This window comes from Dermacentor andersoni, chromosome 7 (assembly GCF_023375885.2).
Source record: "Dermacentor andersoni chromosome 7, qqDerAnde1_hic_scaffold, whole genome shotgun sequence".
Taxonomy (NCBI): Eukaryota; Metazoa; Arthropoda; class Arachnida; order Ixodida; family Ixodidae; genus Dermacentor; species Dermacentor andersoni.
In genome coordinates, this window is record NC_092820.1 from 94,283,432 (window position 1) to 94,354,631 (window position 71,200).

At 43.2% G+C, this 71,200-nt stretch overlaps 3 protein-coding genes across 11 annotated transcripts; 1 reads left to right on the forward strand and 2 right to left on the reverse strand.

Annotated features, from left to right (window-relative positions):
- Window positions 1-1,884: 1,884 nt before the first annotated feature.
- LOC126534109 (maleylacetoacetate isomerase-like) lies at window positions 1,885-10,973 on the reverse strand. 2 transcript variants are annotated; one of them, XM_050181324.2, is made up of 7 exons: window positions 10,851-10,973; window positions 10,188-10,239; window positions 10,002-10,069; window positions 8,371-8,451; window positions 7,342-7,419; window positions 5,058-5,184; window positions 1,885-4,064 (listed from the first exon to the last, which is right to left on the reverse strand). In XM_050181324.2, exons 1-7 carry the CDS (start codon window positions 10,863-10,865, stop codon window positions 3,829-3,831), a joined length of 657 nt encoding a protein of 218 aa, XP_050037281.1. In that variant the 5' UTR covers window positions 10,866-10,973; the 3' UTR covers window positions 1,885-3,828. The 2 variants fall into 2 exon arrangements, with proteins under 2 accessions (XP_050037281.1, XP_050037282.1); XM_050181325.3 differs by lacking the exon at window positions 10,851-10,973 and adding an exon at window positions 10,376-10,835.
- Window positions 10,974-11,062: 89 nt separating this feature from the next.
- On the forward strand, window positions 11,063-53,626 carry tw (Protein O-mannosyl-transferase 2). 2 transcript variants are annotated; one of them, XM_050181320.2, is made up of 20 exons: window positions 11,063-11,448; window positions 12,822-12,906; window positions 14,620-14,724; window positions 17,052-17,160; window positions 19,014-19,122; window positions 22,284-22,349; window positions 24,877-24,970; window positions 26,506-26,612; window positions 27,868-27,950; window positions 30,350-30,459; window positions 32,717-32,847; window positions 33,762-33,840; window positions 34,687-34,838; window positions 36,213-36,301; window positions 36,366-36,442; window positions 36,996-37,067; window positions 40,841-40,997; window positions 44,303-44,443; window positions 48,442-48,553; window positions 53,423-53,626. In XM_050181320.2, exons 1-20 carry the CDS (start codon window positions 11,255-11,257, stop codon window positions 53,526-53,528), a joined length of 2,178 nt encoding a protein of 725 aa, XP_050037277.1. In that variant the 5' UTR covers window positions 11,063-11,254; the 3' UTR covers window positions 53,529-53,626. The 2 variants fall into 2 exon arrangements, with proteins under 2 accessions (XP_050037277.1, XP_054928645.1); XM_055072670.1 differs by lacking the exon at window positions 36,996-37,067.
- A 2,765-nt stretch (window positions 53,627-56,391) lies between these two features.
- Window positions 56,392-59,151, reverse strand: LOC126534771 (uncharacterized). Of its 7 annotated transcripts, none has more exons than XR_011895734.1 (6): window positions 58,735-59,147; window positions 58,534-58,598; window positions 58,370-58,461; window positions 58,138-58,296; window positions 57,422-57,581; window positions 56,392-56,605 (listed from the first exon to the last, which is right to left on the reverse strand). XR_011895734.1 is itself a non-coding variant. In XM_055072081.2 (6 exons), the coding sequence occupies exons 1-6, from the start codon at window positions 58,844-58,846 to the stop codon at window positions 56,463-56,465; spliced, it is 615 nt and encodes a 204-aa protein (XP_054928056.1). In that variant the 5' UTR covers window positions 58,847-59,148; the 3' UTR covers window positions 56,392-56,462. The 7 variants fall into 7 exon arrangements, 2 of the variants coding, with proteins under 2 accessions (XP_054928056.1, XP_050037969.2); XM_055072081.2 differs by having other exon boundaries at window positions 57,422-57,564; window positions 58,244-58,296; window positions 58,527-58,598; window positions 58,735-59,148; XR_008612972.2 differs by having other exon boundaries at window positions 58,138-58,243; window positions 58,370-58,598.
- Window positions 59,152-71,200: the final 12,049 nt, after the last annotated feature.

Consider the following 71,200-nt stretch of genomic DNA (forward strand, 5'->3'; position numbering starts at 1 on the left):
ACTGGCACGGTCTAGCACCCGGTTGCCTGCCCCGCCGCATGCTTGTGAGCCTTGTGTTGTTTTCCCACGTTCCTTCACAGAATTCGGCATACATACCAAGCACTGTGTGCTGATGCAAGCAGCATGTCTACGTGTACAGTTCCGACCATAACTTACACAAGTGTGCGTTCAATGTACTGACATCACCTTAAACTTCGACGTGCGTACGTGGCCGTGCCGACCGTTTGTCCGTTTTTCACCCTATAATTGTGTCAGTTAAGTGCCGCCGGTAGCATCGGCAGCACAGTAGATATGGCGTTACGCTGCCGAGGTTACAGGTTCGATCCCGGCAGCGGCGGCCGCATGCCGATGGAAGTGGAATGCGAAAACGCTCGTGTGTCGTGCATTGTGTGCACGTTAAAGAGCAGCAGTTGGCCAACGAGCCCCACTATACGGCGTGCCTCATAATCAGATCGTGGTTTCGACACGTAAAGCCCCAGAATGCGCTAGAGGACAAGTCATTTACTCCCACCTCGGGTCATTTTTGCTTACAGTGTGCGGCTAGCCATTCGACCATCTGTCTGTCGCCTGTACAACGAAAACTCCTCCGGCGCACCCCCATGCACACGCACGAAAAAAGGGAGGAGAGAGAGAGAGAGAGGCGCATGATTAGCCAACACCACCTAGATAGCACAATTGGCCTGTTTACTCCGATCTACGACGTCACGCTACCTGGCCCGAAATTTCCATTGTAAGGCTGGCGTGATGAAAGTGGTGACGTCAAAATCACTGCTGCCTACTCGGGAGTACCCCCGCTAGATTCTAGGGCAGTTGGACCAGGTAACATGACGTCATGGATCGGTGTGAAAAGGCCTTGTGATATCTAGGCGATGTTGGATTAGCTGAGCTAGTAGTGACGTCATTGCTCTCCGTCGCAGCCGAGAGCGCGCGCGCAGCAGTTTCTCTACGGTTCCGAAATGGGTAGGCCACGCGTCATACGTACTCCTTAGGAGCAGGCAGCTAATATCAACAATGCCGCAAGCTGACCCGGGAACGAGCTCGTCTACGCTGTTCCGATGCTGCATCCTGGGCACAAGAACAGGCTCGTGCAGCCGAGCGCAAGCAGCAACTGCGCACCGAATATCCGGCAGCCTTCCAAGCCGTCGTTAAATGAACCGCCGGGATTAACCCAGTGGTGAACACCGGTGCCGCACGTTTCAGTTTCGCTGGTGAACCATCTGTACGGAGTGCTTGAGCGGTAATTTTTTTTTAATGTGCTTTATCAGCTAGTTATAGCATTAGTAACAAGAAAGTAGTGAGTGCAGACTTTTCAAGAAAGGAAACGCATGTAGTAAGGTGCTGCAGTATGAAGTAAAATTTGTCGAAACCACTAAGTTTGGTAAAATGTTAACGAGACACACCTGCATAGCACCTGCAGCAACAGGTAAGTAGTCATCAAAAAAAGAAAAGCAAGACACTATTTGTCTAATATAAGGGGCACCAATTCCAGTCTGGCTGCACTAATCAGCCTGAACCTTGCTGGCTCAGAAGTTGATGACAAAACAAAAGTTGCAAATATTCGATAAAACTGGTGAAAGTAAACTCTGGAACAATGGAATAATAGTTACCATATGTAAAAGAGCTTTGTTGCCCAAAATAAGTTGTTGCTTAAGCTCTGCCATAGATTAAGAGGTTATGGGGAATGAAAGTTGGAGCACAATGCTTTGGGGTTGGTATACCTCTCCAGTAATGTGTACTTGATTTATGCAGATCCAATAGAATGCCAAGGTACTTTGGCGGTACACAAGGCCATTAAATGCTGGCAAACTGTGTTGGTTTAAACTGTGTCGGTGAACTGGGTCAGCTAGTGATCACATGCATAGGCCAGAATGTAGAGTACACACATTGATCAAAAAAATATATTTATTCTATGAGAACCTTACAAAAAGTCGAACATTTCGTTTACATAAAAACAAATGTTGATTTTTGAATTTAAACATACAAGATACAAGAGTATGCATCATATTCAGAAATGTACCTTAACTTCAAGCCCATGTTTCCCTTAATCAAAATGGCACCTGTCGTAAGCGCACCGAAGGAAATGCAATAATAGTCTTCGGCACGTCCAAGCCAGGAGTCATTTAGATCAAGCCTGGGCTTTTCAGTTAAGATGCATTTCTTAATACGGTGTTAAGGCATATTCAAATGTGTCATGGGGCCCCGTACCAGGCATTGTTGCAAGTTTTGGTTATAAACTCAAAGATGTAAAGTGTCACTTGTGCAGCAATCTACCACGACAATCTAGAGGATACAGCAGTAGACAGAAGGAATAGAAACAGATGAAATGGGGAAGGTGGAGAACTGCTGCAAAAGCCACAGTATAAGGGGTTGAGCTGCTCTCCCCCACTGTACAGCCTCTCTCTCCCATTACCTCAGTCACCAACTGCAAGTTATACTCCTCTTCTGCCTTCTTCCATTTCGAAATTGAGTGCAGACTTCCTTTTAAGCATGAAACGCTGCTAGCTCCTCTTGTCGGCGACCTTCAAGTGACGTTGAGCCAAAAGCCAGAGCCGTTATACGGGCACTCAAAAAAGAACAAAACGAGATGCCCCCCCTTGTACAGGAGCACAATGCATACGCTAGTTACTCCCAAACTAGTTACAAAAATAGTGCTTCAGAGTTTTTCCTAATGCTTGTTCATAATATCACTCAAGCTGTAACTTCTAGTACGCTGAAGTTTTATTTGTCATTTCCGACAGTGGCATTCAAAAGGCAGATACAGAACACCATACACTTAAACTCTGGGAAGTCAAATATCCTCCAGATCTACTGCGCTCGCCGAGCTGCTGTGTGGCATGGCGCCGGATGCGTCTGGAAGCGCTGCTTTGGCTTCAATGTGCAACGCTTGCCGAGCTGCGGCTTGGCACCGGAAGCGTTTGATGCGCTGCTTTGCTTTCGTGAACGAAGGAAAACGTTAGGAAGAAGCATTAGGTTATGAAGCCAGCCCTTTGCTCAGTGGCAGCCCAGCACGTGACCTCTTGCGTCAAGTCAACATCACGAAGTAAGAATTGAGATTTGCTGATAAGTTTGGTTGCACCTCCTTCAGGCGCTTTTCTACTAGCTGGGCAGTGCGCTCGGTCTCCCTGGTGTCTTTTGCTGTTTGTCGTGCCTCCTTCAGCCGGCTTTCTTCTTCTAGCTGGGCAGCGTCCTTATGGACCAGTGCACAGCATGGCGTGGTGCGGCGGGGTGTGCCATTGTGAACATGCACTATACCCATTTTAAGATTGTGGCTAGTATCATCTCTAACCAGTCTGCTTTGCCTGTTGCCATGTTTATGCTTACATTTACTCTCAATTATGGGACAGCCAGCAATTATTTTTGTCACTATCACCACACCGACAACCCCCTGCTATTTATTTTTTCGCTACCTTCTTTCTTTTTTCGAGTTATTTGCACTGCTGTTTGATATTGGCACATTGCAGGCACCAAACAAGTGACAGCATCTCGTGGGCAGGCCGGCCAAGTGTTTCCTTTGAGACAAACATTGTGCAGGCTTTTGTTCTAATTTTCAGGCTGAAAATGGCACCAGAGAACATGGGAGACAGACAAGGGTACCGAGACAATTACAAAGTGATTATATTGGTCTCATTGCTTGTCCTTCGTGTTCTCTGGCACCATTTGCAAACATGACAAACCAGCTAGCACAACAACAAGCCTTGAACTTTCAGCTGCTTTTCATGGCTTACGTCAGCGTAACACTTTGTAAACACGATTGTCACTGCGTGATCCACATATGGTACTGCAATGCCCAGTCCTGGTGAGGAGCCCTTTAAAATGTGTTTAGTATATTCATTTCGCTTCCCGCAGTTCCGGAGGTGTGTCTGGTTGACAAGAGGGATGGGCGGCCTTGAAGGCGGGCAAGCTCTCCAGAGCAGTGCTAACTCGGGACAGCGTGGGGAATTGGCTCATGTCGATTTTGAACCTGTTGGCATTGTACACTTGAGGCACCAAGCAGGCATCTGCAATGGTCACTTCATCTCCAACACAGTACTTGCCGGCGGTCTTGGAGACAGTTGCTTCCAGAGCTGCATCAAGGTATGGCAACAAACAATCGCACGAAGCTGCACAAACCTCACCAATGAAAATGCAAACATCAATACTTACTACAGTAAAATCCAAAACTTTTATCAGAGGGTTGCATCATGTTAAGCAATTAACATTCCTATCCTGAGTCTTGTTACCAGCTAAATGCCTCCATAAAAGGGCTACATGTTAAAAATACTCATTGTATAAGTATGCGTTCAAAACTCTATCATTCATTTTCAAGAAAATGGTTGACTTCCAGCAGAGACAATGAAGGCTGAACTCTTTTCTTTTTTATTCTACACTGAAACCTTAGCACCCACACATAAACATGGCATCACGGATTTGAAAGTCTTTTCTTGTATTCAGCTTGTTTTGGAACAGGAAAGGTCTTTTACTTCATCCTGGTTATTATTCAGCATCACAGATTTGAAAGTCTTTTCTTGTATTCAGCTTGTTTTGGACCAGGAAAAATCTTTTACTTCATCCTGGCTATTATTGGTCGTTGGGTTACATGTGCCATCTTCTATAAAAGCCATGCTGTTTTTAAATAAAAATTCAGTTGCAAGTACCACCCTGTGTCGTCATCTCCCTCTGTCCTGTGTCTGTAGCAGTTTTATTCACAATGTCTCACCAACTGGTCTACAACTTTACCGTGCTTAATTATGTACCTTTTATTACTGCACCCTTTATGGCTTGCTAAGCTTCCTCTCCTGTTTGAGACCATATTTGACTAATACAGCTTAATGCATACTTCTCTTTATTGTACCTTTAAAGCAGTACAACATGAACAACAAATAAGAAACTGAAGTCAAAATGAATATGAATGAAAATACTGTTTGTGATCAGTCAGTCCTTCTACAGTGGCAAACCACAGCCGACAATACAACAGTGTGCTGGTCACTTCTGAGTTCACCTTCTAATAGCTCCGTAAGCTGGGCTGCTGATGTTTAATTTCACGCATGTAATAACACATGCTGAACATGGTAACTTACCCTTGAAGCCTTTGGTAATAAAGTGGACAGCCCACTCGCTTCTTTTGGACTCATCCAGTCGCTGCAGAACGTTCAGATTCTGCAGTGGCTGAATCCCGGATGCAATTATTTCTGCAACGGCTCGCACCTAAGGCAATCAAGAAACAAGTGCACTTTAGATATGTTAATACAGCAGAAAAAAGAAATCTCATAGTAAATATTCTTCACAAAAATATTGATAGCAAAAAAATAGAATTTCCATTAGCAGTACCTGCTTTTTGTAAGCTGCTCAACATGTGAAGCAGCAAGAAAAATTGCACCAAATTGCAGACTAGGATGTAACATTGATGGCTGTATGTTTGTAGCAAAGTGGGAGAGCAATATGGGGGGGAAATATGCAACTTCAAGACCCTTCATGCTGGTGTAAACATTTCATTGTTTTCACATTTTCTGACAACATTTAGGTCGGGGAAGCTGCTGCATCCCCCAGTTGCTTTTTCTGAACAACATTTATCAATCAGGAAATGAGCTGGTCATATTTGTTAATTCATTTGTCATGCTTAGGTACGAAGCAATATAATGGAAAACATTTTGATCTGGGATTGAAATAACAATCACGCATTTTCAAGTAGAAAATTATACTCAGCTTACCATGGCTATATTTTATTCACATATAGTATTTATTGTAGCAAGTCTAACATCATATACTAAATTACACAGATATTACTCAATACATCACACTTCAATGGCTTTAGAACGACCGAGAAAGCATGATGTATACAATCAGCAACCGAGAATAAAAGAGGGATGAAATGACAGGCAACTATAATCAAGAGAGAGTACCAGTACTGTTGAAAAACTGTTTGGTTTCACATGTCCTTTCAGTGAATAGCGATCTGACTAAACAGTACTTTTGAAAAAACAGTTGGCTCAGCACTGCAGTCCAAGATGCATGTCTTGTACACACTGTGTACCAAGGGCTGATGAAAAGACTGCCAGGTACACACGACTCTACCAGCTAAACCACTAGCTGGCTCATTTGCACTGAATTCATTACATTAACGAGGTTTATTGGCACAAGGCCATCTCAGGGCAAGAAGTGCCATGACAATGATTCTAATTGGACGTGACAAAAAGGCATCGTACACATATGCTAATTTAGGATAATGGCTATACAAGGGCATAAATGTAAAATATCAGTGTATAAAGCCATGTTAAAGAAATGTGATTACAATGCTTCGTCACCTGTGAAGATAAGACTTGGGTGGTAAATGACATGGTTAAAAAAGCTTTCTACAAAGTATTTCAAAACAGTTTCAATAGAAAACATTGCTTGTGATAGAAATAGGACAGGGTGAGAAGGTACATATACGTAAAGATGCATTCAGAGCAATGTACCATTCCACAATTAAAATAAAGGTATTCAATCAAAATGTGCAGAACAATTGGCTACTCTCAGCATTTTTTGCTAATTGGTGGACCTGCTTAAGTGAAAAGATGCGTGTGCGTATCCCATTTGTGATCTACAGAGTGCTTCTTCTGATAGGCTTGGAAGTTTGTCTCTTCCGCAGCTGCAGTCTTTGCCGAGCGTAATTTATTGTCTGCTTCTTTATCCCACTCCGTCCATGCACTGAACATTTGCACAGCAGCAGAGTTTCACGCTGGGTTCAGCTTATTATGTTTACGTGCATTACTTACCAGTTCCAGCCCCTTACACTTGAAGTGCTCATCACTTGCGACACCAAAAAATTATTTTGAAGCAAATCAACAGTGGCCCCCATCCTTCACCACTATGCTGAAAACACCTTTTGTTACTTCGAAATAATTAAATTCTGGGGTTTTTACGTTATGCTAAAACCACGATCTGATTATGAGGCATGCCGTAGTGGGGGGCTCCGGATTAATTTTGACATGAGGTTTTTTAATATCCACCCAATGCATGGAACATGGCATTTCTGCCTTTCACGCCCCTCTATATGCATAAACTCATCGTGACTTTGAAATAGCTGCGAGTTAAAGGTTTCCTCGAATTTAAACATGAGAAGGCAAGTTTTCCCAGGGCTGTGGCCTCATTTCATCCATGTTTCTCTCTTTGAATTCAGTGTCGCTGTAATGGCTAACACTAAGTTTCACATCAGTAAAGAAAATCTGGCTGTCTGGAAAAAGAAAGTACCACTTAGTTGTTTCACACTTGAGGTAACCAGAGCAGTCGAAACTTTACAGTGTTGTGCAGCTGAATCATTACTCAAACAGAGATGAGGTAAAATATTACTTGCAAAGTGCAGAGATCAAAACACGTGGTTACCTTAGCCCGTTGTGCTGGTTCTTTGGGCAGCAATCTCGGCTCAGGGTATTTCTCCTCTAGGTACTCTATGATGGCCAGCTGCCGTACAGAACAAGAGAACAGAAGAAATGCATATGCCATAAGCTTTGTGTATTAGAAGACAGATTATAAGCCAGCAGTCGCGATTAGTAAGGGAGGTTTAATGTTTGCTTGCAGTTAGAAAACTAATACACACTACTGAAAAACTGTACATCTCTTGAAGAGTAAAAGAAACAATGATCACATGGCATACTATTCTCTACTTTAGCTGAACTATTTTATTCAAGGCAGCCACAATACATAACTGCAATGCGTAGTGCACATACATGCAGCCTGTATAACCTAAAGTGATATCAAGATTATCAGCTTCGTTTTTTCTGAGCAAGAGCAAGTAGATCTCTTCTTTTTCTGCCAGGATGGAGGAGCTAAACAGTTAGCTAAGCTGGTGTATTTTTCTCCACCGACTCACAAGAATATCGGAATTAAGGACCTTGTTCATCAGAACATGTTTATCATTACATAAAGATGAAACAGACACAAAGTGCCAGTATCGTCATGCTTGTTTCTATGTGTGTTTCATCTCTGTAGTGTTAAACATGTCATTCACAAGAACATTGCTGCACTACATACATTTATTCACTTAGGTCCAAGTGTTCGTACTCAAACCACCTCAGACTACACTCAATCACATTTGACTATTTGCTCATTCTCAGATTTTTTTTCTGTTCTCTGGCAACACAGTAACTCCCGACAGTGTGCCTTGTCTTTCTGACTTGGCTAGCTTGCAAATCAATATAACAAAGTTACTTCAGTAGAGAATACGTAAACTACCAATGACCGTGCAACTCAGGCCCCTTGCCTTCTTTAGAAAACCTATTTTCCCACAGATTTGCCTCTGCAGGCTCCCAAGCTTGCATTCTGCATATTAAGTACAGCCGCTGCCTATGGCCTCCACTTTCTGAACATAAAGATATAATGGAAAACGAAGGGAGCACAAACTGCACCACTTACACTCTGTGTGAACGTCTCGCCATTATGTTCCAGGGCCGGTACTTGCTCCATTGGGTTCACTTTGACGTACTCGGCAGCGTGCTGTGTGGTAATAAGGGGACAGAGAATTACATCTATGCATTTGAAAGATCCACAACAAGAAAATTTGCACACTTTCCTAGAAAGCGGTCACCAAATGCAAAGAACATTTTGCTCGCTTCGTACAGCTTGGCAATGGATGGTGGACTTTTCCCATTAATGCTAGGCCAATTTTCTTTTTACAAGGCAGCTTGTCAACATATCATTACACGTGGATTTTGAATCAACAGGCCTGTGTGCAGCTAGCATGTTGAATGTCGACCGTGCGATGGCGTTATGTGCAATTACCAAGTGCTAGAATGGGCATCTGATGCTTCTGTGTTTCAATTGGGCTTTATTTTGATGCAAAGAAAAAAATATATGAAAAGGAGAGAGTGTCTTTTTACTGGTTTTGTGGAAAAGTGAAAAAGTTAGCTTAGGAATTGGGAAGAGGCTCTGTTGGTTGCATGCTAAAATTATGATGATATCACAATGGTAGAAGTTGCACTAGACAAGTACATTAGCGAAAGCAGAGCAGTGCTGTGCCTCTTTACTGCAATCTTTTCAGGCATAGCTTTATTAAGTTTTCCCCTAAGCTGTGTGTGATGCCAGTGAAGCTTGGGGGAGGCACCAAGAACTCCGGGACTTGATATTGATTGGAAGCAGAGTAGATGATCAAGAAACTTCTACTGTGCTATTATATCCTTTGGTTTGTTTCCTTTTCAATGCAGTCCGCATTCTTTGGAAAATTTGAGCACTTTTCTTATGTCAATCCGTATGTAACCTCTACCACGGCAACTTTGGCCACTGGAGCTGAGCCCAATTGTTGGGTCAGCAATGAAGAAACTAAGTAGAAAGACAAAAATAAATTTCTAGTCTGTTGGTTTATTCTTGCGTGTCCAGTGATTATGAATGCTCGGCTATAACGAATGCACCATGTGCAACCATAATAGTCGTTATAAGGGGGATCAACTGTATATTCACTTGTATAAAGTGTATAAAGTTCTCAAGAATCACTATGTTGAGTCCTTGGTTTCCGTTCGAATGCAAATTTTATCCGTCAAACATTAACCCCTGAGCACACGCTCTCCTCAGCACACGTGACATGACACAGACAGCCAGTGCGGCACCTTCGAGGTGGTGTCGCCACCCCCACCCAACATTTCTTTCTTGCACTTTTTCTCACTTGCCCATTCTCTGCACATGGTAAGACATATGTTTTTTGGTGTCTCAAAAGTGTAATTTACAAATCTAACGTAACAGTATTTTTCTGGTCATAATAGCAACTGTAATTCATTTTTAGCCATTATTGCCAGGCTGGGGCACTTCTCTATATATACTGAAAGCCCACTTTTCTTTCTCTCTCGCTTTTATTTTTATTTTTTGCTCCTGTGTTGCAAAAGCTTCTGCACCTGTACATAAGCAACGCATACGCTGCCTGGTGGTGTACTCCCACATTTTCTTAGAAATTAGGACTCGAGAATAACATCATCTAAGGTCTTGTGTGCACATCAATGCTACATATAGCAACACGTTCCGAGGCCCCAGCCCTGATAACATGAAACACTGCTTACCTGCTCGCCGCCATCCTTGATCAGGTTGACAGCTTTGTACTCGTAGTCGACGTTTTTCCATGCCAGGGCTGGGGAATTAGAGGGACGGTATTATTCTACAATTACATTCCGCAAGCAGAAAACGTGACAGCTCTGAACATAGACTGGACGAGAATGCTTGCTGGAGAGCGTGCAAGCGGTACATACCGATGCGAACCCTGTAGGCACAAGAGCTCCTGAAGTAGGAGTAGAGGACAGGCTGAAAAGACATGGACAGTCGCAAATGTATCAACCATAAGTGCTCAGTACTAGATGGCTTCCTTTCTAGCCTACACTTCTAGATGGCTAAGAAACGATGATATATGTTTCACAAAGTGCAAAAATGAGCTCCAGACCTTAGAAGTCATCGATGCAGTAAGCACGGCGCGCACAAGTTCACAACTAGCCTCCGCGTGACGGCACCGACGTGGACCTGCTCGGCGAGGAGAAAGTGCTCGACGCGAGCAGCGCTAATCAGAAGAGAAAAACGATCTGCCCGGCTGCTGAGACAGCCTCGGGCATGCTTTGCTTAACAGCGTGCCAGGAAAAGCAGTCCAACAGCTCCTCCCCGCCCCCCTCTCCGAACTTCTTCCGTAGCGTTCTGAGGTCCCGGGGAGATTACAGGATGTTCTGTGTGTCTTCTCGTGGGCTTTGGCCTTGTATATAAGGGCGATCGTCTTCGAAAGAGCGACAGCTTAACTAATCAAACACTCTAGTTTATCTCATGACGAACTTAGTTGAGACTTAAGACACCGCGAGACACTCAGGTCTAAAACGTTGACATCAAAACTAGCACTAAGACAACGTACGAAAAAAAATAAAGCAGAGCACCTTCAATGCAGCCATTCTGCTTGCTCTTAACGCTAATAAACTTGCAACTGCGTCTCAACAGTCGCACAACTTGCAGTCCAAGTAATCACAGCTGTTATTCCCGCGCCGACGGGACCGGCGGGAATCGCAATTTCAGTTGCCTCGAGAGAGATGGCGACACCAGCGGCACTCGAAGCAAGCGAAGATGGCGGCGCCCACAAATCGAAACAACTTTTCACTCACCACTCTCCGTACCGTTGGCCGTAGCACACGCGAAACCGGTTCACGGGTGCTGCCTCTGCAACTGCATTCATGATTTTTCGTGCTCGCCACCGTTTCTTCTTTCCCAGTGCGCGTGGACGCTGCGTCGTTGCAAAGGGGACTGTCATGACCTGGACGGACGGCATGCCCACGTAGGACACACGATGACGGCCAAAACGGCTAAGAAAAAGGCGGACGCCGCGTCCGCAGAGCCCAGCGGCGTCGGCGACCGTCGCAGGTCTACAGCGGGCTACTTCGACGACCTAGCACGCGACCACCTTAGGACCGTCTTTCTCGTGATCGTGTTCCTCTCCCTGGGCACGCGCCTCTACAAGATCACCGAACCCGATCATGTTTGGTGAGCGCCGCCGATGGTTTCGCACATGACGGGTCGCATGATGGTATATACGCTGCGCGTCAGTGTGTGGTCTGTGGGATCAAGCTGTGCGCTTAGAAACTGAAGAGCGTTCTCACTACAGCGTATTTGGGCGTGCTCGATGGGCCCGGTGGACGTCAGCGCCGACGGCTGTAAGAGAAACTTGACACGTGCGAGGCTGTCACGGGTGTAGATCGATCTGCTGAGCTGCTCCTCGCAGCGCCGACTGACATTCTGAAACCTTGTGCGAAAAAATGCGTGCCGGCGTTTGCGAGCACTGTAACATGTCGGAGATATGAACGGAAACATGTGACAATCGTTTAGTTATGTGCGTTGCCCAGTGCGTCGACTGCTATAGTTGTCCAGTTTTTACCGCGTCAGGCGTGTATTGCGCTGTACATGTCACACTATAACGCAGCATAGATAGCCTAGCTTACTTGTTCTGTTACAATATAGTACCCCCTCCCTCCATTCTTTATTATTATTATTATTATTATTATTATTATTATTATTATTATTATTATTATTAGTATTACTACTAAGCCCACGGCCACTTCAATCGGATTACTCGAAGAGGCGCAGACATTCGTTACATAATAAATCAGAATTGCCTATTAGTTAAGAGAATTGCATTGATTGAAGTTAACAACTTACTTTAGGATCACACATTGCAATTGCAAAACTGAAGCCACGCAGTGCTAGCATATAGTCCATAGTCAGAATGTAGCTAGTACCAGCACTAGTTTTCAGATATGTGGCACTGCCAAAACACATGCTATTCAGCCTTCTTTCTGCACTGTATGTTGAAATTACATGAAATGCCAGTTAATACATGACACGCTTTGGCAATGGCCGGTAATTAACTGGGGCTGGTTTTGAAATACTTGCTATAACATGTCTTAGTATTGACCGGCTTCCATTCCACAATAGCTTCATTTGCCCTGACATGATCCATTGAAAAGTTAGTGCAGCATTATTATTTAGGTACATTGGGGTCTCTTACGCATGTGACATCTGTTTCTTTGAGTAAGTAATCTGCTGTAATAATGGTACAGCGCTTTCTGCAATAGATTCCATTTTAAAATTCTGCATAGTCGGAAAAATATGAAACCAACTATATCGCATGCTCATGATGAGTCGTAACAGTTTAACCATGCAAAATTTAATTGAAATAGTATGCACATGGGGACTCCAGCCACTTGTCTGCGGAATTATCCATGTATTGTTCCAAACCTATCCAATCAGTTATGTGAGGGGAGAGAAGAACTGCCATGTGACTATACCAAGTTGGAGTCATTGAAAAACATAAAGCAGCACGATCAAAATGTGCAACCATTTGTTTCATCTCATTACAGCTGGGATGAAACCCACTTTGGCAAGATGGGCAGCTGGTACATCAACCGGACATTCTTCTTTGACGTCCACCCTCCCTTGGGCAAGGTGGGACTTAATTTACACCTAAAAACATTCTGAGAGCGTACCAGTTATACATTCCACTTCATCTGTTCATTTTTCCTTTTCCTTTTTTGAGCTTGTGCTCTAACGGTTGTATTCAGTTTTTTTTCCTCTCTCTGCCACATCCTTCATCACGCCGAGACCATAAACTTCAGGATGTGCTGACAGTCGTTTGTGAAGTCTGTACACCTTTTCATACTTAGCAGGCAATGCTGCAGTAGCCACGCAAGTAGTGTGGTTACAGAAGTCTCATTCCACACAATGCAGTGCAGTTCCGTTTGATTTGCGACACTTTCAATGAAGCAACTACTTGATACATTACAACTATGACTTGTGGACGTAAGGTTATGTCAAATCACATATTATTTGTGCACCTTTGTGCTTTCAGTGTGCGACATACTATGCTTTGGTCACGAACACAGGCTGCACTTGCGATGTTCCCACTCATTGCAGAAATGTGTCATTCTGCTTGTTCAATTGTAAATAGGATCAGATCTGCGATGCCTTCCGTGTAATTAAATAATATTTTTCAACATTATGACATGTAGTGCTTTATCGAATTACGTGATGCATACCCATATATTTATTGCAAATGGGATGCACTGTTTTTGGTAGCGAATGCAAGCAGTCAGAGAAGTCTCTCTAACCTTCGTAGTGTTGCCTGCTGTGTACGAAAAAAAGGTTCATATTTAACAACTGCATTGACACCTCTGAGAGCTTAGTATGTATGTGGTACCTATTTGCTACGGATGAGTCTTTCGTTTCTACCTCAGTCTCCAGGACAGCAGATCTTCAGAAATGTCTGGAATCTCTCACAGATGGTCAGCGAGGACTGGTCAAAACAGACAAACTTGCGCGGTCAGTTGCAGCAGTGCAGGGCCACACAGGAAGACTAAACTTCCTTCATGCCACTAGCATGAGCAACACATCACATAGGACTAGTCTCGGCCCGTATAACATCATTTAGCTATTTGGGTCTGTGTCAAAAATGTCAGCTTGCCATGCAGCACAAAGGGTGAGGTACGGCTACATAGAGGGCGAAGCCACGACTCCTTAATGGCACTAGCAGAAATGTGGACTGGCCTGCCATGATGGTTCTGTGGCCACGGTGTTCAGCTGCTGTAGCAGAGGTCACAGGTTTGATTTCTGGCCACAGCAACCGCATTCCAATAGGGGCGAAGTGTGGAAACACTCTTGCACCAGGGTGTGGGTGCACATTATAGAACCCCAACTGATCAAAATTAATCTGGAGGCCTGATTACAGGTCCTAAACTCACAGTTTGAGTTTGAACTAACAGGGACCATGTGTCCAGTGTTAATCTGTGGGGGTCAGTTGAGGTTGAAACCCACATGGTGAAAATGGAGTTGCCACAATGTGTGAAAGCCCAGACCTATTGAAAGCCATGTGGCTTAAGTTCGAATGCAGAATGGAGACAGGGCACAATGGGCAGTGTTAGTGTAGTCCCACTCAGTTGAGGTAGCTGGTGTAATGGCCACATTTAAACAAACAAAACTTCTTTATTTGCAATGCCACCCAGGAGGTCAGAACCATGTGGGAGAATGAGTTACAAGGAGTTATTGTATGTGTTGCGTAATTCTTTGTGAGTGGGCTAGGTGTCAGTCTTTTGAATCAGTAGCAGAGAAATATTTAGGAGGAACTGGATGAGCCAACTAATGATGCATGCATCAATATTCCAGATGCTCATTGCACTTGCTGGCAAGCTGACTGGATACAATGGAACTTTCCCGTTTGGGAAGCCGGGAGACAAGTATGAGGATCACAACTACGCTGGGATGCGTGTCGTGAGTGATTCTGGCTAGCTTTTCAGATCTCTGCTTCTGCACCTCCTCTGTGCAGATGTGGGATTGATTGGAAACAAAATATGATCGAAACCTCATTGTAGCCAGTCGCATTGAGGCTAGTTTTCTAGCCTTTCATCGAACCAGTTTATGTTCATATTGCGTTAAACTAACACAGCCTCAGCTGTTTATGTACTGTTGTCTCATCCTGAAGATATGTAGTAGCAAGTCTTCTGCAAGTTGCTGCTTGATGTAATAATTCAATTTCATTTTGATAAATTGCACATAGTGCACTCTGGATAGATATGTCAAATACCTGAACTGTGATTGCCTTTTGTTTAAATAATAACAGAGAAATAGCAGTGCCTGGCCAACACTAGCACTCTACAGAAAGCTTGAAAAGAAAGCAAGGAATACCTATGGCAAATGCTTGGTTGTTACTGTTTGCCAGATTCCATGAGAAGCTCATGTGATGGGCACTGTAACCTATTTTCTAAACACTTGTGTGCCCATGTCATGCTAGGTCACAGTAAATCTGTCCACACCAGATTTGAGTTGACTTGCAGTTGAACTATCGATAGTAAAATAAAGTTATAAAAGTTATGTATGGTACAGAGGTCATGCTCAAGCTTCATAACGCCACTCTCTGAAGTGACTATGGTGTACTTGTGCATCCGAGCAATGTCAGTACTGGCAGAATGTGTGTTCTCAGTAGCTGGGCAGGTGATTTCAGACTGAGGAGCAAAAAAATTTACACCATCAGAATGCCTGATTGACACAGGATTATGTTACATATCTAACTGCTCAGGTAAAGTGGAAAGAAAGGCATTATAAATGTGTGTTATTGTTCTGAAAAAACATTTCACTGCATTTTGAGACCTGAAAATAATGTAATGTCGACTAGTTTTGTTGGTATGGTGTAGCAGTGGTTAATCTTCAGTATGAATACAGTAACGTAGCCGTCTTTGTGATTTTGGCAGTGGAGCAATATAAATTCAATGACCAAATAAGCAATGTGAAAATGCATGTACTCAGCGTGCATAAATAAAGTATATTTGGTAACAATCAGTTGCCAACAATTGCACAACTATCGATAGCACTGTCAATAGCAAGCATTAGTGAACTATTGTATAATGCTATTGGCAGTCATTTTTACATTATCGGTAGTTTAATTAAACTGCTGATAGTTAAAAATAGTTTGAAAAACTATTATTAGTTAAAGATAATGAATAGAACTGTACATATCACCCGTAGTTGCTTTGTTGTTAGTTCTGCATCACTACTGGCCACCCCTGATATAATACTAACTACCCACCATGATGATGTTGTGGCTTTGGCTGCTAAGCTTGAAGGCTCTGCCAAGCCTGAAGGCACGGGATCAAATCCAGGCTGCAGAGCCCAGGTCAACATTAATCCGGAGCTCCCCACTATGGCGTGCTTTGTAATCACATCGGGGTTTTCGCATATAAAATCCCAAAATTTAGTTAATTAATTCGAATAGCACACACTTCCAAGCTGCATTTAGCAGCTCCATTATGTTTGCTTTATTTGCAGGCTTGAGGAACAATAATCTTTATGTGTGTTTGAATAGTGAAATTTCTGGATCGAATACAAATGTTAAAAAAAAATAAAGCTCGAATATTGAATATAGTTTCGCATTTCAAATAAAGTGAATTTTAAAGTTTGAAGCCTGTTTGATAAAAGAAACATAAAAAATGCAAGGAAGGTTATTTATTTATTTGATACGTGCATCTAATTCCGTTGCCAACCCAGTCAATTAAAGTGCTTGTAAATGTGAAAACTGCTTTCAGTTAGCTGAAGCACCATGACGATGGCAGTAATGATGCAAGGGAACAGCAAGCCGCCAGGTGTACATAGATTGTTATGTTCTTTGAATGAGAGAAGTGTGGTGTGATATTACATCACCTGACATTGTTTTAGAGGTAAGCAAATGTGGTCAGTCTGTCCAAATAATAAAATGACTTTACTAAAACAAGACGAGAAGATCATATATAGGCTGCCTAAAACAGGGCATTCTTATTAAGTCAGTGAAAATTGATCAGCATAAGTTATCTGCACCATGCGTTCCTCGGGAACCGATGCCACTGCACAACAACTGTGGCTCTCCTGCAGCGAAATCACTCGTAACAGTTGTAACTTGAGAATTTGTAGCATTGTTCGGTGTCACAAATATACGAACAGAGACAAATACTTTTTTTTTTTACAATTTCTAACATTTGCACACCCGTAGTAATTTTACATCAACATTAACGCTACCACATCACCATTTAAATTAGCGATTAAACCACTGTGTTCCTGTTCCACGCCAGTTCTGTGCCTTGCTGGGGAGCATGGTGCCTCCCTTTTGCTTTGTGATTGTGTGGGAGCTCTCGCATTCCCTGCCTGCTGCTGTCCTAGCCTCATCACTGGTGATCTTTGGTGAGTAGATTTGAGAATCTTATCTATCTATCGATCTATCTATCTATCTATTATCTATCTATATATATATATATATATATATATATGTCGAAGAACACCGGTGCAGTCAAACAAGATATATTTTCTCTTCCTTTATGACACCTTAGGTTTGCTTAGTTATCAGAAAGAAAAGCTATGGCATGTTCTCTACTGACTCTTTCGTGTTGACTCTATCCAATGGTTATTTTTTCAATCGCAATAGTTATCTGATCCTTGAGAAGACAGCATGCAACAATCTGTGTTTAAGGGACAATCGTGCTGAGTGTTTGATGCTGGCAAAGGCAGGCTACAGTGATGTGTAGAAGCCAGTGATGAAGGGTGAAACGGGTGTACCACAAAAAAGAGGGGAAAAAGCAATGAGGTTACAAAATCTGAGTTTAGAGTGATATCACTGTGCCTAGCATAATGAGGTGGACTTCAAAGCTTGTTTGTATATCTTCAGTAAAAGCACCTTAGGGCGACACTTGCAGATGGGCTGTGATTTCTTTTGCTGTTGTCATTTTGCTAAAGCCACACACCGTACTGCGATATGCTGCTATGTGGCACACAAAAAAGGACCGGAACTTGTTCACGATAATTGCTTAACTTGTGCAAGCATTCACACATCAGACATGCTCTATTCAACTTTCATTCCAACCAATCAAGCACAGCATGACGGTGCGTCCATTTGGCTTCGTTACTTTTGCAGCCAAACGAGCAGCACATGCGTGTTGTTATATCATGTTAGCTTGATGGCGGCAGTGCTCTTTCACTCCACTGTTGCATTTATTATGTGTCGCTTCTCAACTATTGGTGTGGCCCCATGGATAGGTACGCACTTATCACGCTGTAGGCCCAGGTTTGATTCCTTGTAAGGCCTAGATTTTCGTAATTCTTTCTACGCAGTCATCATATCAAGGCCACACAGGCAGACGAAAGGGGGGTAGAGTAGCGAAAGGGAAATGCTCTCGCATTTAGAAGTTACATTAACTGACATAATTTGAGCTCTTTCCTACTTTGCCTTAATCACTCTGTGACTGTGGATTTTTCTGCTGAGCATTAACTCACAGGTGTGATTCCCAACCTTTGCAGCAGCACTGAAATGGGGACAGAATGCAAAAAAAATGTTTGTGTGTCAAGGATTGGGTACACATTAAAGGTGTTCAAAGTTATTCCAGAACTTTCCACTATGGCATCTGTCATAGCCACTGTGTTTTGGGGGTTGTTGAACCCAATCAGTTACTCAGTTTCTCTCTGCGGTCTAGGCCAACTTGGTTCTCAAACATAGACGTGTGCACTTACTGATCAGTATTATACTAATATGGCCATCATCTTGTTGGCAGTTATGATTGACCAGAAGTTGCGCAATGCCTCTGATAATCACTTGTGATAACTTATGTAATTATGGCCCGCATTTTTATTTAGATACTGTTGTCATGTGTGCAGTACTATTGCATTGTTTTTTTAGGGCTTAGTTCAGGCTGCATAGTAGGCTACCAGCATTTGGGCATTATGGAAAGATTTCCTGTTTGTCCCACATGCATTTCTTGTGTTCCGAGTTACTCAGGCCACACTTTTATGTCGTCATGTAAATCTGATATTGTTTTTGCTATTGTTTGTTTTCTTTTTGCCACTCAAATGTATTCTTCAATTGATTGACATATGTATACATTCACTCCTGCAATATCTTGCTATGCAAGATGGCAGTATATGTAAATAAAAATAAATAAAAAATAAAAATGTAGCTGATTTAGTTCATTGTCTTTTAGTCATGTGCTCAATAAGCCATGCCAAGCTTGCTGAATTTGTTCATTCTTTCTGCTCTACATTGGCAGATGTTGGACTAGTGACGCTGTCACAGTACATTCTGCTGGACCCTATTCTCATGTTTTTCATCGTTGGTGCCTTCATGAGCATTGTTGTCTTCAAGGCACAGAAGGAGAGGTTTGTTTTCCTATCATTGCAGTTTTACTGTCAAGTTGCGTTCTCTGCCAACTGTTAGGTGTGTTATACATCTGCAGTAGAACCTTGTTCATACATTTTGGAAAGAAATGCAAGAAATAACTTATTGAGAGAATGTACGATCTGAAGCCACTAACAAGCTTGACAGACCCAACTGTAGTTGACATCTACGTAATGCTAAGTGCTCTGTAAATCGACGTGCACTTAGCTGCTAGGGTGCGAGTGGCCCGAGACGCGCATTTTCGTTTTTGCGGCTTTGGCAAGTTTACGTTTGCGCTCCCTCAAATTCAGCCTGGGTCAGCAGTTCTTTAGAGCAGGGCATTTTGACGGATAGTTCTGATGTGCCTATTCGGTGCAGATCATTGGTAGCTGGTAGGGCCCGACCAACCTGAGATGCACATTGTCATTTTCCTATTGCATAGGATTTAAGACGGCGATGGAACACTGAAATGAAATCAAGTTGGTGTGGGACACAGGAATATGATGCCTACAATGGCACCAGAATGAAACATGACACTCATTTTGCACCACTTGCAGCAGGGAATGGTGGTGCATTCAGGTTATCGCCTATTAAAAGCATGCAATGCGCTTCCAACAGCACTGCGAAACAGATAGATGAAGATGCTTAATCACAACAGGTTTGGTGGCAATAGCTGTGAATGTCATGTGCCACAACCCAGGAGGAGATTCGCTGGTACCAAACCGGAATAGGAAACTAAGTACATGTCAGCGATTGTTCTCAAACGCACAGGCCTTGCACCCTTCCTTTGTATGCTTGGGATCTAGAAGTCAGAAAGCATGTCACATGATCACAGTTTGGCAATGTACTGAAAGTTGGTGCCGAAAGATTGTTTTCCGAGAGTGTACGAACTGGTAAAAAAAAAGCGTAACTGTATTGGGTAATTTTTTTCGTGTTCTATATCACGAACTTTGGTGCTGGGAAATGGTATGTTAGATTGTATCAGTGAAATTGTGCTGTAATTGTCAGCCAAAGTGACTGATCTTGGCCAACGAACAATCAGTTTGGACAAGGCGAAGGATCATGTAATGGAGAGCTGGCATTTCAGTGGGATATTTTAGAGGTCTGGAAGAGGGGTTCCCATGAGCAGCTGCTTATGGCTCCTGGATGAATGCGTATGTCGTGTATGTACATATTAGACATGTTTGCATATTTAAGTAGGCTGCTAGCATGAAAGATACTGTCTGCCTTTTTTATTTTGGCAATAAAGAAAGGCATGCTATGCAAAGCCAGAAAAGCAGTACTATGACATGAAACACATGCATGGCTAGATAATGTCAGGTGAACAAGCCGATAGACATATGGAAACTAGCCCCAACGAATGGCACAACATGTCCAACTATAGGTTGGCAGAATAGGCGGATCCTCACCCACACTCATGGGCACTCACTCACATTCGTACTCATGCTCACCAACACTCACTAGCATTCACAGTGGCTACCATTCACACTCAGTGACAGTCACTCATTTTTTAAATCACATGCACTCAAACTCACTGTCACTAACTTGAGTTCATACTCATTCTAAGCGGCACTGACCCCTGTTCGTGCTCGCGCCGACTAACGCTCATCAGCAACCACTCCTGTTCATGCTCACGTTCACTCACCGTCGTTGTCACTCAGTAAATTCCTTATCACATGCCTGAGAAATTGAATGTGAAGCATGTACACGAAGCAGTGTACTCGTGAGTATGCCGACCTATGTAGCCCAAGAATAGCTCAAAACAAACAAGAAATTCGATCTGAACAGTTTATCGTAAAATCCAACTCGTTCATAATAACAATGTGCTTCGTTTCTAATATGTTCATGCGTATGTTAAAATATTGGTGAGTGTGTTGAAGACATTGGTAAATTCAAAAGATTAATTGGCTCAGGAGATTGGTAAAAGAGATTGTCAATAAGTGCTTGTCATCATTGATCATCATGTCAGTCGTGGTAGCTGCTCTTAGGTGACATGTTTAAATGTGTCCGCCATTTCATACCTAGTAGAAAGCTCTTGAATGGAAAAAACAGGGGTGCAAACTTATTGATTGTGTATTTTTCTGTACATTGGCAAATTTTGGGCATGTTGATTCGGAATGGGAAGCACTCAAGAAAAATTTAGGGAAACAAACCCAGCAATGTCAGGTCTTGTGCATTTTGTTTTTCTCATCTAGTTAGTGTGTTCCAAGGCTGCATGCTTAAATCTTGGCACTAAACAGAAATATTCAAGGAAACAAGAATGTAGGCAGAGTTTCTGTATTTAGCCAGAAAAACAAACAAACAAACTGAAGCCCAAAACCAGGACAAATGTATGGAGAATCCTGTCAGGGGCTCATGGCAAACAAGCCAAAACCAGCTTACCATACACTGTGCTGGCCATCCATTGGCCCATGATTAAATTGATTCAGAAGCATGCTGCTTGCATTCATAAGTTGATTGTCACATTTGCTTGATAGTACAGGGTGTGCTACAGCCCTTCTGTAGGGCCAATAAATTGGTCACTGGAATATGTCGACACTCGCTCACAATCGCTTGCCAATATTTTTTTTTGTGGGGGGGGGGGGGGGTGGTACGCACTCAGTCCCACTCAGACTCATGCCAACTCGCACTCATCTGCACTCATGTTCCTACTCGCACCTACTCAAACTCACCAGCACTCACCCTTGTTCACACTCGTTTCTGCTTGCACTAACTGGCACCCATTCTTGCTCACGTCCACTCGCGTTCACCGCTACTCACTCCCGTCTCTATACTTACACCTGCTTTCCCTCACTGGCATACACCAGTGTTCATACTCGCATCAACTTGCACTTGCCTGCATTCGCTCATGCTAATGTATGATCACACTCGCTTGCGTTCTTACTTATGTCCACCCACACCCTTTGTCGCTCACTCGCAGTCAAACTCATGACTGTGAAATGAGTGGGGGTTAGTGTAGTCATGAGTGGTAGCGTAGTCATGAGTCACCTAGGCAGGGCCCATTGTGCTTCTGTTGAAACATGGAAGACAGTAGCAACCTTGTTGCAATTAAATGTATGTGAGGACTCGCATTCCGAGGCGAATGCAGTAGTCGTTTCACATGGTTCTTTAACTTCCTTGTCTCGAGACAGCCAGTTTGAATTTTTTTCTGCTTCCTTTCCAGGCCATTTTCCAGAATGTGGTGGACCTGGCTTGTGGTCTCAGGCATTTTCCTATCCTGTGCCATAAGGTGGGTGCATTGCTGTGTAATCGTTTTCACTGCGATCACGGTCAAATGCGATTACATTATGCATGTTTTATGGGAAAAAGTACTGTACTTGTACTGCTATGACAGGAAATGATTTGGTCTTTTGCTGTCTCTCTTTCTTTTTATAATCACGTTTTGCACATACTGCTACTGTGTTCGTGCTAAAATTTTGCACGAAGGTGGCATTTTATGGGCTTGACAGTTAAATACAGTAAAATCTCGGTGATACAAATCTTAAGGGGTAGTGTCACCCGAAATTCATATCACCAAAAAACAGTTATGGTGCGGTTGGCAGTAGAGAAATAGGCTCAGCCGCTTCGCTCTCTTTGCGAATTGTGGCCTCCTCACCACTTTACTGCTGGCGGTCACGATGCGCTCATTCGTACCACACGTGCCGCCACGCATGAACGTTCGAAACACCCGAAATGTGGCTCACAGTGTACAGGACACTTCGGCCTGGGAATAGTACAGATTCGTACCAGCTGTGATCATATCACCGAGGTTTTGCTGTAAAACACTTGGCCCGATTACTTGCATGGTTTGTCAAGGGAAAATTCTGAATTTGCCTTTGTCTGCACTTTTTCCAATGAGTGACATTTCAAACATGATGGCTATGTCACTTGCAATGTCTACAATATGGCAAAGCATGGTTTTCAAGCCTGGTTTTCATTTATCACTGGGAGCATATTAAGTGGCCTGGAGGAAGGCAAATTCACACTTCTTTATTGATAAACATGGCTAGCAATAGGGCCATGTGTTATATCGAACAATCGAGACCATAACATGGGATTTTTTCTGCAAAGGCCTCGCCAGTAGTGTTCACGTGCCATTTCCTGAGACAATCACCATCATGGCTGTGCGGCTCCACTAAACCGTGGCTGCCGCGGCTCCCTCTCTCTGGCTGCCTTAACAAGGCAATCTTTGACCATAAGAGGCAGTTCTTAATTTCTTTGTCAGAATAGAACCTCACTATTTTTAAAGTTGGGAGCACAACTGCGCTTGTGACGATGCAACAAAAGATTAGATGGCCTTCTGCCAGTAATGACTATTCATGCTCGTCTAAACTCTGACTGAGGCCACGACCTGTCTGCCATACATAATTGTGATCATAACTAAGAGCAGCTCTACAAGCTACTACAGTGCAGTGTTTTACAAAGTGGTTAGAATGTTTTACCTAACATTTGTCAACTCTTCTTTCCCTGTACAGCAGGGCATATTTTGCCTAACTTAATTATTGCTAGCAGTAAAAACAGCATAGGCTTTTTATTGAGCCAATATTTTCCTAAAGGGACACTAAAGAATATATTAAGCTGATTAGTATTGATAGATTATTAGTCGAAAAGTTTATCATTGTTTTCTGTGTGCCAATATATGACTTAGTTGCATAGGAAATTGCTGCCCAAGGTCACACTGCTGCTCCTCAGTTTGAATAGACGAGTTGACGTAATCCCCACGTGACCTCACTGTCTGCTGCTCTCTGGGAATGAGCCACAGCTGACATCGCATGAGTGGTACCATAGTCCAATATAGCTGGCATTGCCCTAATTTTCTATTAATCCAAAAGCGTTATATGGCTTATGAAGCGAAAAATTTGGCGTAGTGAGCGACATTGGCGTGACCATCGATGGTGAACCCACGATTTTTCGTGGGAGTCAAACGCACGGCCTTTGGTGTTAAGGTTAAGGTAATTAAGATAGAGTTCCTTAAGGCACTCAAGCTTTTGACCTTTGTTGAGAGTCAGACCCTCGACCATTGGTGGAAGTCGAACCCACAACCTTGCGTTGTGGCATAATGCTTAAACATCGTACGGTGGTAGCGATGCTTTCGCATTCATCCACGTAGGGATAACTAAGTGCCCCTTGAATTCTTTTTTTTTTTTTTCATTTTCTCGCTAAGAATGATGCATTCATTATTACAGAAGCCTTATTGTTCAGTCTAGCTCTACTTAATATTTTCGTTTAGTGTCCCATTAAGCTTGTGAGAAAGATAATGAAAATTTTGCTTCGATGCTTGTCCATACGTAATAATCATCTGCACAAATGACACAGTATGACACAACCAAAATGCAACCCCTCACCAACCTCAGCCTGCTGCTATCCTAGCATCCCTGTGCTTTATAATTGTGTGAGGAAGTTCATTTACAGACCACCGGGGGAAGTGTAAAGTTGATTTCATTTCGTAGCTCTTTCACTTAATGGGTGAACCTCGTATCTTGGGAGAAAACACGATAGTTTTGCTCATAGTAGCATTACGATCATAACGCAAGGTGCACATTTGTGCTGGGAATTGCAAGAAAAAAAGCATGCTATGTGTTTATACAAATTCATTATCTAATGTTGCCATTTTATTTATTCATTTATTCATTTATATATTTATTTTATTTATTTTCAATTTTCAAGGTCACAAATACAAATCTTGAATAAGACACACAGACTGAATGCATCATACATTTTGCTGAAGCGAATTTCTCTGCTTCTTACATGCTGTCTTGTTCCTTTATTCCACCCAGTGTCAAGTTCGTTGGCCTCTTCGTGGTCCTTCTTGTCGGCTTTTACACGGCCTATGACTTGTGGGAGCTTCTCGGAGATTTAGAAAAGCCTCTGGTGAGCCTTATTGCTTGTAGTCCAAAAGATTAATCTGCAAAAGGGTCTGAACTTGAGCTCATTGGTACGGCTTCATGGCAGAAAAATAGCATGAAAAAAAGAGGACAATAGAAAAGTGACGTGTGCTCGAGAAATCTGGAAGGCTTTTATTATGCATTTCAAGGTGCTTTCATTGATAAGCTCCCCATCGATTGCCTTAACTAACAAAGAAATCAACTATCTTCGTGACTGATGATTGGATGCTTTTGTTTACTTTTCTCCCTTGAGGGGTTGGTTTGTAGCATCTTTGTTTCTTCAATGTATGTATTGCAGTTGCAAAATAAACTTGTTGTCAGTCATCACTTAGTCTTGTCCTCTCTTTTAATTGTCCCATTTTTCATCGCACTGTTTTTCTGCCATGAGGTTTTATCTGTTTGCAGTAGAAAATTGCTTAACAAACACTGTTACTCCAGGAAATGTGCCAGGAAATGCTACAAGGTAAATTTCAAGTTTATCTAGCCACAGTTTACTTGGAGAATTTATTCAGTATGAATTTATTCAGTAGCGCTACGGGCACTGGTACTTTTGAGCATACTTGAGTCGATGCATATCGTACTCAGTGCAGTGGTTCGAGTGCTTCTGCACATCGCTTTCAAGCACATCCGACTTCACTGCTGCTATGCTCTCTCAAACCTAATGCTTTATTGGCACTCTAAAATTTCAATGCAGGTTGACATCAGTGAGGATCATAACTGCTCATATGACAGCAGCGTAACAAACCCAACGATGCTAGATCCGACTTGTTACTAAATTCAGCAAGCTTATCAACTTAGGCAAGTTTTGCTTAAGGCACAGCTCAAGAATGCGCTCGCACATTGTGAAAGTGCCATGCTGTTAGTAGCATTACCCTTAGGTAGAACAGAACGCCAAGGAATTAGAGGCCAACCACAGCAAAGCTTTACGTCACATAAAAAAATTAATGCAGAACACATCTACTGTACAACAACTGCTAAAGTTGTGCAAGAAGATATGCAGAGCACATACTTTATTTAATTTCTATTACAGCCGATTTCGTGAAAGGGGACGGTGCGTCCGTTTATGCAAGCAACACTGATATGTGCAAGTAACTACATGTAGCTCTAGCTATATGGAAAACTGAGTGAGCTTTTTTCATTTCCTGTTGCTGTTTTGATGCTTTTAAATGTTACTTCTCGTAAAATCAAAGCGCTTTGACAACTAATCTGATAGAGCAGTAAATTCACGTCAATCTTGTTAACCTCACCTTCTTGGTCCGTGTGCTCCGTACTTTTGATACCCGTTGTGTGATACTGCGCGTTATCTTATTTTTGCATGCTTAGACATACATGTGTGTGTTCTATGTGTATTGTAAGCAAAGGATGGAATGAAGATTAGTATGTATTTACTCTTTCACCAAGTACTGAGTTTGACAAACTAGTGTTTGCTTCTCGTGCTACATTGCTATGATGTGGTCAAGCAGTCTTTTCTTTTGCTGCTTCAAGCATCTTTCTTTTTTTTCTGGCTTCCTTTGTGTGCAGGTTCTGGTGGGAAAGCACTTTGTGAGCAGAGCCGTGTGCCTCATTGTGCTTCCCGTGTGCCTGTACATGCTCTACTTCTATGTGCATCTACACGTGCTCTACAAGAGGTGGGTGTGGATGTGCATGTCATTTTCAGTGCGGATGGCATTCCTCATGCTCCTGCATTACAGTTTTGCAGCATTTTCACCTTTAAGGGCTCTCGTGAGGCGCCCAGCTGGTCTAGGTAGCACCTTTAAAGCTGGTGCGAGCAGTTGCAGCAACATAGTTTCCATTGCCATTGCCATTGAATTCACTATAAGCTTCGTAATAACAAAAAAGCCAAACTGCATCTGTTAATGTAGTTTCTGGACCTCTTATGATATCAAATCTCTCTCTCTGTCTCTCTTTTTTGTATTTTCTTTTTTGATGTTCTATGTTGGCTTGTCTAAGAGCTATGGAAGTCGTCTATGCATAATTTTTAGCTTATAGTAAAGAAAGTTATTGTGACCACTTGAAGTAACTTGAGCCTTGCACAATAAATATGTTCCCTAGGCTGCAGTAGCAAGACAAAGCCGCTGGTAAGTTGCGCTCGGCAATGTAAGTTTTCTCTTTACTGTCGTTTGTTTACTGCCTGTTGTTTTTACTGCATGTTTAGTTTATGTGAAGGGATGTGATGGAGCTTAGTCATTATCTTTCTTATTACAATGAGTGGTGTTCAAGTAAACAGAATGGAAGGTCAGCTCTTGCTGTGCTGTACCATGTTTGTTCTTGATGTCTGGTAGCATGATGATCATAATTTACCCTTAAATCATTGTAAGTTGAAACACAAACAGAAAAAGAACTGGTGGCTGTTGCATGTAAATACATGAGAGTGCTATGTCCATTCACTCTGTAGCCAGTTTACAAGTGTATCATAGGCCCAAGTGTACACTACAGAGCCTGAATTAAGCCACACTCACAATTTCAGGTGAACATGTATACGGAACAAGGCATTCTAGTCACTTTCAACTTGTTTGCATCTGAACTTATGCCAATAGCATTATTAAACTGCAGTCCCAAAATGTGTATGTGTGGGTGGGTTCCAGTAACAACCATCTTGTTTAACAAGACATATGAGCAACAGCATCTACCATTAGCCAGTTCACCGTTTGTCCACTCTGGTAAGATGGAATATTGAGGCACCTGTCTGTTTGTGACTCAGTCAAAAAGTATCAGCCATTGAGCGATCATATTCTTGGTTATCTCAGGATCCCGATGACAGCCCCTTTCTGTTCTCAGCTCCGAAGGCTATAAGCAACTCGAGTTGAGATAGTAGTTGATAGCATTCAAGAGCATTGTGACTACTCAGTGTGCTATATTCACTTTTGACCTATGACGGTGCAGTGGCAGCGGAGATGGCTTCTTCAGTTCTGAGTTCCAGTCCCGGTTAAAAGGCAACTCTCTGTACATGGCCAGCATGCCTAGAGGTAAGTATTATGGTGGTGCTGTAAATTATAATTTGAGCTAACATTGATGCGGCATTAAAGCAGTAGTGTCAAAAGAAAAAAAAATAGTTTCTTTTTTTTCAAAGGAGCTTTTAAACAGGAGCTTTTTTAAAAGGAGCTTTTTATTTTTGTAGAGATCAGCAGGCGATCTTGCCGCCACACACGGCTAGAGAACTAATTGTGAGCGCTTTAGCCAGGAGAAGCTGTTCGATTGCACGGCAGCGCTTCCTTGCCTTGTTGGCCTCATACTGAAGCCTTCGAATTTCTCGACAATGTTTCGATCGAAAAAGCACATACGCCAGAACAAACTGGGGCACACGATCAAATTCTTCAGGATCGCGGCTTGAGAGCTTTGAAGCTGTGAGCGCCATTTCTCCAATTTCAATGCTTTGGCTACGCTGTGGTTTGGCCATAAAGCTAGCTTTGGCTTCAAACAGTTTATTGCTGGGTGCAACAATGACATTCCTGAAGTAAACTACATGCAATATGCCGACTAAGGTTTCTCATGCCATTTCATAAACATCTGCTCCCTAGATAACTGTTTTTTATTGTATTACGATTGGAAAGCAAACTTAACCGTTTAACTGCAGCTATCGCCATTGCAACATTTAATGTCATTAAGCATGCGCATGTAGCAGCGATTGAAATATAATGGCATTAAAAAATTTAAGGTCTTAAACTTTTAATGGCATTAACCTCGCCCGTGTGGCACAGGTATGAGATAGAACAAAGTAAATCTAAAATATTTATTGCCAATATCAGCATTTAACAAATATACAATATAATGAAAGTATTCTTTTGTCAGATGCGGTCTTGTTATAGCAAGGTTTGACTATAATGAAAAGCCACTAAATTGACTTAGCCGAGCAAATTTGTAATGTCATCTGTCTGCAAAGCCTATTGCTGCTGCTTTTTTCATTATACTCACTTTGCTTTCTTTGCAAGTACATAGGATTTCATAGATTTCGGCCTTTCAAGGCATCTGCAAATTGTTTGGCCTATGTGAAATTTAAATTAAAGGATCTGTTTGACAAGCCTGCTTGCCTCATGGCTTTTGGACTCGACCAAAACGTACTAATGTTGAATTAGAAAAAGCTAATTTTAACTCAGAAAATGGCAACGGAGGTAGGCTTTATTTGGACATCCAGGCACCACTCCACACGACATAATAAACTCTTTTTTTTTTTGCCAAGTTGACAGTTGCTAGAACTTTTCTTTTTTCATTTCTTATGGAGTGAACTAGGGAAAATTCCTGTTAAATGTATTCTGTTTAAAAAAAGACCCAGAACTGCAAAATGCAAGCAATATTGTAGTACTGGTAAGTTGAATGCGAATTCAGGAAACATCGTTTGTTAAAATAAATGTGCTTGTCACAGGGCATTCTGCTACTGCGCCGATAAGCCTTAACTGCTGCACATCAATGCATTTTGCGTGTTGTCACACTCAAAAGCTTATCAATTTTGCGATGTGCAAAAAAAGCTCAATATTCCAACATGATTGTTTTACCCTTGTGCTGGGTGCGAGTGTGAACATTTGGAGAAACAGGCTTTATTGCAGCACCTGTGCCCCATATGATCTCTAATGTGAGAGTGCATCACAGCAGCTAGTTTTGTTCATTTGATTATATTTCTGCTCTTACTGAGATACTAAGGTGTTCTTCACTACATGCCCACCTTGACGGTTTGAATGACCAAAAGCGTGCTATAGACAGTTACTGTAATAAATTACAATCATCATGCTTAATAAGCTGATTACTGCCCTTCAAGGAATTCTGCATTGTGAATCACCATTTTACAGTGTGAGCAATGCTATGGGGAAGCAAATCGTGGCTTTGAGCCCAGGACCAGGCAGATTCAACCAAGTGCATTTGGGACTGCGTTGAAATTTCGAATATTGTATTTATTTTACTGTGTACTTGCTCGATTCAAATGTGTTTCTTTTTTTATTATATGTAATTTGTTTTATTTTATGCATGACAAATCTCTATCTGGACGGTTATTTGTTTATGTATTTCTGATTTCAGCTCTGAAATTGTTCTCAAGCTTTTGTATATTCTGTTAAAGCAATTGCCACAATTCGTCTACATTTTTTTTAAGACTGATAAAGAATCATGTTACACAGATTAGGTGCCGCTGAGCTGAGACTGCCCAGTCATGCCACAAACAGGCTACAAGACTTATACGGACTGTAATTGACTTGCGTATATTTATTAGTGGTAAAATAAGCATTCTATTCTGTTACTTTTTTCTTTGACTGTGGCTGTTTAACTACGAGAAAAAGGCCTTGACTCTGCTGTCATTGTTCTGGGGATTCCATCGATGCGAGTGATTCGGAGATATGCGACTCATGCGTGCTTTTCCGCTGGACCCTTCTGGCTCCAGAGGTGGCATATGGTGCTCAGATCACACTGAAGAATCACCGTACGGGGGGTGCCTATCTCCACTCGCACTGGCACCTCTATCCTGAGGGTCTGGGAGCCAGGCAGCAGCAGGTGAGTGGGAGATTGGCACAACTTTTTTCATTTTATCTATTTACTCGCTTGTTTGTTCAAAATATCCCTAAAGGCCTTTTTGTGGAAGGTATCGCACAGGGGGAGCCTCACAACACTAGTAGAATTCAACTACAGACTCGCACCTTTCCCTCCCCTTACCTCCTACACCGCATTCATCCCTCCATTTACCTTTCTCCCTCTTGTAAATTCCGCATCTCTCCCAAAGCAGACTTAAACCACATCATGTGGGGGTGCCCTAAGCACCGCCTTCCCCCTTTCCTCAAGCAATTAATATCTAGTGAGGAGCATTGGGAGGCTGCCTTGCGCAGCTCGAGGCCCGACCTTCAGGAGGCCATCCTGGAGTGGGCTGAGAGGATAGATACTTCAAGTAGTTCCTCCGCCCACCCTCTATTCTGTTGCCCCCTTCCCTTTAAAGATGGATAAATAAAGTTTTTCATCATCATCATCAACTACCATAGTGTAAGATTTTAGGCACTCACAAGTTAGAGGAGGAGAAGCTTATAGAAGCAAATTAATGGCTCATTACAATATATTGTCGAAAACAGTGAGCACAAAGGTAGCGGTTATACTACATCAAAGTGCAAACACGCAACATAGTACATAGCGTATACGTGAAGCACAGCATTCAGGTGTTTACAATTTGAATAGAAAAGAAGCACACCTTGCACGGCCAAGCATGTTGTCTTAAAAAAAAAGAAAAATAAATAATAATAAAGAAACTTTAGCGGGTCTAACGCAAACGTTCGAGGTTGTAAAAACTTTTTCATGGCTATGTTTGATGGGAATTCTTTCCACTGACAAAGTGTCATCTGACATTGTATTAACAGCTATTTTTTTATGTCTTCAAATCCAAAGGAATTTGAAATGGTGAACCTAACCTAGCCAAACCTGAATCTCTAAAGGTGTTTCACCATTTTTTTGTGTTGTAACATACTAAAATACTCATTTTTATACTTATGCAGTTGAACTCTGGAATTCTCTTCTGAGCAATGTTGTTTGTTCACAATCTGTGATTCACTTGTGTTGGCACTCGAATTGCACCTTGAGTCAGTGACAGAGTGATGAACGCATTCTTGTGGTCTCTGGTTGTGCTAACTTATCAATAAATTTATCGATGACACATTTTTTTTACCCTGGTTTCTTGCCCATGCTTCGGTGTATGCCTTTTTTTCTCATAATTTTTCTTCTGTTCTTTCCTGGGCTCTGTCTTTGCACATTTTGCCATATGTATCTTTGTTTTCTTTCTCATTCATTTCATTAGATGCACATGTTACCTTTCTATTGACAATTTTTTCTAAGTGACATGGCATAATTTCACACCTTTTACCTTATTCTTCTGAGCTTGAATCCGCTGTATGATAAAGCGCTATGCTCGTACTACGTTTTGTTTGTCCTTTCCTGTATGAGGCCTCACAGGCTTACAGTATTGATCAATAAATAAATAAAATCTAAACTAACCTGACCCTATAAACCTAGCATCACCTAGCCTATCTCAACCTAGCCTAACCTAACCTAACCCATTGCAACCTAACAAATTAACCTAGCCTAGCCTAACACAACCTATCCTAACCTAACCTAGCCTAGTATAACATGAATTAGCCTAGCGTAATCTGGCCTAAACTGAATTGAACCAGACCTAACCTATGATGCCTTCGAACGCATAATATTTGGGTTCCATTAGCGCCCGTCTTGATACGTATGTTCCATCACACTTTTTTGTTTTTTTGTCCACACACTGGAAGCTCAAGCGTTATGACACTCTGCTGCCGAGTGCAAGGTCGTAGGTCAAATACCCAGCCTTAACAGTAGCATTTAAATAATGGCGGAATGCAAAAATGTCATCGACATCTTTGGGTTTGCCCTAGTTCGCAGAAGTTAACCCGTCTACTAAACCATCTGTCGTAGCCTGTGTGTTGTTTCATGATGTTATGCCCAATCGATCAATTCCTCAATCAATCAACATTTTTCTTTGTAGTGCCCTTAACTATACTGCCTATTTATCAGTAGAATGATCGGTGTTTTCACCTTTATTTTTGTGTTTATGAATTTTCTGTAGCCGTGTGAGTAACTGAGCATAAGCATTTCTTCTGATAATGTGTTGGCACTCTTCATTGCATGTGTTATTTGCTAATGATGATGGGTTTTCCTTGAACGTTCTTGTGGGAAACAGTGGGGTTGTCCAACGCCACACACATAAGGAACGGCTGTAGGTAAACAGTCTCGTTTGCCTCATTAGGTGACAACCTACTCCCACAAGGATGACAACAACAACTGGATCATCAAGAAGTATGACCAGGAACCCAATCCCAAAAACAAAACAGTGGAGCTGGTTCGCAATGGCGACCTGATTCGTCTCGAGCATGTGGTGTGAGTGAAAAAACTCTCGTGACATCTTTTGTGTTGAAATGCTTTTAACACTTCTCCTCATATTTTATTGGCTTATACAGTCAAACCTCGTTATAATAAAGTAGCATGCGACACAAAATACCGTCATTATATCCGTTATTGTTGTATGCGTTTATTCATTATGTGCTGGAATTGGCAAGAAGCATTAAAATTTGCTTTGTTTTACGTGATGACTCATTGTATCATTGTTTGTTTATCGAAATTTGGCTGTATCTTGTTTCAGTTTGGTTAGTTTCGTGTGGGTGAGGACAGCATTTATTGCTTAAACCTAGAGCATCTATATGACGCAACACATCTATGACAATGTTACGACCTGCCGCGGTAGTTCAGTGGGCACGGCATTTAGCTGTTAAGCCTGATGTTCCTGGTTGGGTTTCCGGCCACAGTGCTCACACTTAACTGGTGGTGAAGCCTGTGTACTTGGATTCAGGTTGACGTTAAAGAACCCCAGTTGGCAAAATTCAATTCAGAGCCCTCCACTACAGTGTCCCTCGTAGCCTGCTGTGCAGTTTGGAAGGCCAAACCTCATAAACTAATTTGAATTTGTTTCCCTGTAGCATGCACTAGTTTCATTTCATGGCTGAAGCAATTGTCCCTGGTTGACTTGGCTACGCAAAGTGATGCGAGCCGTCACTTACGTTACGTGAGGGCTTCCTTCTTTTGCAGATACTGATTGCATTTTGGTATCATTGTCTTATCTTGGCAGTTGTCAGGTGTCCATGTGCAGCAGTACTGTAGTTAAGCTCTGCTTTATTGCTTTGGCAAAGATAAGGTGATGGCAGCTAAGGTACTAATGATTGCAGCAAGTTGTGCACTGTAATATTAATAGCCTGAACATTCCCCTTTACTTCTTGCCGTGATTTACTCATCTGCAGCACAACTCGCAACCTTCACTCGCACAAGGAGCCTGCACCTGTGACAAAGCGGCACTACCAAGTTTCCTGCTACGGGGAGGTATGGCAAAAGGGCACGTTAAAGATTGACATGGCATTATGAAAACATTGAGATCACTTTTGTTCTCTACAAGTTTGACTTTGAAATAGATAAATCTGTCTGTATCCTTTTGTACACTGCGAAAGCTCACAATGCAACCGATAACACTTGCCAAGGTGATTGCTCACAGGTGGTATCGTGCATTCTTGCTTATGTTTATCTCATTCAATTCACAAAGCACAATATGAATACAGGCACTATTAACTTTATGCAGTAGTAATTTATGACTCTATAACAAGCAGTTTGTGTTCTTGGGTCTTGCTGTTGCTAAGCCTATAGAAATGGCATGTGTTTTGCTATGGGACTGTTGTAAAACCACTAGCAAGATTCATGTGCTTGTTTTTATGCTTTTCTTGCCTGCTGTCCTGATCATTTTATAAGCTTGTGGAGTGCTGTTCAATAGTCAGCCAAATTGATTCTAACACTGAAACTTACACAGTAGCATTCTGTGCCAGCAAATGATCTTGTTTAAAATAAACCATCATGCAATTTGATAGTTTCAACTTACCAGGAGCCATCTTCCATTTAACTGTCCAAAATATTAGCACTGACCAAGCATTTCTGGTGTCTGCAGCTTGTGAAATGACCTGGGAGTCTGTTTGAGACTTAGGAAGCTTGAGCTCAAGAGATTTCAATCTGCTGTCTGTGTTGTGTACTACTATATAAGTCTATCCTGAAGAGCATTGTTAAACGATGGGCACGTGGAGTGTCTTAGAATGAAAAGCTGTGGAGATTCTTGTATGATAAGATTTGCAAGATGAAAACTATGCTTAAAGGACGCGTTTTCTTTTTCTTCCTAAAATGAAGAATGGCACCGGTGATGCCAACGATGTCTGGAAGGTCGAAGTTGTCGGTGGTACGCCGGGCGAAGTGGTACAGACAGTCACCAGCAAGCTGAAGCTCATCCACTACCTTGTCGGCTGTGCCCTGCATTCGCACAACAAGCAGCTTCCCAAGTGGTGAGTTATATTGGCTAGACTAGGCACCTCCTGTTAACCTTCTAATAAAAAAATTCTGGGAAGAATGCACTTCTCTTTATGTTTAATACCTGTGGCACATTTGCTCAAAAGCAACATTAACTTCCTAATGCCTTAAACATTACTGCAATTCACTCCTTGTGACAAGAGAATACTTTAATAGAATTAAAATAATGCAGCTAGCAGTCTAGTACATCCTCACAGCTCATTCTGCTGCTGAACGATTACCCTCATTTCGAATTTTGGTTACGGCCGCACATGAGGACACATTTCTGAAGTAAACCTAAACCATTTTACATAAAATGTACCTAATAATATTTTTAGTGGCTTTTCTTCCAAGTTTTGTCAGCTAAACAATCATTTTGCATGTGATAGTACAATCGGCAAAGAAACTTGCACAGCTATGATCATGTCACTGTTTAGTGCAATTAAATATATGCATGTAGCAGTAAAGCCAGATATATAATGGCATTAAGAAACATAAGGTCCTAGACAGTTGCATTAACCTCCCTCCTGTGGATGGGATATAACCTGCATTGATTAGTGACTTTCGCTCATCCTTTCACAGGAGCTAATCTAAATGACTGAGCAAGCGCTCGTATCATTCTTGAATTTCACAAGTCTTACCCTCATATTCAAATCCCCACCGCTGGGGATTTTCTCAAAAGATTATGGCTCGACTACCTGCAGTTGTTTTTAGCATGCATGGTTATGGGATCCAAATGTAATGCTTATTCGCGAAATGCAAGCACATTGCACAGACTTGAAGGACCTGCTAAGCTCTTTACTTTGTCTCCTGTGGACACTTGTAAAACTTGTAACTTGTTGAACTAAAACTTTGAGAAACACTCACACCTAGAAGTTGTGCCACAGAAGAAAGGGATCGAGAGTAGTAATGGCTTCTTTTTTGTTAGTTTTGTATGATGCACTCTACAAATCCATGAATGAAAAATTGTAGTCTAGCATCATGGGGGTTGTCAATTATGAAAGAGCCACTCGTTTGCATTAACAACAAAACTTGCAGAAGGAGACGCGATAAAGAAAATTGAGAGTGCACGCATTAGCGATTAGCATTATTCTCGTGTCATGTAATTGTAAACTACCGTCACAATCCGTACCAGAAGCACTGTGAAGTCAAGAATGTCAGCAGCTACACTTAGCTACATTGAGGCATTGCGCTCGATTCTGTAATATCCTGAAAAGCAAGGGTTATTGCCAAAAGCGATCTCTGCACAATGTGGCTTTAGTGACTTCTTCGTTAGCCATTTTATTTAATTTCAGTCATTTTGCTAAAAATGTCACTTCTACATGCGTGCTTTCAGAAAGTCATTGACTTTTCTTTTCCTTTGGTGCCAGGGGCTATGAACAAATGGAGGTCACGTGCCACCCGAACTTGAGAGACAAGAACACTGTGTGGAATGTTGAGGACAACCACTACCCACACTGTGAGTGAGCTGAAAGTTGGCCCTTCTCAGAAACAGTGTGCTCACAAGTGCATCTCGGTCGCAGTGCCAAATGTAAGCTTTGAGGCTTATGCCCCTGGATTCCTGAAGATGTTCTTGGAATCACACGCAGTTATGCTTCAGGTGAGTCTCAGTTGCAGCCCGTGTTTGATTCTACCTGTGCCAGCTTTTCCCCACATTTTCTTGTAACATTGTGCATGCTTTGATGCATCAAATGTTTGTTGTGCTTAGCAGAACTAAATAAGATCTTGTGTTTTATGCTCATGAGAATCGGTGACATGTTTGTTTACACTGCACCATGATGTCATCTCACTGCCAGACATCGCTTGCCATTTGTACCATTTCCTATATTAATAGCAATTTGTTATGAATTGGTTGACCGGCAAGTTCTTATGCAGTTATAATTGAGTGTTTAATTTCGTGCTGATTATCTCATAACTGAGAAGCCTGATGCAAGCATTGTGTCATCGTTATTGTTCTCCAATCAGAAACGTGTACTTCATTACAAGCATTTTTTTTTTAATGCTGTGTAAATTTATACTATCTGAGACATCACTTTTTGTGGTTCCAGAGCTAGAAATTATTGCTTGGAAGTATCCACTAAACAGTGAAGCACTACACCTCATGTCTTCTGCAAGTCTATGCTAAATGTTCAATGATCACTTTTGCTCACTAGGGTAATGCAGGTCTCAAGCCTAAGGAGGGTGAAGTGACCTCCCGCCCTTGGCAGTGGCCTATCAATTACAAGGTATTTTGGAATGAGATGACATTGCTGGTCTTCAACTTTTCTCTTGGGATTATTTCTATCTATGCCTTGCTCTTCTGCCAGTCCTAAATCCTGTGCCAGAGTTGTGAAATGGAAATAGGCTTATTGATATGTGCCATATTACAAGTAAACAATTTTTTAAAGATGTGGTCACTGACTAAGTCATAGGTGAAAAAAAAGTAGACATTTTTCAGAGCCGGTGTGTGTTTCTTGGTCACATGAGTGTGTTCAAGGCCGCAAGTTTGGGTCTTGGTCATGAATGCGACCAAGGATGGCTCCTAAACATCTCTTCTTACTTCATGTTTGACTTGGTCACTGACTGCAACTGCACAAGCAATTCTTCCTTGCAGAAGAGACTCACAGCAAAAGCTCTGACTACTGCAGTTGCATGCAGAGCCTAGGAATTAAAACCATAGCAAAATAAAGTCGCATGTGCTGTCTAGAAAAGGGCTTTCACAAAGAATGTGCAGTCTACTTTTTCTTTTTTTGGTTAGAAGTAAAGTGTTCATACATTCATAAACATTGCCCAACACTATTTGAACACAGTAGCTTCAATAAACTTGGCTACCTTGGGTAGTTGATTTGTGCAACTCAGTGTAAAGTACAGTATATGAAAAACAAAGACTGAAAAAGTAGGGAATTGAGTAAAAGCAGTCTAACTAAATTTGTTTCCTGTCTGTGTGCAATTACCACAAATTATTCTAGTACTTGCCATCATAGCAGTGTAGCCATAGGATAATAATGCAGCATCGGGGCCATATCAGTATTAGCCTCTTCAGGTGCTACTATGAGAACGGCTTCGATCTCGGATTCCCAGATTGCTGCACGCTTGCTAAATATGCAGGGGCATATTTAGCACCTTTGGAGGTGGAGTGTGGTGAAACGATGCAATATCACGGGCAGGATATTGTGACTGATTCGACAATTGTGATTGCCCGGGATACAGTCATCAGATTCGCTAGTCTAGTCGCCTAGGGAAGACGACGGTATTAAGAGGGGAGATTTTTCGTGCAATGGAGGCTGACATGTCTTGATGTGAACTCAGATGTTTAGTATGCTCTTGCATGGAATGGGCTTCCTTATCTGGAGCCAGTGTAACTAATGTAAAATAAACCCTTTTTCCTTAATTCCTACTACTGGATTTATTCGTCAATGGGCTTGGTGGATTCTTGGCCCAAACGCCACTTCGAGCCACACCAATGGAAGCAGAGCAACGTGTTTAAAGGGCAACTCTGGCATTTTTTTAACCATACTAGGATAGTGTCATTTTCATACAGAATTGACAGTCCTGTCACCGGTAGAGTGGTTCAGTTTGCTTAGAAATTCAGCAATAATTTTAAATAACCAATCAACGAGATACCGAAACCGAAACGGGTAGCTGTTTTGTGTGACATCACAATGAGTCGATGACGTCAGATCCTACACTACCATAATGTAAGCATGCAGAACGCGTACTAAACACGCAGTACACGTGACACTAATGCCAAAGAAGCGAAGCTGATGATGTCTCCTGACGACACACGGAGCTTTTACAGATTTTCTGAACTATACAGCAGCTATGTCAGCTATGATTTCAGCGACAGTGGAGGTGTAGTCGGTAGCACTGCCGGCAGCACAGTACGGTGGTGCATTTGGGTTATCACATATTAAGGTGAAGATGCTTACTGCAACAGGGTTGGCGGTGAGATATGTTAATGTGATGTGCGACAATGGGCGAAGCAATTTGCTGATACCGGAAGAGAAAAGTGAGTGCTTGCCGGCATTTTCACAAGACACAGGCGAATGAGTACTGTGGGAAAGTTGTTGTGGTGGGCGCTACTGCTCTTGATCTGGCTTTTTTTCTTGCTCACACAGATCTAGAAGCCGGAAAATGTATCATACGATTGCAGTTTGGTGACGTACTGAATGTTGGTGCTGAATTCTGGGAACGTATTAACCAGCAAAAAGAAGCATAACTGTATTATGTTATTTTTTATGTTCTCGATCGCAAACTTTGGCACCAGGCAATAGTACAAAATGGATCATATCAATGAGGTTCTAATGCATCTAGCCTGTTGCACCTACCCTCTGGCCTAAGTTGTCTACCAGTTTTGGTCACTAGGTACGTGCTCGTGGTCCTAGTTCATAGTGTTCATTTTAGCTTCCTCACCTGACTCTCGTCATGTCATTGTCGTCACACCTCTAATGCCAAACCAAAGGCCTAGTTGTCCGAGAATTTGGGCCACTATGTATGTGCTAACAGTCATGATGTTGTTGTATAGTCGTTACATTGTTGTCATGCCTGCTTCGTCTTCCAACTGGTCATGCCATCGTCGTATACAGTCATCATGCAGTCATCGCTGAGCCATCGTTGTCATGCTCTCGTAGTCATTTCGTTGGCCTCATGCTGTTGTGATGCCACCACCATCATTGCGTCGTCGGCAAACATAGTTGTCGTCATGCACTTGTTGTCATGTGTCGTGATGCCATCATGGTTGTTCCGTCATTGTCATTATAACTTCGCTATTTAACTCTCACCATGCTGCCACTGTCACGCCATCATCGTCACACAGTTGTTGTTACACCATTATCGTCATGCTGTCTTCGTCACGCTGTTGTCTTACTATCATCATCACTTCAGAAAGGTCATCTCATTAGACTATGCCCTCGTCGTCATACCGCCTTCGTCCCATTACCGACATAATTTCTTCTTTGCCATTCTGTCGTGATCAAGCTGTCGTCTTTCAATCAGCATTATCTTGCCAATGTTATATCATCGTTGTTGCATCATCATCAGGCAGCTGTCACCATGGATTCATTATTGTATTGTCATCGTCATGCCATCATGGTTCTTCAATACTTATTGTTACAGCTACATCATCTGCTTGTCGTCTACCGTCGTCACATCATTGCTGTCATAGTCTTCGAGATGCACACGTTCTCAAATCTTTCTCATCATGTCGTCGTCAAGGTGTCGTCATTTTACCATTGTCATCAGTTCAGAATTCTCATTTCATTACCATCATGCCATCGTTGCCATACTGCCTTCATCGTTCCATCACTGTGATTCCTTCTCCATATCATTGTCGTCATTGCATCATCATCATCAAACAGTCATCGTCATGCCGTCATACTCATGTCTAACATTAGTTGTCAAACATTCGTGGCGGTGGTGCCATTTTGGTCACTGTATTGTCATCATAGAGTCATCATCTCATTCTCCTCGTGCATGTCGTTATGACTTCGTTCACGTTATTTCATTGCCAATATCTTAGAATCGTCATCGCAATGTCATCATGCCATTGTTGTCATTCTGCCATCTTATTTCCATCGACGTCATTCCTCCTTCTTCACTGCGTCGTCGTGATACAGTTGTCATACCATCATGCTCAGAACCAACCTTGGCATGTCAGTGTCGTAGCAAAGTGGTCTGATACTAGAAAGAATGTATGTCGCATAGATCGAGGCAATAGAAGTCCCAGAATGACCACTACAGATTCTAAATAAACATGCACTTATCAATAAATTATGTCGCTATGTTGCTTGAATGTCAGTCGCATTACCATCAACAGTCATCGTGAGATGGGTTCTCTGGCAATTCTTCTTTGTACTGTGCATGGAATGACATGCAGATCAGTTAGATATGTTGGTGCATGTTCGTACAATGTTTATTATTGAGCATCTAGGATGCTGTTTTAGGAGGTGCAGGCTGCAATTTCACCTTGAAAAACCAGGCCTGATGGGAACTTCACAATCTGCTTTCCCTTGCTATCCAGGGCCAGTTCTTCTCAGGTGTCCAGTACCGCATCTACCTGCTGGGCAACCCCGTGATCTGGTGGGGCAACCTGGTCTTAATGGCACTTTATGCCGTCATCCAGCTGTACGTGCTGGTGCGGCAGAAGCGAGGATACCTGGGCAACCCAGAGACACAAGGTCAGTCGTGGGACTTGCAATCACATCCCTCAGTTTCTTTTTCCTCTGTTACTTGGCTCTTTAAAGGACAACTGCAATGGAGCTTCACTTGGGCCACGTTGCTTGCAAATGAGTTGTAAACTATTGAAGCAATATTAACAAAGGTTGAGGGCTGGTAACTGTCATTTTTTTTTTGTTAGGAGCCTTTAAATAGCAACTAAGATGACACGGGCATCTGGTGGTTAGCAGATCTGAAATAAATCCAAGTGCATGGTCTCTGAGATTTTTAGCGCATCACCAAGTCTTGGAGGTCACGCCTAGCTGCACTGTGCCGATTCTTTATGTTCCGAGTTCTGTGTCATTTCTAGTGAACGATAATGGTGTAATTTTTTTATCCAGTTTTTAAATAAAAAACATCTATTTGTACGAGCTTTTTATTCCACATTCACTCTTATTCCAGACATAAAATTTTCTATGGGTGCTGCTTCATATCTACAGTATCTGAAACTAGGTTTCTTAACGCGGTCTAAAATTTCGTTGTACTTGGCTTTTAGCTCTGACATTTTTCCTGAGAAACTGCATGAAAAACTGCATGCATTGCGCCAAAGCTGACTTTTGGGAACGGGCGGAAACCGAAACCGCTCTGAGGCATGCTTATCCGGACTGACAATTGCTGCATTTAGAGGTGGGGCCACAGGCAAGGCTTGTCAGGCTGTACTGCAGATATACATTTATTGTATTCATAGCAAGGTACAAAAGCGAATTTGTTTCTGTATTGCTAAGTTTAAGTGACCGCCACTTTCAAATCCAACGTAAGGTGTGGGACCATTACAGAATGGGAATAAATCAAATGGGAACATAGGAGTAAGTGGCCTTTAAGTTGGGACCGTGAAAACCTGATATAGCAGTGAGGAAAATTCAACAGCAAGAAACTTATCAATGGGGTTCCACTGTAGTTTAGCATGATCCAGCTGTTCTAAGTTAAAAGAGGGAAAGCAATTTATTTACAGAAATTCAGAACGGGCAGGCTAAGCTATAGCTTACTCTGACTTGCTGCTTTGTACTTGGGAAGGTGAATGAGAAAAAAAGTGACAACTCATGATAGGATGTGTATGTCTAGTCTAGTGACTTTTAAAAAGGCTAGAGCTGCCCTTATAATCATGGCTGCATTTGCATCCCAGGCCAAGGACCCAAAACAAATTTATCATACAGTGCTTTGCTATCAACGTGTATGATCGAAGACAAATCACGTACACAGTTAACGTATAGAATAACAAAATTGCTCATTTGAGATGCTCTAATAGATGCAGTTTACAGAACTGTAATATACATTTTTGCTGCAGAGTTACAGGTATGTAAACTTTGTGCTTCTTAATTCTTTTTAGACTTACTGATTTTGGGCAAATCTTTTGTAAAAAGTTCGAGGCCATAAATAAAAATTTTGCGTCCTACAGTTGCTAGAAATGAACTTTCTCAAATGTAACAAGTCTCATTCAGGTTGGTCTAGCGGTTGTCTCACAAAAATATTTAGATGGTTTACATGTATTTGGATAGGGAAAAGGAGTTGGCCCCGAGCCAAGGCTTCCTTTTAACACTTTTCCTTAGCGTCCTTTTAAATCTGCTTGAGTGGCTGAATTAACTGTAGCACTTCCCTACTGACTGTGAGGTGATGTGTCCAATTTCCAGTCTGTAAAGCCACATTCGCAACTTGTATGCTGTTATTTTTGTCCATGTGCCTGTGCATGTAAACATGCAAAACCTAATCCAAAGCAATGAAACTACTAGTTGTTTAAGCATACTGAATTTTTGCGAAGTAACAGTGCAAACAAAGACTTAGACTAATAAAATCACGCATTGCCAGCTCATGGCTTGAAACCTGCAGGAGCAGGACCAACCAGAATTTAATCATGATTTATTAGATTCTTTGATCACTTTGGTCTTTTCAGCATCCTAAAATTAGCAACATGGTGTTCAAACTTACATAGAATCGATATTGCTGCTCAAAACAGTCAAAATAAGGTGACCACATGTGTACTGTCATGTATGCACGGCTGCCGCTTGGAACACACAGTTAGTATTCTGCCATTGATTATAACTGTGATATGTCATAGCTGTATAAATGTATGTCCAATTTTTATTGCATCAGCCACTTCTTTCCTATCAGGACAAAGAAATGTACCAGACATGTTGGCACTATTACCAGTTAGTTGTTGCATTTAAGAATTTACCATGCTGTACATGCTTGTCTTATCATAAAGCTTTCTACAAAAAATTACTAGAGGGAACTGTGGTGCTAATGTCTACAGAAGTGGAGAGTGTGACGGTTCAGCTAGCGTACGTGGAAATGATGGGTACATGGATCTGCCTTAACTTCATCCTTCTGGCTTCAAATGGATTTGTGACTTTGTAAAGTGATAATCTTCAGCAAAATATTGCATTATACATACAACAATTTGTAAGGATTACACATGCGCACAGGTGCCTGTTGCTTTCGTAAGTTTACAATAATGTTGTTGCTTGGCAATTAAGAAAGAGTAAGTGCAAGAAGCAATGCTGCAAGAATGTCTGAAGCCACAAGAATGAAGGTTCAGCAAGTTCATGTTTGAACGATGGTGACAAGCGCTGCAGCGGGAAGCCCCTGTCTCTCTTGCGCGTCGCAGTGTGGGGCAACCATATGGCTACATTACGAAAAGAAGCAGTAACAAATTGTCATTGTTACCTTATTAAGTACAGTCGTACGCCCATAAAGAATTTCAAACATCCTGCCAGTCCAATTTTATAGTCAGAGTGTACTATCTAGATCTAGCTAGAAAAAATTTGTTCCATGTCACCAATTTAAATGCTGTTGCATCATCTGGTAGGTATAAATCAAGACAATTTTGCAGCTCTCAGTGGTGTCTCAGGCCTAACAGCATTAAAACAAGCAGCGTATCTCAGTAATAACAACGGAACATCGCAAATACTTTTTTCCTCAGCGTGATATGGGCCAAAGTGAAAGCTGATTTTTACCATTTATTTCATGCTGTAATGATGGAGGGTAAGTAGTACAAGCGAATTCAGGTCGACGATCGCAGCCTGTTTGCTGCCATGTTGTCATGCAATCACTGTAACTGGTGTACTGGTGCTGAACCACCACGCGGACTTCCAGCCAGCAAATTTTCTGGCTGGATAAAAACTGGTGATGATATGAGTGGTGGTGATGGATTGTTCTTCATGACGGCCGGACCAGTTCCTTGTCGCCGTCTCTCGAAAATCATGTGCGTGTTATTGAGCTTTTACCCATAAGGGGCTTCATAAGTGCTAACATTGCACTGTTGCCCTTACAGACCGTGACCGTCGTCTCACCCAAGCTTCGGTCTGGCTCGTCGTGGGCTGGGCTTTGCACTATCTGCCCTTCTATGGAATGGGCAGAGTGCTCTACTTCCATCACTACTTCCCTGCACTAATCTTCAGCTCTATGCTCTCGGGTAAGTAAAAACCACTGTGCGAAGTCATTGTTTTGCTCAGTCCTTCCATCTGTTCTCGCCTATTTGGAGCATTTTTCTTCTTGTTCTTGTTCACTACTTTCATTTCTGTAACTGGATGCCGTGCCGCAATAATCTACGACACAAATGATGGATTAAGCTTAGGGCACGTAAAAAAAAATGCTTAATCACTTTGCACATGGCTAAATATATATTGCACCGTTTCTTTTTAGGCTTTCACAAGATTTTTATGAATAATGTACGAAACATAAGCTGCTGATCATCAACTCTTTTCTGTTTTTAACTTTTTAACAGACATTTGTGGCCCTTTTAGGGCACATCATTACAGTTAATACAGGAGTAGGCCCTCCAAATTAAGGCACTGACGAGTTGTACAGAGAGTGCATAGTACGTGTGTGACAGCAGAGACGAGCAGGTGTGTAAAAACGGACTGAAAAAGCAAATTAGGGGTCAGAAACAAGTGCTAACATACTTAGTTTCTCTTTCACTATACAGTGGACTGTCTTTAAACAGAACCTCAAGGGACCTGGGAAATTGGTTCCGTTTATCAGGAGTTCCATTTACTGGGAGACAAAGCTGAATGCAATTCCATGAATACAAAACCAACCAACCATGAGGATGGTGTTCCGTTTAAGTAGCAGTTTTGTTTAAGCAATTTCCATTCTGGTTCCTCCGATCAGCTCAGCAGCTTGCTCTGCACCAAAAAACAGGCTGTTTTATGCGAAGCAGATGTGACTTCACTACTCATTGGCTTCAATTTCACAGTTGTAATGTGTGCCCTAAAGTTAGTGATTAACAAGTTACTTAGCATATTTTATAGGATCAGCAGAATTATCGTCAGATTTTTTTTTGCTGCGAATAGCTACCTAGCCACGTAGCCTATTTGTGAAACCTGCAGGGCCTAGTCGTGACGGTTCTTTTTAATGTGCTGCATAAAAAGAAACATCTAGTGTGTGCATGTGATGTGTGTCTGTATAAATATATACAGTCATACCCACTTATAACAATATTCAAGTGCAACTAAAATTCTATTTTTATAACCGATAGTTGTTATAACCGGGTTGCATGAAAAAGAATAATATAGGGGGATGGCAGAGATGTTGTGAGAAAACTATAGGAGCGGGGAAGCCAGTGCCCCTCCCCACGACCTTCCTGCATCTGGCTGCTGATTGGGTTCACTCGTTTAACTCTGTTTACTGCACGCTCCGATCCCATGTAACAAGCCTCAGCTGTCAGCGTTCAAGAATGGCACTGCTATAACAACTGCACAGCATCACTTTGGTGGCTCCAAAAGGGACCTTTTCGGAAATGCAAGAAAGTTGCCGTGGCAGCCTCTCAGCTCGAGAAATCCAGAAGAAACGCTGGGGCAAGATCACCACAAGCATCTCGCCACGTACTTCAGACTGGCTTGCACGAGAAAACCCCATGTCCATCAACCTTGCTTGCTTTACTCAGAGCTTGCCAACATCCTTCTCCAAAGCATCCAGGTGCTCCATGTAGTGCAGTAGAAGGTCCCTTGCGAAAACGAAGCCCTGGAGGGACTGAATCATCTGCAGGGCCTCTGAAAGGACAACGGTTGAGGCAGCTTCTCCTATCGTGTCATCATTGCCATCGTCACCATCACTGTCATCGTCGCTATCAGATGCAAGCACGTTCATGACGATCGCGTCATCGGTTGTAAGTTGTATCTTTCTAATGCGTCGTCTGCATGTAGAAACTCTTCAATTCCTGAGACATCCTCCTTGACTGCAGACCAGAGTTAAGGCATCACTTCCTCGGTGGGAGCTTTGCAGGCTTTGTATAAGTCACTGCTGCCTTGGACAAAGCACACTTTCCTAAAGCAGTTCCTCACCGTAGATGCACTTACTTCAGATCATGCACCAAAGATAAACTGCACGGCTTTCGATAGATTGACCTTCAAGTCTCTTCAAACAATGCTGTGCCTCTCTTTGAAGTGCTGTACCCAGCCGCCACCTGGCTGGAAGTCCACACTGTTGATGAGCAGGGCAAACAGCTTCACCTTTGGGGCCAGAATTATCCCAGTAACAGGCAAGATCATGGCACGGGCATCGAGGAACCACTCGTAGAGGGCCTCTTCCACCCCCTTATAGGCACCTTGTTGAGCGTGTTTGTGCCCATTGCCTACTGAGCAGTTTTCTTTGTCGAACTTCTTTGCCAAGCGGATGAGGGCCACACTGTCAGTTGCGATATTCCGTAATTCTTCACCAAGCCACACTTTTTTAGCATCTTTGTAGTCCTTCACGATACTGCACTTCGTTTCCAAACCTATAGCAGTGCGCTTTCTTTTCACCGACAATGTCGTACATTGCCGATGATCAGCGGGCAGGTCAGCCATCTTCTGTTTCGGTGGGGAGTCAAATGAAGCAGAGAAACCACGTGCCCAGGAATGACTTCGACACAACCAACAAAGACGAGCACAAGCGACTTAATCCGTTTTGCAGAACTGCACGGAATGAGGGGCCAGCAAGCAATCTGGAGGAGTGCTGTCGGTGCAGTTGGCACAGTCCATTCGTGTTTCGAAGGGTGGCACAGCATAGAGCTATGGGCACATCCCATTCGTGTTCGCAGGGTTCGAAGGGCGACAGTAGAAAGGTAAGCGAGGCTGGCAATGCGGAGAAGGCTGGCAAACAGATGTTATTGTATGAGTGCACAGTGGCCATTGGGGCGTCGGGTGAGGGCGCAGTGCCTTGAATTTCTCTTTTTCTGTTTTCTTTTCAATTATTTTGCATTCCGTTACCTTTCTGCACGAACACCCAGCAGCCAGACTTCATCGTTATAACTGATAATGCGGCATGGGGGCACTGTAGTAAGCTTGTTATTTCACCATAGAAAACGTACAAAAGTTGATGGTGCAGCAGCTTCTCATTCTTATAACTGACATATTGTTAAAGCTGGTATCGTTATAAGTGGGTTCGACTGTACATACGTTCCCTTCACTAAGATCTGATATGTAAATCTATTGTATAGGCCACAATTTCAATTGTAGTTCGGCAGGCGGCATGGATGCAGCCCCACTTTAGACAGGTAGTTGTGCCTTGATGAGCATAGTCCAGGAAAAGGTGCAGTATATCTACAGGAGCACCTGGTCAAGGGAAGAATGTACAAGTCATGTCAAAGATGAATTTCTGGTTTGGAGCCCATATACGTGTTGTTGCTAATTTTATTGTAGTGCGCATGCAGATTGCAGATCCTCCTAACGCAACCTCCCCCATACCACCTTTTGTGGGATTGAAAGTTATCCCTGAGCTCAAACCCTCCTCAGTGTCAGTCACCACCAGAAGTTTGTTCTCCACACCAAGTGTACCACAGGTTAAGAGTAGTGTCAGTTGTCTTGTCCCACAGCTGGTCATCTTCATACTCATGTCTAATGAATGTGCAGCATCTTGCAACATCTGTCACCTAGCCTCATTGCAGATAAACATTATGCAGAAACCACCGAAGACTATTGTCATACTAATGGAATAGCTTTCTGAATCCAATGAATTATCCGTAAAAGTCGTCCGCACAGCTTTTCTTTCCATTCTTCCGCAATCATGGCATCCGCAGGTTGTTGCTGATCCTCAGGTTGTTGGCAAAACATTTCTTCTCATTCTTCAGCAATCATGGTGGCCGCTCATGCATGCCAAGTATCATGTGGCTTTTTCTACTTCAGTTCCTTTTCTGCCACAGTCATCACAGCAGCATGCTGGGCTGCCACTTTGCCCACCCACAAGGTTCAGCATCCTGTGGTGTGATATCACCGCCTCTCTGACCAACTATCAAGTTCCAGAAACACCAACACCTTTCTCTCTCACCCCAGTGACCTGCTTTCTGTCTGCTGGCTCTGCCTCCATGGTAGCCCTCTCCTCCTCCTTATGGCAGTGCCCTTTCCTTATTCTGTCCGCAGAGAAAATCTATCCACTAAGCCAAAGTGCCAAAGAAAGCTATTCGCTTTAAAAATTGTCTTTTCTCCTCTGCAGGCGTGGTGCTGGACTACATCCTTCGCGCGGTGCCAAGCTTCCTGCCCGAGAAAATTAGGCTGTCAGCGCACCACTGGATTATGGGCTGCTATATCGCAGTCATTGTGTACAGGTAAGTGCGCACCCTAACTGTGGCACCATGGCTCTGCGTGAACCGCAGCTTAAGATAGACACGAGTGCCAATTCACCTGATAAGGCCATTAAACTTGTGTCCTGCCAATTCAAGCTTCATGAAGCAACACATGAATGGTGTTGAAGTTTAGTACTGGGGACAACCGCACAGAGAGAGAGCTTGTGCTCTCAAAAATGCCGGCACCATGAACTCATGGCACTGCGATGGGCCTGTTATGCTTTTTCTCTCACCTGGAGATAACGAGTTGACACACTTTGACAAAACATGTTTGATGCGATCACAACCACGTGAGCTTTCTTTGTGCCCGCGCCACTCCTAGCCATGCACAGGTACAGTCGTAAAATTTATGAGCGTGAACAAGGGAAAGCGTGCCGAACTGTACAATCAGCGCAGTCTAGCGCACGCTGGCAGTAACTTCGCGAACGAGATATTCGCGGCTAAGGCTGTTAGATCAGCGGATGCACTCCCAGCCAGCTCCCGCTCACTGTCTACTTCGCACAGCGATAACGGATAACTGATAACAAAGGCGCGGGCACTAAGCGGCTGTCACTTTCCCATGCATGCGCAAAGCGATAATCTGATGCGGGTTCCCAGCCGCTAAAGCAACATGTGTTCCTTTCCAAAAGGAGTGCCTGGATCTTGGGCGTGCGAATTTGTAACCAATGGCAAGGAAACCTATGCATATGGTCATTTTGATGTTATTACCATTTCATCGCCGCTCAGATATTCTCAACAGTGGAGTACGGTATACCTTATAATTGCAGATCGACTTTCCGGGTGCGAAAAGAAAATAATAAAATTACGTTTTAAAATAACCTTTACCAGTGGTTTCATCGAGGTGGCGCCTTCAACAGTCATGCACTACTACAACTAAAGATACGTTTTGACATCTCGAGGAATGCCATTGCTGCTTCTCTCAATATTTCGCATTGTAGTGGCCTCAGTTGTGTGAAAAATTGACCATAAGCTAAGTCTGCAAAGACGCTCACGTTTTTCGTTCTCTTATGTGTGAATATATTTTATATATACAGATATGTTTTCAAGTAAAACACTACTGACTAGTTTGCGTGCATATATGTCAAACACAAAACACAAGCACTGCACAGTTTGCGGTTAGGAGAATCATTTTATTGAGAGTGGAGGAGAAAGAAGAATTTAGCAAAAATCAACTGCTACTCGCACTACAGTGAGAACTGTGGAAAGCATCCTGCACTTAAAGTAACTGTGAACATTTTCGCCTGCTTCTAGTAGCGAGTAGCACAGCCTTTTAGGCGAATGACATCAGCCATCCTCTTCGATAAAGAAGAGTAGAGGGAGGCAACAAATGCGCCATCTTCACGGAGCCGCTCCCATTCTTCTTGCACCGCTTGCCAAAGGCCGTCAGCATTCGTACTTTGAAGCGGACGCCGCACCAAGCGTTGCTTCATCCGCCCCCAAACATTCTCTATAATATTCAGGTCAGGACTTTTTGGAGCCCACTGCAGGACCTCTACACTTTCGTCTTCCAGCAGCTCCTTGACACGGCGAGACGTGTGTATAGGGGAAAGGTCCTGTTGAAAGATGAAACTGCCGTTGGGAAAGGGTCCTTGGCGAGCGTAAGGCAGCATAACGTCCTTTAGAAGTTCGCTGTAACGGGCGGATGTCAAGTGGCCCTCGATACGGACCAGCGGTCCCAGTCCGAGATGCGAGAGGGCTCCCCAGGTATTTACTGTTGTGCGGCCGCTTGCGGCTACGCTTTGAATATTGGTCGGATGGTGCCTGCAAATAAAGAGTGCGCGCACGGACAATAAGCACAAATGTGCAAAGAGGATATAAAGCTTCTTGAATGAGACTGGCGAACACTAAACTCATTCTAGCATTTGCAGCCGAAGATTTCAATTTCGAGCTGCAGTCGACATCGTTAATTAAGAAGCCATTGATTGCGTGAAGCTTTTCTCCTCTTCCTCCTCCTACATTTAGGATAATTCTATTGAGACTACTCAACGGGAAATAAAATACAAATGCAAGCATCACCTCTCGTTTTCTAGCCGCCAGACTCTCTTCCTTTGGGCTTGTTTGGTGCAAAAGGTGGATTCATCTGTAAATATTACTCTTTTCCACTCCTCAGACGTCCAGGACGCGTGTTGTTCTGCAAACTGGAGTCGCTTGGTCTTGTGTGTACTGTTGAGGAAGGGCTTCTGTGCGGCGACGCGACTGTGCAAGCCCGCTTCTTTCAGCCGGTTCCGCACAGTGGCTGGGTGGGCATTGACTCCGGTATTTTCCATGATTTCATTCGCTGTCTGAAAAGGATCGTCTGCCACAGCCGCAATGATCAATTGATCCTCCTCTTCCGTCGTTGCTCTTGGTCGGCGCCGGTGTGGAGCATCGCCGATTCTTCCTTCTGTCTTATAGGCTTGACATATTCTGTTGACAGTCTTGAGCGGTCGGCCGGTCATGGCCGCAATAGACCGTTGGCTGTATTCTTTCAACGCTAGGTCAATGATGTGCCGTCGCTCTTCGTCGGGTACATTCGCCATGGTGTGGCTCCCGAAGAAGTGAAAGAAAACCGCTCAAGGAATGTTTTTATACGCAAAACTGTATCAGCGTTATCAAAGCATGTGTGTTTTATTTTATGATCAAGAAATTCAACCAATCACAAACGTCTCAACCAGCGAGCGACGCAGAGCTCTTCTTTCGGCCGTTTTTAGCTGCACGGGCCCTTTCGCTCGGTTACACCGGGAACGCCGACGGCGGCGCGGTTTAACCAAAGGACGGGCGCATAAGAGCTGCGCTGTAAACAATAGCACAAAAACTCCAGAGTTGGACAGCACGTCAGTATTCTTATTGTTACGCGCTCGGCATGTAGGGTTCATATCAGTGCGCCTTTCTTGACCTGTTATCACCACGTGTTGCAGATAGCTAACGCAGCAGATTGCGGGTCTAGAAGGGACAACAGACCGCATTGGTGGCAGGGAGTGCATCCGCTAATCTAACAGCCTTAGCCGCGAATATCTCGTTCGCGAAATTACTGCCAGCGAGCGCTAGACTGCGCTGATTGTACAGTTCGGCACGCTTTCCCGTGTTCACGCTCATAAATTTTACGACTGTACAGCTGTAGTGGTGTGTATCTTGTTGAGCCAACACGCCCATGGTGGGCATTACCACTGGCACTCCCAACGCCGTTATGTTAAATACCATCTGGATAACACAACAGGGTGGCAAATACCTGGAAAAGGAAACTCACAAAGGGAAAGGCATGTTTTTATGGTAGTAATTATTTCACGATTATGTTTTCACAATAATGTGTGCTCAATCGGTAGGTTTTGCCGCCCGTGATGTGCAGTGATAAAATGAGGAAACAAATACATAGCAGCTGGGTTTGCCTGTCTAACATGTGTATATACGAAGCTTCTGCATGGCACCGCTGCGGACATTCTATGTATGTAGTGCCTGCCAAACTCGAGTGCTAAAAGCTGCATTGCCTACTACAGCTTGTCTCGTCAATGACGTACTGTAGAATCTTGCTGAATGGAATCTCAAGGGACCGAAGAAATATGTTCCAATTGACAGGATTTCTGTTTACTGAGAAAAACGTGCAGAAGTGCAGCACAATGTTTCATACAGTTCCTTAACACTGTTAAATGTTTTAAATGTAAAGAAGTGAATAAAGCAGCTAGTTTGTCCCGTGTTCAGGTGTGGTTGGTGGCCACTGGACTGACTAGGCTTCCCTAGTTCTGGTTTCGGGGAGGGACTGGCGAAGTAATAAAGCAAATATATAGCTCTTACAGCTCAAGTTGGTAGCCAATTAACATGCAGTTGTGCAGGAGCAGTCCAAATTATCGAACGGCACACTGTAGGTGGTCTGAAATTACAGTTACGCTTATTTTGGTCGTGTTTGGAGCATGTGGCTGTGCCATGAAGCTGTCCAAGTTTGTACAGGCTTTGCATGAAAAAAAATATATCAAATTTGTTGCCCCAATGATCTTTTGCCACCACTTTTGATGTATGGCTTTCTGAATAAAGGCAGCTTTTGCAAAAAATATATTTCAGATCATACCTCTTTTTAAAAAAAAATTATAGTATAGTTCGGTTCTGTGATTCCATTCCACAGCGGCCATTTGTGATGCCTACTCGTTCTTGTTTGTCGTCTGCTCACGCTGTTAAAACATTCACCAGGATTCGTTTACAGAGTTGCCAAAAGTTTTGTTTCCATTTACAAAAGTGTATTTTTTTTTTTGCAGTACTGAATTACAACATCGTGTAAATACTATAGTAACCATGTAATGTATTACATGTAATTCATTACCTGAAGAGACAGAAAAGTGGGCAAGGTGTCACAGATTCATAATAACATAAACAGCGCAGTGAAGACAAGGGAGAGGGGAGTGACACAACACAAGTGCTCATTATCAACTAGAGGTTTATTTCAAAAAAGAGTTTATTATATGCATAGTAGTACTGCACATGCACTTCCAATACAATGAAGTGAACATGACAACAGAATGCAGCTACAGTCAGTTTCACAGAGAAAGGAAGGAACAAAAAAATTTTTTTCAGGCCACCAACACCAATGAGGCACACAGTTGTCAGATATTCATCCATAATAAAAAAAGTTATGCCTCTTTCTAAAAAGATGTGTCATTCTAAATACATGATCCAACCATTGTACCCACTAAGATACCTTTTAACGAGTCAATTTTTGTACATGGTGCTTCTGTATGATGACAAATCAATTTCTGAAGTCGTACGAAGAGTCCAGTGATGCATATATTTTTCTTAGATTGTTCACGTTTCATCTTTGAGCTTGTACTTTGGGCAACTAATTTATTGAGACTTGGTTTTTTGGTCCCTCTTTTCTCCATCCAACAGTTTCTACTTGTTCTCACCTCTCGCCTATGGTATGGACGGTTCCATCTCAGTCCATGAAAACAGCACAATGCACGGGCTGCGGTGGCTTGACACATGGGAATTTTGAGCCTAACTTTTTTTCAGTTCCTGTAGGCGTCACTGCCAAAACCCAGTGTGTATTATAAATTAATAATAAAACGATTAAACGACATTAATATATTGCAATGTTTGCGTGCGATGTCCTTTTTATTTTTTCTGCAACAATTAATCAGCTGAGGCAGCACAAACCGGGTGAAGATGTTGAATGAAGCCAGCGGAATAATCAAAGGTAGGTGTAGTGTATTCATATTTCTGTTATTTAAGAGAGTAAAGTGGTGACAACACATCAACTGTGACCAAAAACTGGACAGAGTGAAGATGTTTTGCCACAGGTAATAGCTTGTCTTCAAGTAGGGGTGAGCTAACGTCAAATATTACTGAATCGAATAGAAAATTGAACATTTGAATAATCCGATTCACGAATTGAATACCTACTATTCGATATATTCAGTGTAGAGGCCCGTGCAGTGCCGCATGTCGCGTGTGCCACGGAACCCCTTGTGCTTGATGCCGCCCAAGCGAGAGTTTCACTTTGTGTTTTCAGCGTTGAGGAGCGCTGAGGGCACCGTGGACGGCCCCGCCTCTGCTAACGTGCAGTGTTGCCAGGTTTGGCTATATATAGCCAAATTGGGCTACAGAAAAAAAAAAATTGGCATCGACTTGGACGAGTTGGCTATGCACCTATATTTGGGCTACTGAAAACCTGGGACTTGGCTTTGTTCAGTCTATAAGGGGAGCCCTAATCCACGACCCAGAATTTTCCAATCTGCAGTGAGGATGTAGGCATTCACTGGAAGCATGCTGAAAGCAGTGATAGGTGAACGTGATAGCGATTATACACCGGCATTAGTGAGAGGCAGACAAGTGCAGCCGTAACTGTGAGAAAGTAATGTTTTGTCTCACAAGTTGACGTTCCTGCACTTCATGTTTTCCGAAGTGTTAAAAAGTATTTCTGTGATAACAGCTACGTGTTTTCAGTGTTTCCTGTCCGACTGCTTTGGTATTTAACCAGTCAAAATGAAACCAACTGGATCAAAAATGAAACGACGCTTTTACACCTAATGTGCAGTTCAGTGTTTTGCCATAGCCATGCGCGCACTTTTGATTTCCGAAGGATAGAATAAAGTGCAAGTGTCTAATTAATATCAACTGCAATTCTAAGCAATAATTATGTTTGTACTTAACAGCTGACTTACGTACAGTGATCTCACAGACTACATACGAAGTACGAAGATTTCGCTGCCAGACCTCGCCACTTACTGACTTTTGACACTTCCTTTACCAATTTAAAATTATATTCGCTACTTCAATTGCGAACAGCGTGCTGGATTCTGTCACTATAAATCATGATCATTTCATTTCCATCAACGTCTCGTAACACATTCTGGTCAGTTGTCAGTCCCTTTAAGCATCCTCCAAGGTCTTTGTGCTTACAATTGAGATTCATTTCGATAGGTTCGCCCTCTGCAGCGATTCGCTGGAACTTGAGTTTCCGGAGCCAAGCACGAAAATATTCTATCTGCAAGCATGATGTCACTGTTGTGGATGTCAAGGGTCGACCGTCACGGACTACCGTAGTGGAATGTGAAAATGTATATACAAATAAAGATGGCTATATGCATGGCTACAAATTTATTTTGCTCTTTTTTGTGTTTGGCTAGATTTGGGGCTACCACATCTCCAGCTTTGTGTTACGCCGCCTTGTCCGATCTGGCAACACTGCTGACGCGGTAGCGGACTTGGTTGCTGCAAGCGCACCCCCACGTCGGCCCGACGCCGGGTTGCACACAGAGTGCTCGAACGCCGCAATTCGCAGAATGGCACCGCGTCGACCGGGGCCGCCTATCTGTCAGTGCAAGGTTTGTCCGGGGTCGACAGGACCGACAGAAATGACAACGCGACACGAACAGAGGGAACGGTAACAAAAGCAGTGCGTATTGCGTAAAGTGCGAAGATCGGGCCGATTAGCCGCCGATAGGCACGTAGGTTGTGTTGGATAAGTGGCGACGAACCTTACGCCGCTTCAACAGCCGCCAGTCTAACCCTCACAAGTGACTATGGGAGCGATGACACGATGAGCCACCCGTGTAAACATACTGGCGGCAAGCATTGAGCGCCGGCTTGGGCCCCGTCACGGCATCGGCCAGCGGCGAATTTTCGTCACGGCCGCTGCATAGGCCATTAGGCCTAACGGGAGCTGCTCTCGTCTGCGCTACATCGGGCTTCGGCGACAGTTCGGTGCCGAATCGACGCGGATCTATTCGCAGTAGCCGGGCGACAGTCTGAAAGCCGTTAAACCGCCTCGCAAACGAAAGCGAGTGCCCGGGATGGCAAGAAAGTTGTTCATGGCCGCCATCTTTTCGGCACACCGTACGGCTAGTGTACTACCCAAGCAACAAAAAGACCGTGGCAAAAAGTCGGCCCGACGTCTCCGGCCGACTGCAAAACGGTTGGCCCGACCTCGGCAACCGAGGGCGGCCCAGCTTTGGGGATTGACATTGGCCTAACGTCGGCCGATCGTCGGCAATCGATGTAGGCCCGACCACTGTGGCCGACTTGGCCGACGGCGTCCCATACGAGGGCCTACCAAGGCTTTAGGTACGTAGTCAGTCGGCCAGCCGTAGGGCCATTCTATTTGGCCAACGCAGCCAAGCGCATGCCACACGCGGGCCAGCCATGGCCCTGACGACAATAATGGTCGGCATTGCACCGGCCCGGTGCTGAAAGCCGACGTTGCTTTTGACGCCCCGAATAATCGTAGCTTTTGCATCATGCATTTACAACAGCATGCGCATCATGCATCATGCTTGTGTGGTGGCCGGCATAGAAGTACCACACGAAAGCGAACGCTTTTTTGTACTTTTCATGCCACATAAATGCCAGGCAAAAGATTCTGATACAGGTCTTTATTTCTTGTAATTGTATATGTACACCGACACGTTCACAAGTTTCAAACACTAGTTCATATTTGGTGGGCTTGAAGCAGGGTACGGCGCCTTCTTTCATTCCGGCCTCCATCCCTGTCAGCTGCTCCAACCAACCAGCGTTTTGCGACTCCAGCCACTGATGCTAGTGAAGCGTCAGGGAACGTGCTCCTCACAGATGCTGCAAGAAAGCGGCACATATAAGAAAGCTGCCCCCGCTTTATAGTTCAGTTGGTGAGTCGCATTCCATTTGAAGAAGTGAAACAATCGAAAAGATCATAAGTCAGATATTCACGAAACATTAAAGAAACGACAACAAAGCAATATTAGGGACGTGCAAATCAGTATCGAATCTGTCAGGAAGAGTGGCTGGACGACACAAATCGTGTAAGTACCGGATAGTTGGTAATTTATATGTCGTTAGCAATAGGGGGAACTGAACACGGAACCATAGCAAAACACGCATACACAGTGGCTACTGTGTCTATAGGTAGCGCGGCTATTTACACCACGATAGGTCTTGTTGCTTCCCCTGAGCACTGTATGAAACAGCCGAGTTGAAACGCTGAGACAAAGAACGCGCCGGAGCCCGGAGCGCGCCAAGCGGCACAAGGAGGTGAATAGGTAAATGTCTGGAGAGGCAAGAGGGGAAGCTTATGGCATGATACATATACTTGCTGACATGATGGCAACGATGATAGGTCTATGTTTTGCAGAAAACAGTTAGCATACATGGGTTAAAGCAGAAACAGCATATACAGCATATATTATATGGTGAAGCAAAACAAACTCCTCAAAAGCAGTGGCAAAATATGGACGCCGCAAGTAGAACTCACTTATTACGGCATTATTTTATTAAAGAAAATGCTAATACTGGACGCAGCAAGATACAATAAGCAGCAGCTTGTTTGAATGAAGAAAAAAAAACTAAGCATGCAGTTGGTACCGATGTTCGCAACGTGCACTAGAAAGCTGATTGTTATGCCATATTTCTTACTTATATTCGTGATGGCCATGAGCTTCACGAAGGCGTGCTTCCTCCCCTGCGACCCTTTCCAGCTGAACTGCAGTGCAGCTTCATTTGTAAGTATGCCCTGCAGAATAGTGCTCACGGCACGACCGGTGTCCGTTCCTCCGTATCTGGAAAGAAAGTTCACCTGCACGAACCAGCGCACGTAGAGTTAAACCAGACATCCAAATACGTGGTTATCGTGGTCTGTAAAAAATAATGGCCAGGATAAGAAACGCTCTCGTTTTAAATGTTTTAACCACATAAAACAAATATATCTAGAAACAACGTTCTATGACAGAATGGCATATGGCTGCGGTATTGTATGGATGACAAAATGAAAATCAACCAAATATTAAACATGAATACATAGTTTCTCTAAAAAGAAAACACAGCATGTCATTCACCATCTGTTCCATGCGGGAATCTGAAGCTAAATATTCCTCTAAGATACGCTTTAGAGCCGCCCAAGGAAACATGAGGACAGGAAGGATAGGTTTACCGACTTTGGTCGGAATATCAGTGAAAAAAAAACCATCCAGGCAGCGCGATAAATGAATACAACACATAGTTGCACAAACAAAATAGCACGCAGACTGCCACGAGACAAATGTATAGGTATACATAACGTCGAGACCGCGGTGACAAAGTATTACACGTAAACTACGAAAATGCAACAAAAGAAAAATTGAGGAAGAACTTACATATGGGCTATCCGCAGGGTTTCACATACGTGTCTTCTTGTCTGATGTTCCTAGATCTACTCTAGTCCACATGCGGTGAAGCGCGCCACACACAATCCATTCTTACCTGCAATGCACCAGACGTATATCATACAGGTATTTACAGTTATGTTTTTTCATCTGTGGGAAGGAACGAAGGCAACTTCTAATTAATTATGACTTTTCCGCAATAATAACCAGACAAGCGTCTTACCCAATTTCTTCCCGAATGGTGATAACAGTTCCGAGCGTAGCAGGTCATTCGCACACTGTGCTTCAATTTAAGCAGTGTCGTTCCAGTGTTTCCTAGAGAAAAATTAACGAGAATACAAGACGAAAAAATAATATTAGAAATATATACATGAAAGTACGTCTCACATTTCCCTGTCCCAACTCTTCGAGAGTTGATCCGTTCTCATGTAAAGCCTCTTTTTTTTTTCTTCCTGTCAGAAAAAATAAGCCCGAAAGACAAGGAGTTTATCATACGTTGCAAAACCATTTACACTATACAAAGCGACCTTTGTTCACTTGAAAAAGACAGTCATGCATTACACAACGTGAAATTAAAATGCCACTTACGAGTACGCATATCTTGAACGGCGAGATACGGCGGCTCCACTGCATGTAAAGGGCTTGCGCTGTTCTTGTCCATGTCACTTTTGTGTAGCTTGCGTTTATATGCGCAGTCCATGATAAAAGAAATGCACCAACTAGTCTACCATGAGACGCGGAACGAGCTGGCATCCAGAGCTAGCATTTGGCGGCAACTCACGCACCCGCGCCATTTGGCGGGAACTCGCCTGCGCCCCTGCAAGCAAGCGGCGTTGGCCTGACGAAGAAAAAATAGACAGCAAGGAAAGTCCCGTTTCGCTTTCTCGCCCCGTCCTCGCTGGTGGGAGCTGATGCTGACAGAGAGAATCGCCCGTCCCTGCTTTCCAAGAACCTCTTCATTCCTTCTGGGAGAGGGAGAGGCGACAGCCCAAGGCGACCTCGGTTCCCCACACTTTTCCTTTTTTTTCGTTTTTCAGGCGCTTCCTGTGAGCGCGTTGCCGTTTCTTTTTGGTGTGTGTGCTGTGCACGTGCGTGCGTGCGTGTGTGTAATGAAAATCTGCGTTCTATATTTTGCAGGGATTGGTAGCGCTATACGAATATGTGTATACCTTATGTGAACAATAATTTTGACCTCTTCAACGTGTCGAACAGTACTTTGGGTACTATGTACGTTAGCATGTAGGTTCTGTTTTCTTGTTTGGGAGTATTGTACAAATATCGTATAATCTTGATTGGTTTCCTTTTGTACTTGCTCAGTATTGCATACCTGTTATTACCGGGTGCAATTGTCTTTGTTTTAAAAGTGTCGCTGTAAAGGCTCTGCCAAGCGAAAGGGGGCTGCGGCTTTGTCAATCTGTATCTGAAAGCTTTTTCTGCGCCTCTGCTGTCTGTACCTTTACAAGGCAGAAATAAATAATTTGAATTTTAATAAGTATTTATCGTCAAAGCATCACGTCTATATGTGCACGAAGTTCGATAGGTGCATGCATGCATACACAGTCAATACGCTTTCTAGAGAGCTTTGCACGAAAATGGTAGATATGCTTCACGGGAGACGGCGCTTGAAAAAACACTTATGATATACCATGAATTTATTAATTCTTAACTGCTTGATTGTTGAACGTCATTAGTTAATTGAGCGAAAATTGGAAGAATTTGATCTAACTCTAGTTCTTCCCCATCAAATCCACGTCGACAGCAGAAATGCTCTATTTTATGATTTACATTGATTGGCATGCAGCCTTAATTATTCTTAGACGAATCGACAATAGCTAGAAAAATTGCAGATTTTGACATCTCTTCACAATTCGCCTTCGTATAATCGCTTCTTTCACCCTCCCTAGTGAAAACATTCAACTGAAATGTTTCCTAGAACTGTACAGTCCACGAGTCGCCTGCGCTTAGTTCGTTTGACGATTTTTTCTGTGCTGCGACAGGGCCGTTTACAATTAACGCGCCGTTCGCGAACAATTTTGCTTGACTCTTTCTGCAGTTCAGATGACTATTACGAGAACTGTCTAATGCAATATCCACTTGATTAAATTTTGTTCCCCGTTAAATAGTTATTTTCTCGATAGTTTAACTACAAAAGAAGAAAGCAATAATGAACGACACAATAGTGTTGCAAACATATCCGTTTTTTAAGTATTGAAATCTTGTGCTTTTTGGTAAAGCAAATGTAATACTTACGCGATATGTCTTCTTCTTGCGACTTGCACACTGGTCTCCACGTACTCTTGCTCTCATAATAGTGGTCGTTGCATGCGCACCCGCATATATGGCGAAAATAAATTTGATTCTGATTTCATTATTCACTCTAATTACTAGAGTTCTATCAGTCCAGAACAAAACGCAGAACCATCCTTTAGCCGGAAGGTGATCTAACTGCCAGATGAACTGTCACTGACGTCTGTATGTGATGGTTGCTGTTTTTCCCCGTGTGATGAACCACCGTCATCGCTTTTGTATAGCTGGTATATATTCCGTCATTATATATATTCGTCCTTCAACATTTGTTACGCAAAAGCAACAACAACAAAAAATTGCTGCCTCTCACTTCTTCAAAGGACTGCGCAGCCTGTCGGAACGCACTGGCGCGTGTGAACGCATGGCCTGAAGGTTCAATTTCAAAGTGTTGTTCAATTGCTGCCTGAACCACTCGTGAAGACCTTTCGCGCCCCGTTACTTTATTATGCTAGCTTTTCTTGTGACCGATGACAAGACATTAAATTTGGTGGCCTCTGCAAGACTAAGCTGCATCAACACAGCTTCTTAAATATACGAATTGGCTCAGCGGCTGTCGGACAGTGTGCATGGTCCCTTGTGGCACGTCACTAAAAAACCAATTAAACGCTTAGCGTATATGCACAAAATGATGCGACCACTAATATAACATGAGAGGGGACTTTCGGTCTCACAAAAAAAAACGATATATATATATATATATATATATATATATATATATATATATATATATATATATATATATATATTACACGAAGTGCGCATGCGCACAAGCATGATGCATGATGCATGCGCATCATGCATCATGCTTGTGTGGTGGCCGGCATAGAAGTACCACACGAAAGCGAACGCTTTTTTGTACTTTTCATGCCACATAAATGCCAGGCAAAAGATTCTGATACAGGTCTTTATTTCTTGTAATTGTATATGTACACCGACACGTTCACAAGTTTCAAACACTAGTTCATATTTGGTGGGCTTGAAGCAGGGTCACGGCGCCTTCTTGATACCTGATAATATTTTTTTCACTGGCCTCTTTCTATAAGAAGGACGAACATTCTAGGCAGCGAAAAAAGTATGAGACATATTTCATCCTGGGGTAAATCTTTTATTCATAATATTCATTCCCAGAAAATATGATACAATGAAACGTTGATGCTTAAAAGCAAAACTTAAAGTTAAAGCGTTTTCAGATCACTGAGAAAGCGTAAGTCTTTATACGAGTTTGGTTTAAATGCGCAACGCAGTAAACAAATCCTTTAATGTAGTTTGCACCCATGATATTTCTTTGCTTGTTCTTGGCTTTAAGTTGGTTGCACTAAAATTGGCCATATGCCGCCGGATATGTTACATATTGCATACCATTAAGGCATATGCACATCACTAGTGCCTTTTCTAGGGATGTGTCATCGCTCATCTCAGCGTTTTCCTGCTGACGGCCGCATATGAGGAGCCTTGTTTCCCCCCAGACACTGCATGACCTTATAAGGTCGCTTAGCGCTATCTGAAAAAAAAAAAAATTCTTTATACGCAAAGTATAATACTTTAGAGATGAAAATATGTTTCCTTTAGGCTAAATGTGTTTAAACTAGTACCTCTTGCTTTTTCACTGCTTTAACATTGATTGCACTTCTGAGATTTCTCCTACTGACTGCTCTTAAAATGTTGCGGTCCGGAAGTTTTAGAATTTGGGGATATGGGAAAAATGGTCAAATCACCGCATTAACGAGAGCATGCATTGCAAGCCTGCTTCTGAAGCGACGAATGAAGGCTCAGAAAATTTCAGTATTTTTGATAAGATCAGAAGGAACATTTTCAATTTTGTTCATTTTTATCAATCCTACTTCCAAACATTTATTTGCTTTCAAATGGGACCTGAAAAACAAAATAATGATGTGCAAAACGCAATTAGGTGAGTCACATAGCTGCAACTGATATTATTCCATTATACTCTTGATAAAAATAAAGTTTAAAAGTTCGAACACAATGTGGCAACGCTTTTGATAGAAGCTTTCATTATAGAAGCAAAAATGAGCTATAAAACGCAGTTACGCTTAATTCTAAACCCAATGGAGATGGAAATTCTGACAAGAATGGCATTCTACGTGAACTTATCACACGTGAACTTTCACTGTGGACATAGACATGTTTGCAGCTGGAAATCAAGAGCTGCAACGGGCAGAGTACGTTCGTGTTCATCGAACACAGTCACACTTCCTCTTTTTAAAGCTAAAAATGTAAAATATGCAGAGCTACACAAGATAGATATCCTAATGCAGAGTGGAATTGAGGTTACAAATTAAGTAGCGCGTGTGGTTGCAACCTCGCATGCAGCGCTTCGGAGATGCAGGTTACTGTCAGTCGACAAATAGCTCACAAAATTATGAATTTCCACATTATAGGCCGCAGTATACTATGAGCGGCATACGCGGCAACTACACGGCATACACGGCACACCACATCGATGCGTCACTAACAGAGTTCTAAACCATGAGAAGAAGCACAGTGCAAAATGCAGTGACAACTCCAAGCTCGCCACCCTTGCCCGAGGCGAAATGGCAGCGGGCACAGAGAGAACGGTGAGTTGGCGAAGATAAATTAAAAACAATAGAAATGGTGTGAATTTGGTACTTCAGCGCAATTAGCTGAACAATTCAGAAAAATCCAACAGCCCGGTGTTAAAACTTGTTAAACAAGCACGATGATGACTGCTATCTATTTCGATCAACGCTACTGCTCGCTTTTCAATAAATTCACCATTACGGCAAATTTTGCACCACACATCATACAAGCACATACCGGAAATCATGACCAATTGGCAGTCAGCCGCTATTTAACAAAAGCGAACCATGAGTATTGTTCTTACCTGTATATTTAAATCGTCCATGAATAGCAGGTGAGGGACCGCTACATATATCCATTATCCATATGGCGCTGGAGCCGTCAGACCGCGGTGGATTCTCTCTCGTAAACTCTCGTAAACTCGGCACAGTGCACAATGTCTGCAGACACCACCGGCGTTGTACGCCATGAAGGTCTGTAGAAGTGAGCGTGGCGATACTATGGCGATACACACCAACTCTGACAATTAGACCGGAAGCTCTGCGCTGCAATGAACGAACGTCGCTCGTGGCAGTCCGCCGGAAAATCCACACGAAAAATGGCCGGGTGCAGTCTTCAAAACACCACGGTCTCCTTCAGCCCCCCCCCACCCCCCCAAGAAAAGTTTCGCATTCACCGCAGGGCAGTGAGAAGACACACAGCGTTGTTTTCCCTCGCCCACGCTCCGCGCAGATCCCGTGATATAAAACGGATCCGCTATTCGGATTTTTTATATGGGTGATGGAAAGTTCCCACGCGAGCGCTCTGCGGGATGTTAAGCGTGTAATTTGCGTTTCTCACGCGTACGCGGCTCGCTCACGCTCGCACAAGACAGAACCATGGCAGGCAGTCTTGTCCTCATGCTTACACAAAGGAATGTCACGCTTATTTTCGGTCACGGGTGCCTGAAACGTCATCCGCGCCTCACTTACATGCGCGTCACGCTAAAACTCACAGTTTAGCGTGAGATTAAGCGTGGATTTTTTTTTTAGTGTATACTGAGGTATTTGTGTTCTTTTACTCGAGGTATTTCCTGGCCCTGTATTGATACTGTCTGTTCACTGTTTTCATTGAGTACTGTTTACCATAAAAGCTGATTTCCTAACACTAAATTTCAAATGTTAAATTCTCACCTTCATGTGCACATATATTCTCCAGGCGTTGCATAACACTCCGCTTGTTAGCTAGCAACACAATGTCGTCCGCATAAAACGAACCTGGAAGCTACTGCTGTACTATTTTAACCGCCTGTTTGTATGAGAGATAAAACCCAAAATTGCTTCCCTCTAGCGCCCTTTTCATACTTACCATGTACATCACAAACAGCAGTCCCTAGTTGATATCAACTTGCTTCTCGCTCCTCATCCCTCCCCATTCAACGCAAACTGTATTTTCTAGGTAGGTCTCTGTCAAAAGCTATATAAAGTCGTTGCCTATGCCTTCCAGAATATCCCACAAAATTTTGTGGTCTACGTTGTCATACGCTCCGGTAATATCTAAAAAAGCCACATAAAACAGTCTCCTCTCTTTGGATATTTCAATACACTGAATAAGAACAAATAAGTTATCATCCAGACGCCTATTCTGAACCCGTTCTGAAGTTCTCCCATACCATTCTCTGCCCATGTTTGCACTTGTAATTTAATTACCTGTATTGCTAACATGTATGTTGCCGATATAATGGTCAACGGTCTATATGGGTGAATTCAATTCTTTTCTCCGTTATCTTTATACATTAAATTCATTCTACTTTGTCTCTGGCTGTCTGGTATTCGCCTATCTTGTAAGCCTTTTTCTACTGCTTCCCACAGAGCTTCCTTACTTTTTGATCCTAGTTCGCTAATCAGCCTAACGGGAACCTCGCCTAACCCTATGGCTGTGCGCTTTAGAATTTTCTCTGGTTCTCGTTAACGCTCTTCTTCTTTAAAACTACTTCATCATTCCCTTGGAATGATTCGGTCGTTATTTTTCGGATGTAATTTAATGTCGCATCCCCTTCCATTTTTTTTATCTTAGTCTAGGACATGCTGTTGTGTTCCAGACTTTCTTCTTAATAAGTTTGTGTGTTTTCAAAATATTCTAGGCGCGGCCTTCTTTTTCTCACGTATTTCCGACAACCAACGTTCACTTTCACCTTTGAACTTTGCTTGAACCAGTATTATAACAATAGATTTTTTTTTCTTCCGGTAACAGGCGTCCTTCTCCAACAAGGTCAACATCCATCGTGCCTCCTTACCATCGGGTTTCACACCCTCTGCACGTTCAACCTCAGCTTTGTGGTGTTTAAAACAACCTCAAGTGCGTCTTACGATTCCAGGGATAAGAAAGAAGACCGACCTGCCTACCTTGGCCTTGAAGCAAGCAGCTCTGGATTGTTTGCACACTTTCTACTTTGATCGAGTACATATATATACGGATGGCTCTTCCACTCAGACCAGCTCCACCAGCGCAGTGGTTATACCATCCCATTCACTAAGCATCCAATACAAGATTTCGCACTTGACAACATCGACTAGTGCGGAGCTTGTTGCCCTCCGAGGTGCCGTTGATTATATTAATAACCAACCGGCTAATAGGTGGGCTATATTCTGCGATTCGAAGGCGGCCTTACAATGTCTTCTGGCATATCTTCGTCGCGGGTCATGTGAACAACTCGTGCCGGAGATACGAGAAATGCACCATCACATGATCGCGAAAGGACACGACGTCGTGTTTCAGTGGCTGCCTGGTCATTGCGGTATCTCCGGCAACGACCTCGCTGACGAAGCTGCTAGAAAAGCTCACGAGGGAGCAACCCTTGTTTCAATACCTTTATCGCGGACCGACGCAGCCCAACACTTAGGCAAGCTAGCGCACTCTTTGATATTGGAGAAGTGGCGCACACCTGAATTCACTCACCATCGCTTGCATTCCCTCGATCCCTATATGCAACTGCGGCTGTTACCAGGTCTTCCGCGAAATGAGGAAACAGTGCTGTGCCGCTTACGTTTGGGCGTCGCATTCACAAATGCTTATGCATTTCTGATTGGAATGGCTGATAGCGCCGAGTGCAATGCCTGCGGTGTCGAGGAAACCATCGAACACCTACTCTGCTACTGCCCATCATATGAAAATGAAAGGCAAGACCTCTGCACAGCTCTCCATCAGCTAGATGGAAAGCCGTTCACCTTGAACAAGATCTTGGGATCATGGCCTCGCATATCACAGCTACAAAAGGCCACAAAAGCGCTGCTGCGATATTTGAAAGCGACCGGATTGAGTCAGCGTCTGTGATCCAGACTGAGTGACCGACTGATATCTCCAGTGGACTTTCTCTTTTCCTTTTTTTTTTTAAATCTTTCCGTCCCCCTTTTCCTTTCCCCAGTGTAGGGTAGCCAACCGGGCTCAGTCCTGGTTAACCTCCCTACCTTTCATTTATCATTTTTTTTCTTCCGGTATACTTCTAATTTTCTGTCTACTTCAACCTGTGGCAACTGCACTTTCTATGCCTGCTTATGTTCTCGTAATGCTTTCTGTCGTTCATCGATCGCTTCGGGTATCACGCTGTTCCACCAGCTTTTTTGACTTCCTTTTTGTTTTCCAACAAACGTGTTGCTTCTCCTTCCTAATTTCTCTCGTCATTACATTTAGAAGCTCATTGTATTCCCACTTTTTGCTTGGCCATTTGCCGTGTTCTTTCTCGACTCCCGCGGCTATATTTGTTATTTGTTAAGCGTTCAAATTTGGACTGGCCATTCTTCGCTCCGTGCTCTCCTTCACAACTACATATCCCATTTTCAAAATGGTGCGTTTATGGCCAGTCCTTGTGTTACTACAGTCTTACTCGCCAATGGCTCAACTTATCTCAACTGATCTGAACTTATCATAAATATCTTCCGTCATCAGGCAGTAACCAATAGTCGATTGCCTATTTCCAACTTCCCATCTGATCTGACCATCAGATTTACGGCCCGTAATTACGATAACGAGGTTACGTTGCTCACAAAGGTCCAGCAATAACTTCCTGTTGTCGGTATAAACGTCTAGATCCTGTATGTGGGCATTCATGTCACCTAACAGGGTAATTTCGGCATTATTTCCGAAAACGCCTAATATCAACACTTAGGCATTCCGCTAAGCCTTGGTTCTTCTCTCTGCAATGTTTTCTCGTTCATAAATACGTTAAGCCCAGCCAAGTTTTATTTCCACTCATTGTGCCTGAAAAGCAAAGAATGCCCTTGACACTTTGAATATGCTTTTTCCCATTTGAACACTCCGGCCCCCCTCCCTTTCCTTTCGATTTACTTCTGTTGCAACCTTCCCAAACATAATTCTCAATGACTGGTGCATTTTTTAAGTCTCTAAGGTGCGCTTTTTATAACCGCATACACCCCGATTTGTTCTCTATTTAACTGCTCCTCAATTTAAAAGCGCTTTTCCTTTCTTCTGGCGCCCTGCATGTTTATGCAGCCTATTGCATGGCGAGCTCGCTTTTTTTTTCCGCCTTTCTCTGTGGTACTAATCTGAGGTACCGCCACCTACCGGCCGTGGCCACTCAGACAGACCTCAAATGGCAGCTAGAAAAGGGCTTTGTCTTTCAGTTTCCGCGTAACAGAATTATGTTTTCCCGCATACTCGATTTGCAATCCGAAGTTATCATGTCTGAAGCTTGTGCTTAAGTTGTATTTTACGCATTTTCTGACAATTTACCCTCAAAGATTCATTTAGTTCCATAAGGCTCTTGCGCTTGGCGGGGGCCATGTATGCTGCACTTCCGTATACATGCGTGCCCGCGTTACGTACGTCGCTTGTGGTGTTAGTGGCGGTTGGTTTCTGAGTAACGTCGTCTAACGTCGGCAATCGTTTCGTTGTACATCCACTTTCACAGGGTGCAATGGAGGAGGGCTTTTTTTTTTTTTTTTTGCTAAGAATACTGCAGGGAACCTGCTGAGACATATGCGCACAAAGCCACAAACGTGCGAAACCCGCGCACAGCGTAGGCAGAATGTAGCTGTGATACCTTACGTTCACACACTATCCCACAATTTGGAAAAGGTGGCTCAGCGTTACGAGTGTTCGCTGCTCCCCATAAGCTGTAAAAGCTTTGTAGAATGACCGACCCGGAAGCAAGCCAGTAACGTGACTGCGGCATAAAGCACAGGCCGCCTTTTATTGAATACGCATAAGGGGTAGTCTATGAAATTCTTTTAAGGTGCGGAATAGTGTACATTGGCCATACTGGGAGATGTGTTAATGATAGGTTAAGGAAGCACGCAAACAATGTAAAAAAATCCGCGTGAAGGAAAAGATTTCGAAGGTTTTCTGGCAAGTCATTGTCTGACTTGCAGGGACTGTTCGCCCGACCTTGTAAACACTTTCGTTATTAAGAAGAGTAAAACTCGTGTTATACGGGAAATCGCAGAATCTGAACCGATTTCTAGAAGTGAACTTGAACTTTATTTCCATCATCGATGGAGGAGAGGAAAAAAAAGCTGTGTAAGCATGGGGATGTGTCAACATGGCATCCATCACGCTGTCAGACAAATAGTTGGCATATTTACGAATGCGCAGATGATTACACCGGGCTCGGACAGCATGTATATATTCGTGATTCATTCACAATAAATGTTTTTGTAAGTTCAGCACCCATCCTTGTCCTCTCGTCTCCATCCGTGTCTTCTTGCGCTACCGCCTTTTCAAATTCTTAGGATATATCACGAACTTTCCACTGTGTGTTTTGCGGGGCAAGGAGTAGTATACGCGCGCCGGCGCGTTTCGGCGGCAGGAAGCCCGCTCCTCTCCCCAGCCCCGCTGTAACATGATCGCCGCCTGCACGGCATGAATGGTCCCCGCCTGCTCTCGCGCGACGTGTTGGTGGGGGGAGTGAGGGGGCTGTGCTTTACATTCGGGGTCGCGGAAACCAGGCGGTTCGCTTGCCGCCGAACTCACAACTTTCTTTACCAGTGATCCAAGAAGAAGCTGAAAAAGAAAGAAAAAAAAGGCCAGAACAAGTTTCGTCCCCTCAGGCTCCGGAGAAAAGCATTCCGTCCGCAAGCAGCAGCGCGAGTTCGAAAAGAAAGGAGACTTCACAGTCTCGAGCAGCGCCGCGCCGTCCGTCACGAATCACCCGAAGAAGATGGCACATGCTCAGTCTGAAGGATTAGACTGAATTGCGCGCAGCCAGTGGCACATAGCGAATGATAAATCATGAATCTGAACATAAAGCACTATTCCATTAAGAGGTCGGTGTGCTGTAGATATACATATGAGCCGAAATCATACGTGTTAGATTTTTTATGAAGGAACGTATTTTTTTGTTGCACCGAAGAGAAACGCGCTTACTGCGAGGATACAGTTGTCTGTTATGTATGAGTGCCTAACAGAGCGCTTGCCAGCCCAACTGGAAAACCGGCAAGCGGCGTGCCGAGTGTTAAATCGGCAGCCCGCACCATGAGGGAAAACCTTGCATTGCTATTTGAAAATCGCCCACGCGGAAACAATGCGAGAAAACCTGGGCGAGCGCGAAGTGCTGCTGCGGAAGCGTGCAACAGAGAAAGTCTTGCTGGGACGCACTCGTAAAAAGGGATCCTCGAGCCTTTGGCAAACCATTTCTTGAAAGAAGAAACAAAAATTTAGAGAATGGGTAGTGGGACTCGGTGCCGTAGCAGATGAATTGCGCCGTCGTAGCAGCCAAATCATTTCTACTAAAAGGAAGAAAAGATTGGCTGAGAAGATTTCGAGATTGTGTTGCTGTAGGTGCAACACCGAAGTTATACTATTGATGCATTTACGTTTCACAGTCCCGTAGCAAAGCAGGAACAGAAAACCCCTGGCGCTCCCCAGTCATCTCCTGCAAAATGAAGACATCAGCACTTTTATTAGGGGAAGTTAATTCTTAGTATGTCGCATAACGTTTGCTTGGGCTATTTGGCTCATGGGAAACATCATGGCGTGAAAGACGAGGACACAGGGCTCATTCTGTTTTTAGTCCTCTTTTTTTCTTGCGCCACTGTTTTTTTGTTTCCAGCGGTTTCCACATAATATGCATTTTCCTAACCGTAGTTCTATTCTTGGTTCAATACAATTCGCGTTCGCCTTTTGGCAAATGCTCAGCGTGCGTTCAGTGTTATCACCTCGTCGCGCATGTTCTTCCGAAATTTTAAATTGTGAATTCATATCTGACCAATTCATTTTGAGTAAACAATATATCTGCGCCAGCTGTAGTAAATAGATGTTTAACTAGTTTTCTGACACTTTCCTTACGTCAAATATCCAAAAGAGGAGGATACGAATAGTCTTGCCGTGATAAATGAAATATAAAAAATTCACTGTGGAGCAAGGCCTGCATTAGTTTTTCTGTTTGGGAATGAAAGCATCACCGCTCGGTACTGCCTGCTGAGCGGAATTCAAGGACTCCTAGCTCCACAGTCTGTAATAATTCGCATAAGTTAACTTCAGGCTGAGCATACGTATGTTCTGGTGCACTTGTCGTTCACACGAGTGAAAGCGCTATTAGTTGATGCATAAAGGAGCTTGAGGGAGGCAAAGAAAGATGCCTAGCATCGTAAAACGCGTCTCTTTTTAGTGGTGGCTGAATGCAGTTGGTGGGGAAGGCGCCTCTGTGTTGCAGCTCTTGGCGCGGAGGCGGAGAGTCCGGGTGGAAGAGGGGGGTGACGTTTATGGAGAGGATACGCTTGTGGGAGGGAGTAGGAGGAAAACTAGCAGTGCAGCGAACGTGGCAGCGCGCCGAGGGCAGCGCTAACAGAGCGATGCGATGTCTGGTCGCACTAACCGCTTCAGCGCTCCGCCCCAGAGATTCGTCGGCGCTCTATGATGGCATCTCGGAGGCCATGTTTAGGGCGGTAGGTACAAGTTTAATTTAGTGACGTTTGCTTTGTTAAACCCCAAATATTTCTAGAAGTTTAGTGTTTAAATTACAGTAAAAAAGAATTAGAGAAAATTCATAATATATACCACAGCCCACGTGAAATTCCGCATGTTTACAGAATTAATCCTTGCAAGCATCCCGAGAATTTCCCTTAAAGAAGCATGGCAGGTTAATTCACATATTTACGCGTACGACGAGTTTCATATTGCTTCAGAAAACGGTCCCACACACATATATCGCTGTTTCTGAACGCATTGCGCTATAATGCAGCTGTGTATATAT

What these genes read in the sequence shown, in the direction of transcription:
- LOC126534109 (XM_050181324.2), bottom strand. An exon ending in TCAAGGATGGCGGCGAGCAG is followed by an intron (nt 8,452 to 10,001) that starts GTAAGCAGTGTT and finishes ATTACCACACAG; the next exon opens with CACGCTGCCGAGTACGTCAA. An exon ending in GCGAGACGTTCACACAGAGT is followed by an intron (nt 7,420 to 8,370) that starts GTAAGTGGTGCA and finishes TCTGTACGGCAG; the next exon opens with CTGGCCATCATAGAGTACCT.
- tw (XM_050181320.2), top strand. Translation starts at nt 11,255, where the DNA reads ATGACGGCCAAAACGGCTAAGAAAAAGGCGGACGCCGCGTCCGCAGAG. An exon ending in GAGATTTAGAAAAGCCTCTG is followed by an intron (nt 24,971 to 26,505) that starts GTGAGCCTTATT and finishes CTTTGTGTGCAG; the next exon opens with GTTCTGGTGGGAAAGCACTT. An exon ending in AACAAGCAGCTTCCCAAGTG is followed by an intron (nt 34,839 to 36,212) that starts GTGAGTTATATT and finishes CTTTGGTGCCAG; the next exon opens with GGGCTATGAACAAATGGAGG.
- LOC126534771 (XM_055072081.2), bottom strand. Translation starts at nt 58,846, where the DNA reads ATGGACTGCGCATATAAACGCAAGCTACACAAAAGTGACATGGACAAG. An exon ending in GGGACAGGGAAATGTGAGAC is followed by an intron (nt 58,462 to 58,526) that starts GTACTTTCATGT and finishes ATTTTTCTCTAG; the next exon opens with GAAACACTGGAACGACACTG. An exon ending in ATACGTCTGGTGCATTGCAG is followed by an intron (nt 57,565 to 58,243) that starts GTAAGAATGGAT and finishes CTTTCTTTCCAG; the next exon opens with ATACGGAGGAACGGACACCG.